General features: G+C 37.1%; 1 protein-coding gene and 1 long non-coding RNA gene across 14 annotated transcripts; one reads left to right on the plus strand and one right to left on the minus strand.

Annotated features, from left to right (window-relative positions):
* Positions 1-29,311: 29,311 nt before the first annotated feature.
* Positions 29,312-59,426, minus strand: LOC735610 (phospholipid scramblase 1-like). Of its 12 annotated transcripts, XM_063807251.1 has the most exons (8): positions 59,331-59,411; positions 56,146-56,922; positions 52,906-52,948; positions 52,537-52,599; positions 44,560-44,745; positions 36,577-36,738; positions 33,679-33,840; positions 29,333-29,500 (listed from the first exon to the last, which is right to left on the minus strand). In XM_063807251.1, exons 5-8 carry the CDS (start codon positions 44,575-44,577, stop codon positions 29,471-29,473), a joined length of 372 nt encoding a protein of 123 aa, XP_063663321.1. In that variant the 5' UTR covers positions 44,578-44,745; positions 52,537-52,599; positions 52,906-52,948; positions 56,146-56,922; positions 59,331-59,411; the 3' UTR covers positions 29,333-29,470. The 12 variants fall into 12 exon arrangements, 8 of the variants coding, with proteins under 8 accessions (XP_016797606.1, XP_009444910.1, XP_063663321.1 ...); XM_016942118.3 differs by lacking the exons at positions 52,537-52,599; positions 56,146-56,922 and adding an exon at positions 45,502-45,764 and having other exon boundaries at positions 44,560-44,757; positions 59,331-59,406; XR_010155825.1 differs by lacking the exons at positions 44,560-44,745; positions 52,537-52,599 and having other exon boundaries at positions 29,329-29,500; positions 59,331-59,426.
* Positions 49,251-58,354, plus strand: LOC107970800 (uncharacterized). Of its 2 annotated transcripts, XR_008547130.2 has the most exons (4): positions 49,269-49,404; positions 50,147-50,341; positions 54,711-54,821; positions 54,942-58,354. It is a non-coding gene; the product is annotated as an uncharacterized LOC107970800 (long non-coding RNA). The 2 variants fall into 2 exon arrangements; XR_001713706.2 differs by lacking the exon at positions 54,942-58,354 and having other exon boundaries at positions 49,251-49,404; positions 54,711-54,820.
* Positions 59,427-68,327: the final 8,901 nt, after the last annotated feature.

Below are 68,327 nucleotides of genomic sequence, written 5' to 3' on the forward strand. Positions count from 1 at the left end.
TACTGCTCATCTCCCCTCTAGCCACCACTTGCTCCCATTGCACCTCAATATTCCTCAGTATTCACTCTCACTATCAGTTCCCAGCTTCAAATCTCTTCCATATTAATACTTTACTATCCGCCTACTGAGAGCTGCTGGAATTGGATGAATACGCCATATTTAAAAACAGATAAAAAATAGTTGTCCCCATGAAAGGAAAAGTGAAAGAACTGTGGTTACTATTACTGTCAGGCCTCTGAGCCCAAGCTAAGCCATCATATCCCCTGTGACCTGCACATACACATCCAGATGGCTGGTTCCTGCCTTAGCTGATGACATTCCACCACAGAAGAAGTGAAAATGGCCTATTCCTGCCTTAACTGATGACATTATCTTGTGAAATTCCTTCTCCTGACTCATCCTGGCTCAAAAGCTCCCCTACTGAGCACCTTGTGACCCCCACTCCTGCCCACCAGAGAACAACCCCTTTGACTGTAATTTTCCTTTACCTATCCAAATCCTATAAAACGGCCCCACCCCTATATCTCCCTTCTCTGACTCTCTTTTTGGACTCAGTCCGCCTGCACCCAGGTGAAATAAACAGCCTTGTTGCTCACGCAAAGCCTGTTTGGTGGTCTCTTCACATGGATGCACATGAAATTTGGTGCCGTGTCTCGGATCGGGGGACCTCCCTTGGGAGATCAATCCCCTGTCCTCCTGCTTTTTGCTCCGTGAGAAAGATCCACCTACAACCTCAGGTCCTCAGACCGACCAGTCCAAGGAACATCTCACCAACTTCAAATCCCGTAAGTGGCCTCTTTTTACTCTCTTTTCCAACCTCTCTCACTATCCCTCAACCTCTTTCTCCTTTCAACTGCCACACTTCAATCTCTCCCTTCTCTTAATTTCAATTCCTTTCATTTTCTCGTAGAGACAAAGGAGACACATTTTATCCGTGGACCCAAAACTCCGGCACTGGTCATGGACTCAGAAGACAGCCTTCCCTTAGTGTTTAATCATTGTGGGGACGCCTCTCTGATTATTCACCCACATTCCATTGGTGTCTGATCTCCACAGGGATGCCTGACTTGATCTTTCACCCATGTTCCCTTGGTGGCAAGTCAATTGCAGGGACACCTGCTTTGGCTGCTCACCCACGTTGCAGCCCAGGGCTGCTCCCCACCCCCTTCTCCATGTCTCTACCCTCTTCTTTAAACTTGCCTCCTTCACTATGGGCAACCTTCCACAATCCATTCTTCCTTCTTCTCCCTTAACGTGTGTTCTTAAAAACCTAAAACCTCTTCAACTCACACCTGAACTAAAACCTAAATGCCTTATTTTCTTTTGCAATCCTGCTTGACCCCAATACAAACTCAACAGTGGTTCCAAATAGCCAGAAAATGGCACTTTCAATTTTTCCATCCTACAAGATCTAAATAATTCTTGTCATAAAATGGGCAAACGGTCTGAGGTGCCTGATGTCCAGGCATTCTTTTGCACATGGGTCCCTCCTTAGTCTCTGTGCCCAGTGCAACTCCTCCCAAATCTTCCTTCTTTCCCTCCCACCTGTCCCCTCAGCCCCAACCCCAAGCGTTGCTGAGTCTTTCTAATCTTCCTTTTCTACAGACCCATCTGACCTCTCCCCTCCTCACCAGGCCAAGCTAGGTCCCAATTCTTCCTCAGCCTCTGCTCCTCCACCCTATAATCCTTTTATCACCTCCCCTCCTCACACCCAGTCCAGCTTACAGTTTTGTTCCGTGACTAGCCCTCCCCCACCTGCCCAGCAATTTACTCTTAAAAAGGTGGCTGGAGCTAAAGGCATAGTCAAGGTTAATGTTCCTTTTTCTTTATCCCAAATCAGATAGCATTTAGGCTCTTTTACATCAAATATAAAAATCCAGCCCAGTTCATGGCTCGTTTGGCAGTAACCCTGAGACCCTTTACAGCCCTAGACCCTAAAAGGTCAAAAGGCCGTCTTATTCTCAATATACATTTTATTACCCAATCTGCTCCCAACATTAAATAAAATGCCAAAAATTAAATTCCAGCCCTCAAACCCCACAACAGGACTTAATTAACCTCACCTTCAAGGTGTACAATAATAGAGTAGAGGCAGCCAAGTAGCAACATATTTCTGAGTTGCAATTCCTTGCCTCCACTGAGACAAATCCCAGCCTCATCTCCACCACACAAGAACTTCCAAATGCCTGAACCACAGCAGCCAGGCATTTCTCCAGAACCACCTCCCCCAGGAGTTTGCTACAAGTGCCAGAAATCTGGCCATCAGGCCAAGGAATGCCCGCAGCCCAGGATTCCTCCTAAGCCACGTCCCATCTGTGCAGGACCCCACTGAAAATTGGACTGTTCGACTCACCTGGCAGCCACTCCCAGAGCCCCTGGAACTCTGGCCTAAGGCTCTCTGACTGACTCCTTCCCAGATCTTCTCGGTTTAGCAGCTGAAGACTGACACTGCCGGATTGCCTCGGAAGCCCCGTAGACCATCATGGATGCCGAGCCTTAAGTAACTCTCACAGTGGAGGGTAAGTCTGTCCTCTTCTTAATCAATATGGAGTCTACCCACTCCACATTACCTTCTTTTCAAGGGCCTGTTTTCCTTGCCTCCATAACTGTTGTGGGTATTGACAGCCAGGCTTCTAAACCTCTTAAAACTCCCCAACTCTGGTGCTAACTTAGACAATACTCTTTTAAGCACTCCTTTTTAGTTATCCCCACCTGCCTAGTTTCCTTATTAGGCTGAGACACTTTAACTAAATTATCTGCTTCCTTGACTATTCCTGGGCTACAGCCACATCTCATTGCCACCTTTTCCCCCAGTTCAAAGCCTCCTTCACATCCTCCCCTTGTATCTCCCCACCTTAACCCACAAGTGTAAGACACCTCTACTCCCTCCTTAGTGACTGATCATGCACTCCTTACCATCCCATTAAAACCTAATCATTCTTACCCCACTCAATGCCAATATCCCATCCCACAGCACGCTTTAAAAGGATTAAAGCCTGTTATCACTCACCTTTTACAGCATGGCCTTTTAAAGCCTATGAATTCTCCTTACAATGCCCCCATTTTACCTGTCCTAGAACCAGACAAGCCTTACAGGTTAGTTCAGGATCTGCGCCTTATCAACCAAATTGTTTTGCCTATCCACCCCATGGTGCCAAACCCATATGCTGTCCTATCCTTAATACCTCCCTCCACAACCCATTATTCTGTCCTGGATCTCAAACATGCTTTCTTTACTATTCTTTTGCACCCTTCATCCCAGCCTCTCTTTGCTTTCACTTGGACTGACCCTGACACCCATTAGGCTCAGCAAATTACCTGGGCTGTACTGCCGCAAGGCTTCACAGACAGCCCCCATTACTTCAATCAAGCCCAAATTTCATCCTCATCTGTTACCTATCTCGGCATAATTCTCAGAAAAACACACGTGCTGTCCCTGCTGATCGTGTCTGACCAATCTCCCAAACCTCAATCCCTAACAAAGCAATAACTCCTTTCCTTCCTGGGCATGGTTGGATACTTTCGCCTTTGGATTCCAGGTTTTGCCATCCTAAAAAAACCATTATATAAACTCACAAAAGGACACCCAGCTGACCCCATAGATCCTAAATCCTTTCCCAACTCCTCTTTCCATTCCTTGAAGACAACTTTAGAGACCGCCCCCACCGTACCTCTCCCTGACTCATCCCAACCATTTTCATTACACACAGCTGAAGTGCAGGGCTGTGCAGTTAGAATTCTTACACAAGGACCAGGATCATGTCCTGTAGCCTTTTTGTCCAAACAACTTGACCTTACTGTTTTAGGCTGGCCATTATGTCTCTGTGCAGCAGCTGCTGCTGCCCTAATACTCTAGAGGCCCTTAAAATCACAAACTATGCTCAACTCACTCTCTACAGTTCTCATAACTTCCAAAATCTATTTTCTTCCTCACACCTGACACATATACTTTCTGCTCCCTGGCTCCTTCAGCTGTACTCACTCTTTGGTGAGTCTCCCACAATTACCATTGTTCCTGGCCCGGACTTCAATCCGGTCTCCCACATTATTCCTGATACCACATCTGAACCCTATGACTGTATCTCTCTGATCCACCTGACATTCACCCCATTTCCCCATATTTCCTTCTTTCCTGTTCCTCACCCTGATCATGCTTGATTTATTGATGGCAGTTCCACCAGGCCTAATGGCCACACACCAGCAAAAGCAGGCTATGCTATAGTACAAGCCACTAGCCCGCCTCTTAGAACCTCTCATTTCCTTTCCATCGTGGAAATCTATCCTCAAGGAAATAACTTCTCAGTGTTCCATCTGCTATTCTACTACTCCTCAGGGATTATTCAGGCCCCCCCCCCCCGCTTCCCTACACATCAAGCTTGGAGATTTGCCTCCACCCAGGACTGGTAAATTGGCTTTACTCAACATGCCCCAAGTCAGATAACTAAAATACCTCTTAGTCTAAGTAGACACTTTCACTGGATAGGTAGAGGCCTTTCCTACAGGGTCTGAGAAGGCCACTGCAGTCATTTCTTCCCTTCTGTCAGACATAATTCCTCAGTTTAGCCTTCTCACCACTATACAGTCTGATAACAGACCAGCCTTTATTAGTCAAATCAGCCAAGCAGTTTTTCAGGCTCTTAGTATTCAGTGAAACCTTTGTATCCCTTACAGTCCTCTGTCTTCAGGAAAAGTAGAACGGACTAAAGGTCTTTTAAAAACACACCTCACCAAGCTCAGCCACCAACTTAAAAAGAACTGGAGAATACTTTTACCACTTTCCCTTCTCAGAAGTCAGACCTGTCCTCAGAATGCTACAAGGTACAGCCCATTTGAGCTCCTGTATAGATGCTCCTTTTTATTAGGCCCCAGTCTCATTCCAGACACCAGACCAACTTAGACTGTGCCCCAGAAAAACTTGTCATCCCTACTGTCTTCTCTCTAGTCATATTCCTATTCACCGTTCTCAACTACTCATAAATGCCCTGCTCTTGTTTACACTGCTGGTTTACACTGTTTCTCCAAGCCATCACAGCTGATATCTCCTGGTGCTATCCCCAAACTGCCACTCTTAACTGTTAAAGTAAATAAATAATCTTTGCTGGCAGGACTATGCTGAATCTCCTTAGGTGCTCTCTAATCAGATGTCCTGGGTCATCCCAATTCTTAGACATTTTATACATGTTTTTCTCCTTCTCATTCCATTTAGTTTTTCAATTCATACAAAATCGTATCCAGGCCATCACCAATAATTCAACACGACAAATGTTTCTTCTAACAACCCTACAATATCACCCCTTACTACAAAATCTTCCTTCAGCTTAATCTCTCCCACTCTAGGTTCCCACGCTGCCCCTAATCCCGCTCAAAGCAGCCCTGAGAAACATCACCCATTATCTCTCCATACCCACCCCCAAAAATTTTCACCGTCCCAACACTTTACCACTATTTCATTTTATTTTTCTTATTAATATAAGAAGACAGAAATGTCAGGCCTCTGAGCCCAAGCTAAGCCATCATATCCCCTGTGAGCTGCACGTACACATCCAGATGACCGGTTCCTGCCTTAACTGATGACATTACACCAAAAAAGAAGTGAAAATGGCCTGTTCCTGCCTTAACTGATGACATTGTCTTGTGAAATTCCTTCTCCTGGCTCATCTGGCTCGAAAGCTCCCCTACTGAGGACCTTGTGACCCCCACTCTGCCCGCCAGAGAACAACCCCCCTTTGACTGTAATTTTCCTTTATCTACCCAAATCCTGTAAAACGGCCTCACCCCTAGCTCCCTTCTCTGACTCTCTTTTGGGACTCAGCCCGCCTGCACCCAGGTGATTAAAAGCTTTATTGCTCGCACAAAGCCTGTTGGTGGTCTCTTCACATGGACGTGCATGAAACTTAATATCTTGATACAGAAGATATTTTAAAATTATGATATAATTCAATTTTCATATGTTAAAAATACCAAAAAAAAAAGAATATGAAGATATAAGTTCCAGTTTGACCCTGAACAAACCATTTAGATTCTTATCTATTATTTACATAATAATGCCAACTCATTTATTTGAAAGAATCCAAAGATTCTTTCAAATGAATTCTTCACAAATGAAGATTAAATGACATAAGGCTGCATGTTTCAAGAGGGCACCATCTCTATCTCTGTGTCTCCAGGGATTAGCACAGTCCTGAAACAGTAAGCAATTAATAAGTACTTGTGGAACATTTCATAATTGAATAGTTTTTCAAATTAAAGTGTTTTTTTTTTTTTGATTTTTTTTCTTAGTAAGATTGGAAAGAACATTTCTGTTTGGAATATTTTTAGCTTTTCACTTTGATTAATTGTGCTTTACTTGTTTAGATTTCCTGGCCATCATTTCTGAGCGATAGAATCAATAATTTCTGCAAAATTTTAGAACCAACTTTTCCTAATGGCAGAGTACATTAAAACATCCCTTTTCTACAAACTTTGGACAAGTTCTTCTAGACTTTTTGAAAATAGAGAAACTGTCCACTTATAAAATGATCCAAGAATTTGCCCCCATCCATCAATGTTTTATTTCAGAGCTCTTGGAAAACCAATAAATTAAAGGTTTGCAGAAACCCATGAAATGTCTGACACATTACATTTGCATCAAAAGACAAATTTCTGCTCTTGCAAAATCAGCACAGAGTTCAGAGTGAGAAAAGAAATGTGATATTAATTCTGCAGTATAAACCATTAAAATGGATAATTAAAGAATAGCAAAACAAAAAAGCTAAGGTGATCTACATTAAAGAATTTTTGACTAGAAAAGTAAAATTGGGCATTATCTCACTGTCAAGTTCTAAACAATCTTGAGAACTGAAAGAACAAATTTTCATTGCTGTTTTTTATGGCAGATTCAAGAGAATCAAAATATACTGCATAAAAACAACCAATTAAACAAACAAGTTGTGAGAACACTGTATTGCAAGAAAGAACTACTAACTGTAATGGAGTCTGATTTCAAGGTACATGGGTGTGGTGATAGTTACAAAGCTATGCAGATTTACAGATACATGGTTAGAGAGAACCTTGAAGGAGAAAGTACCAAGAGTCTGGGTGAACATGAGAAAAATGGAAAAATCTCATTAAAGAATAGTGGCATGGTGATTTTTTTTTATTGTGTGGGTCAAGGAAATATTTGGATTGACCATGCTATTATGATTATCTTCACGAGTAAGCAATTTGCTGGATATAATAGGCAAAATCTGAACTATGTAAAGATGCCCTTTGTACCTATAACGATATTCCTCTTTCAGCAGGAGATGAAGAAAAGCAATAACATAACAAAACTCAGTGATGAAATGCTGCTCCTTTTTACTTTGGATATTGAGAACTATGAAACAAATTGAAGAGAGGGGGCTATAAACATGAAAAGAAATTTTGATAAAACTGGATAAATTCTCTGTTGTATTTCTAAGAAGTTGGAGCCAATGCCAGAAGAGAAATGTGAAAAGCTCATCAAAGAATGAGAAAAATAAAAATTTGGCCTAAGGCTTGAAATGGGAAAAAGGAAGTCAAAAGTAGTTTTAGACAAATCTAACAAACAACAATTTGAGAATTGCTCTTTTCATGAAAAAATGATAAATTCAAAAATAAATTTTTGATATGCATTTTCCCACCTAGTGTACTAATGTGGTTTCCATATATTGGGCAGGTAAATTTGATGAAAATATGACTTTCATCTACATCTGGGGAAACTAATTACACTTAGGAAGCTCTGTTGGCATTGGTCTCTGGAGGAGGAAGCCAGGGAAATATTGTATTGCCTAAAATTCATTGTGGTGAAAGCAGAAGTAAATTGTTGGGGGACCAATCCTGAATTCTCTCATCTATGTTGAAATTCCCTGGAGACAGATGTCCTGAGGATAAGAAAAAAATTTTTTTTCAAAATCAGAAGATAACAACTAGAAAAGGATAATGATAAGGATGGAAGATATAAGCAATAATAGATTTTGGATTCCACATAACGCTTATATTGGACTTAATTTACCTCTAATTTCTTGAGGTCCACATTTAGATGATTGATTTGAGACTTTTCTCTTTTGTAACATAAGTATTTAATTTGGTTCTCTCTTCTTGGCTAATTCACTAGCAATCTATCAATATTATTTACTTTTTCAAAGAACCAGCTTTTTGTTTCATTTGTCTTTTGCGTGTGTGTGTGTGTGTTTGGTTTGTTTCAGTTCCATTTAGTTCTGCTCTGATCTTTGTTATTTCTTTTCTTCTGCTGGGTTTGGGTTTGGATTGTTCTTGTTTCTCCAGCTTCATGAGGCAGGAACTTAGATTGTCTATATGTGCTCTTTCAGACTTTTTGATGTAGGCATTTAATGCTATAAACTTTCCCCTTAGCACTGCTTTTGCTGTATCCCAGAGGTTTTGATAGGTTGTGTCCCTATTGTTCAGCTGAAAGAATTTTTTGATTTCCATCTTGGTTTCATTTGTGACCCAATGATCATATATGATCAAGCTATTTAATTTCCATGTATTTGCAGGGTTTTGAGGGTTCCTTTTGGAATTGATTTCCAATTTTATTCCACTGTGGTCTGAGAGAGTACTTGATAACATTTCAATTTTCTTAAATTTACTGAGACTTGTTTTGCGGCTTATCACATGGTCTATCTTGAAGAATGTTCCATGTGCTGATGAATAGAACATATATTCCACAGATGTTGGGTAGGATGTTCTGTAAATATCTGTTAAGTCCATTTGTTGTAGTGTATAGTTCAAGTCCATTGTTTTATTTTTTGTTGTTGTTGACTTTCTGTCTTGATGACGTGTTTAGTGCTGTCAATGGAGTATTAAAATCCCCCACTATTATTGTGTTGCTGTCTCTCATTTCTTGCATCTAGTAGTAATTGTTTTGTAGATTTCGGAGCTCCAGTGTTAGGTGAATATATATTTAGGATTGTGATAGTTTCCTGTTGAACTAATCTCTTTATCATTATATAATGACCTCCTTTATCTTTTTAAACTACTGTTGCTTTAAAGTCTGTTTTGTCTTATATAAGAATAGCTACTCCTGCTTGTTTTTGGTGTCCATTTGCATAAAATGTCATAAAATTTACCTTAGGTTTATGTGAGTCCTTATGTGTTAGGTGAGTCTCCTGAAGACAGAGGAAACTTGTTTGGTGAATTCTTATCCATTCTGTCATTCTATATCTTTTAAGTGGAGCATTAGGCCATTTACATTCAGTGTTAGTATTGAGATGCAAGGTACTATTCTACTCATTGTGCTATTTGTTCCCTGAATACCTTGTTTTTGTATGTGTTTTTTTCATTGTGTTATTGTTATATAGGTCCTGTGAGATTTATGCTTTAATGGAGTTCTATTTAGGTGTATTTTGAGTATTTGTTTCAAGATATAGAGACTTTTTAGCAGTTCTTGTAGTGATGGCTTGGTAGTGGTGAATTCTCTCAGCATTTGTTTGTCTGGAAAAGACTGTATCTTTCCTTCTATGAAGCTTAGTTTCACTGGATACAAAATTATTGGCTGAAAAGTGTTTTGTTTAAGGGGGCTAAATATAGGGCCCCAATTCCTTCTAGCTTGTAGGGTTTCCACTGAGAAATCTGCTGTTACTTTGATAGGTTTTCTTTTAGAGGTTATCTGATGCTTTTGCCTCACAGCTCTTAAGATTCTTTCCTTCATCTTAACTTCAGATGACCTGATGACTATGTGCCTAGGCTATAATATTTTTGTGATGCATTTTCCAGGTGTTCTTTGAGCTTCTTATATTTGTATGTCTAGATCTGTAGCAAGACCAGGGAAGTTTTCTTTGATTATTCTCTCAAATATGTTTTCCAAACTTTTAGACTTCTCTTCTTTGGGAGCACCAACTATTCTTAGGTTTGGAACACTTAACATAGTCCCAAACTTCCTGGAGGCTTTGTTCATTTTTTAAGATTCTTTTTTCTTGTCTTTGATGGATTGGGTGAATTTGAAAGCCTTATCTTCAAGCTCTGAAGTTTTTTTCTTCTGCTTGTTCGATTCTATTGCTGAGACTTTCTAGTACATTTTCCATTTCTCTAAGTGTGTCCTTGATTTCTGGAAGTTGTGCTTGTTTTTTATTTATGCTATTTCACTGAGGTTTTTTTCTTCCTTTCATATCCTGTATCATGTTTTTGATTTCTTGAAGTTGTACTTCACATTTCCCTGGTGCCTCCTTGATTAGCTTAATAATCGACCTTCTGAATTTTTTTCTGACAATTCAGACATTTCATCTTGGTTTGAATCCATTGCTGGTAAGCTGGTGTGATACCTTGGGGTGTTAAAAACCTCATTTTGTCATATTGCCAGAATTGGTTTTCTGGTTCCTTCTCATTTGGGTAGACTATGCCAGAGGGAAGATCTGAGACACAAGGGCTGCCATTCAGATTCTTTTGTCCTATAGGGTGCTCCCTTGATGTGGTGTCCTCCCTCTTCCCCTAGGGATGGGGCTTCCTGAGAGCCAAAGTGCAGTGATTGTTTTTGCTCTTCTGGGTCTAGCTACCCAGTGGAACTACTGAGCTTAGGGCTTGTACAGGGGACTGTCTGCAAAGAGTCCTGTGATATGATCTGTCTGCAGGTCTTTCAGCCATGGATACCATCACCTCTGGTGGAGGTAGTAAGGGAATGAAGTGGACTCTGTGAGCATCCTTGGTTGTATTTTTATTTAGTGTGCTGATTTTGTGTTGGTTAACCTCCAGCCTGGAGGTGGCATTTTCAACAGCACATCAGCTGCAGTACTATAGAGAGGATGCAGACTTGCCTTAGGGTTGCCTGTTTATATATTCATGTTTCTCAGGTGGTGAGTAGGGCCATTGACCTCCCAAGAGATTATTTCCTTTGTCTTTGGCAACCAGGGTGAGTAGAGAAAGACCACCATGTAGGGGCAGGTATAGGCATTTCTGAGCTCAGACTTTCCTTAAGCTGGGCTTACTATGGCTGCTGTGGGCAATGGGGGTGTGATTCCCAGGCCAGTGGAGTTATTATCTCAGGGGGATTATGGCTGCCTCTGCTGTGTCATACAGGTTGCCAGGGAAGTAGGGTAAAGCCAGCAGTCCCAGGCCTCACCCCACTCCCACACAACCCCGCAGTCCCAAAGGCTGACCTCACTCCCACTTTGCCCCTCCAACAGCATCGAGTCTATTTCCAGGCACCCAGTGACCAGAGCTGAGAACTTGCCCCAGACCACCAGCCTCCCCATTGAGAAAGCAAGAGGACTCACAGTTCTTCAGCATCTCAGGGAGCCTACAGTGGCAATTCAGTTTCTTCAAAGCATCTGTGGATTCTCTCAGCTTTCCTGGTATGTTCCTGTGGTAGTTCTTAGATGTTGATGATGTGAATCTCCACACGCTGCTCTGTCTGTCCAAGCAGGAGCTGCAAGCTAGTCCTGTCTCCTATCCACCGTCTTCTCTGGGACTTCAATTTTTAATGAACAAGACATGAGTTGCTTCTCTGTCAGTCCAATCAATTTGGTTATCGTATCTTTAATCAAATTGCTAATCCTATCTATTTTTTTTTTTTTCCAAACAGCTAACTACTACTAGCACTAAAACTGTTGGGGGAAACTCATGACATAAAATTAAATTAATAAAAAGTATTACATTTAAGTTTTAAAAACTAATGACTGCCTTATGCATAATCACAAAGGGCCTCCTGGCAAGTATACTATACAGAGGATTCCAGATATGCATAGTCCCTGCCCAGCCCTGGCAAAATTATCTGAGAAGGGAAGATCAGAGAGCTTCACTTCTTAGTGCAGTAGATCAGACATAATACTTTAATCACGGAATGAACTTATCTACAAATACTGATGATGATGATGATGATGATGATGATAATGTGAGTAAATTATACCAAACCTGGTGTTTTCACAGTTAGGAAAGTGGAAAATGCGTACATTCTATTGCTTTTCTCACTTTCTTTTGAGAATTTTAAATTAATAAAGTACATTTCACCATTTAAAAATCTCCTTTGGTTTTCAGGAGACAGAATAAAAAGCAGAGGCAGAGTAAAGTGTCCTCTATACAGAAGCTGCATCTTTAAGGGAGAGAGTGCCTCGCAACTAAAAATGTAATTCTTGCTCTGCAGCATCATTGCAGAGGATGGTTTGAAAATAGAATAGACAGCTGTTTCTTCACGACTCTCTTTTGTTGAAAGCTGCATCATGCTCACTGAAATAAGCCTTGAACTGCTCTTCTTGTCTAACTGAATAGGTCAACTAGAATGGAGAATTTTGCAATACAGCTTTTTGTAAATGCTCTGCATCGTTTACATTTGGATAATTCCAACTTTTTCAGTGGTTTTGTAAACAATGAATAAGCATTAAGTCCCCTGGATTTGGAGTCAGACAAGACCAGCTCTGCCACTTGGCATGTGTTTGTGTCTATATATTTCCGCCTCTGTGGTAGTAAAATATCAGTAATACTTACCACACTGCATTGTTTTGAGAATTGAGATAACCACATATATACAATATTTAACAGAATATTTGGCAAACAGAAGGCACTGAAAAAATATTTGTTGTCATTTTTATTATATTCATGTTCATTATTTCAAACAACGGTGATTCCACAGTCACGAATAGCTCTGTGAAGAAGCTAGAGCTTCTTTGTACACAGCCAAGACTTTTTGGATTGCTGGTTTGCCAGTTGTCTAAAGTAAAATACTGTTTGTTGAACAATATCATTTGTTGAACAAAGTTCATTTTACAGTACTAAGGTCAAATAAATTACTTGAATGCTATCTGTTAAAATACAGAAATAATTTGATTTGTGACTTTTTGTCTTCTCCAGGATAAGGGAAGAGAAATGAAGAGAAGTTGTGGAATTGAATTGAGCTAAATATGGTTAGAGATTCTGGAACAGGAGATTCTATGAAGGTGGTGACTGCACAGTAGCTCCCTTCCCTCCACTACCTACTTATATGTGTCAGTGTCTCCTCCCTGAGTTCCTAAGAACTCTTTCCTGAAATTCTTAGGCCCACTGTTGCCTGTGTGTATGTGAGATGTTGGTTTGGACAACGAATGCAGAGCCATGTATCATTTGGGCTTGATAATCTTTGTAAGCCAGGACTTGCATAGCACAGAAAACAAGAACTTGACCTTCCTGCCCCTCTGTCTAGGAGAGTCCTAGTAGATTTGAGTGTTGAAAATCTTCCTCCAACTGCCTCAGAAGGAGACAGGTGACTCCCCTGCTTTTATTCTACAGTCCTCTCAGAACACCTACCAATGTCTTTATAATGACCTGCACAGTTTGGCAGTTCAGTCCTCATCTCTCATTCTCTCTAATTTCTTGCTTTTACTCTAGCCACACTGGCCTTGTTTTGTTTTGTGAACATCTGCGGCATACTCCCACCTCAAGATCTTGGCAAATGCTACATCCTCTGATTGGAATGCTCTTCCCAGATGGCCACAAGTTTTGCTCTCTGATCTTCCTCAAATTTTTCCTTAAATATAAAACTTTTTCCTGATCATTCTACTTAAAATTTCAACCCCACAGTGTATGGGTTTTCCTAGTTTCTTGTCTTTTACCTAATGCACTTATAACTTTTTAAAATACTTTTACAGATTATTTTGTCGAATGCTATATATATTATTTCTTTAAAATTTGTTTGCCTACAAATGGATTTATTAAATTTGTCTTCTGCCTCCCCCAAGGAATACAAGCTTCAATAGTTCTAGAAAAGTAAACATAAAATAAAATAAAATAAAAATAAAAATTCATGCACTGGAAAGACAAATTTAGAATTTAAGAATAAACTTAAAAATAAAGATATTCATGAGAAAGTGACATTTTAATGAATGTTGGAAATGTAACCAATGCTTTTGAATAGGATCACTAAAGATAAAGTTACCTCATTCAAATTTAACGTATTAACTTAATACATAATAATCCCAGCATTTAAAAAATTATCTAAAATTATATTCAAATTATGGGAGAAATAAGTTCCCCCACATAGGCAAGGAAAATATTGAAAATATAATTTAAATTATAATTCAAAGTAATGGAATCTGAATATTTTCCACATCAGTGATCCTGCACAAGTGATTTTTCCAGTCCATTTCCATGAGTAATGCAGTCCATTTGATTAGCTTTCAAAGTGTAGCTTCTCAATGCTTTAGACTCACAAATACATGACAAGTGTTAAAAAGGTTTGCTAATCTATTTTATAGTCTTCTCTTGTTCAACCCACAGTGTAGTTTTCTCAATCATAATTATACAGTGGTGTGTTGTGAATTTGAAGAACAAAATTTCAAAATATTTTGCATTTTAGAAATTGTCTGTAGGTTATAGAAATAAAGAGTAAAAATAATAGAATATTTTAAGATATTTGATTATTTCCAGTGAAGATGTAGAATTTGATTCTATTTTAAAATTTTTTTTTTAGAATTACCATGTGTTACATGTGAGTTTATTGTTGTCTGAATTGTTACAAAGAAAGAATCTCTGTCCATTTTCTATTTATTAAATTTAGAATGTTAAATGTTTTTCTTAGTATCCCTATCCCATCAATTTTTGTTTCGTTCATAATGTGTATTACTTTGGGTTCTCCAGAGAAACAAAATGAATAGCATAAGTAGATAGATAGCTATAGAAAAATAGCTATACAAATATATCTACCTTTAGTTTAGTCTATCTTTAGTTTATCTTTAGTCTCTCAGTTTCTAAGTTTTCCATATGCTTAGGAAATCCTCAGAATTAGGGCACATGGTGAGACTTATAGTTATTGTTTAACATTTTTCTGCAGCAAGGAAAAAGAAAGGAGAAATTTGGGGTTCTGAGAATAGACAAATAAAGGTGGGTACTCAAGGAGGTGTGGTATCCAGGTGGCAGCTGTTTCTTCTCCATTCAGATTATCTTGGTTACTTGAACATACAAATGACAAAACTGGCACTTTGCCACTGAAAGGTTAATTTATCTTGAATGTTAGCATAATTTTAGAATTTATTACACTAAAAGAAAAGAAAAAGCATGTGAGGTGTTTTGTTTTCTTTTCCTATGACCTTCAGGCGGTCAACTACTTTATTATGTAAACCTATGCTAAACTATCCAATTGCTTCCCACTGCCTGGTAATTTTTGTAAATTTAGAAATAATTATATATTTTCAGAAAAGTTGCAAGAATAGTACAAAAAATTTTCATACAATCCTCACCTACATTCCCCTATTTTTTCACATTTGTTTTATTACTCCCTTTAATATATACATATATACATATGAAATAATAATTTTAAATTGCAAATATGGTATTGCTTTACTCCTAAATACTTCGGTGTGCATTATCTCCATACAGGAACATTCCCTTAATATTACCACAATTAACATAACAGGACACTAACATTGATACAATATTTTACACAATCAATTGCTCCTTTCTGATTCCTTGGTTTGTAATTTACTTTTAAACATTAGGACGCACATACTATGAGGCAATTTTTTTTGTTGTTTTCACTTTAATAAGCACCAAATGTTATTTTGATTAAATTAAAATAGATCTATGTCATGGTTTTTATTCTTACATAATACTACACTATGAATTCACCAAAATTGGCCAATATGATCTTCAAAATTTTGTGGAGAAAATGCCCAAGAATATGCAAGCAAAATAGTAGAATATAATTAAAATTATAGTTTTTCTGCAAAAGAGTCATATGAGATAGCCCATCTTCATTGGTAAACATTTTTATGAGTGCCATTAATCTCTACCTCTCTTGTAAAGCCACTTATTACACTGTATTGTTACTACACATTTATGCATCTTCAAATTCCACTAGACTGTTAGACTGCAAAATCAGTACAGGCAGAAACTGTGCCTCCTTCATTAACCAATGCATTGTGGATACTGAATCAACTGGTTGAATGAATAAGTGAATAGTAAGTATGACATAGAAGCGAATCTAGCTGCTACCTTGTTATGAAACCAAAGGCCATCAGGAGTAATCCTCCTTACTCTCCTGTTTGACCTACCCAAACTGTTATCAACATGTATGTCTATACTAACTTTTCTTCTAATTGCAGAAGAGTAGGTGTGCCCTCCTCATGTCTCCTGCTTCTTATTCCATCCTTAGGTTCCAGGCTCTTGCTCTGTTGGTCATATGTAGTATTCCTCTCCTATATCTTCAACTATTTTTGTTTGTTTGTTTGTTTTTTTCTTGTCCATATCGAAAATGTAGGCTTTGATCTCCCTTCAAATAAAGCCATCTCTTTTTTCTACTCCCTGTAGCCACCATCTAGTCTCTTACTTCCCCTTTTCCTGCTGAGCTTCCTAAAAGCATAGCTTGTTATATATTTCTGTTATCTTATCTCCCATTTATTTCTCAACTACACTTGATCTAGATTCATTTCTTAATACTTCTAAAGGTAGTTCTGGCTTAAACAATGACATGTGTATTTTCATATTTTGTGGACACGATTCCATCTTGATTGACCCTCTGCTCCCTGACATCATTCTCTCTGGTTTCTATACTTTGGAATTTAGTTGGATTTAATGTTTCTTGAATGGACAAATCCATCTCCTGCATATATTTTACTAGAATTGAGTAGTCACCTAGAGAATGCCATGTAGATGACAGCAGAACAGGCCAAGACACATTGCTTGTTCCATTTTTCTTCATTTCATCTTGATATGGTTTGGCTTTGGCTCTGTGTTCCCACCCAAATCTCATCCCGAATCCCCATGTGTTGAAGGAGGGACCTGGTGGGAGGTGACTGGATCACAGGAGCTGTTTCCTTAACACTGTTCTCATGACAGTGAGTGAGTTCTCACGAGATCTGATGGTTAAAAGTGTGGCACTTCCCCTAATTCTCTCTCTCTCTCCTGCTGCTATGTAATATGTGCCTTGCTTCCCCTTTGCCTTCTGCCATGATTGTTTCCCCCTCATGGGGGGCCTCCCCTGCCATGAGGAGCTGTGAGTTAAACTTCTTTTTTTTTTAATAAATTACTCAGTCTCAGGTAGTTCTTTACAGCAGTGTGAAGATGGACTAATACACACCTCATTTTACTTTTATTAAGATAAAGAACATTTTAAAATGCATTCTGAAAACTCATTAACAGCACACTGAGTGAATCATTGTTAAATTAAATGTTTCTATGTCAATTTATCTGGTAATTTTCTCTTCATTACTATGATAGCCATCCAAAGATAAGGTTCCTTTTTATTTAACATTAGGAAGGCGCCAACAAAATTATAATGCTTTGGGACACAGAAAAATTTATGAGAAATGTTACCGTGTATACTGCAAAATAAGACTGAGCTTCACCCATGAGCTGATGAAATCCATTATATAGTATTTTCATTTTGAATATTTCTTGTTTTCTGAAGGTCTGAATAAATCTTAAATTGAGTAAATCAGGAAGTACTAAGCTTCATGCTGGTAAGAAAAGAGGGAAGAAGTATTTAAGTCTACAAAATGTATGTGTTTAAAATAATTATAAATGATATTTTATAGAGAATAATTTGAAGAAAATATAATGATCTTATCACTAAATTCATAAAAGTATAAATTGTGGATTATGTGTTTATATTTTTGATGACTTTGAATACCCAAGAATAGAGAACTAAAGTCCTTGCTTTCAGAAATAGGTGTAGCATGATGCTTTTCAGATTAAGAAAAGTAGTATAATATTTCTGCCTCTCCCTTAGTTCTATTGTGCCTATATCTCATACTTCTGGCTGTGTTAATATCCATGGGTTGGACATGCTACTTTACTGTCAGTCCTATATATCCCCAAGATATTGTGTTAACATTTAAGGACCTACAATAGGTACACAATTTAACGACTGAAACATTTGTAGTTTTATTTATATAGTCTATCTCAATTAAAACCAAAAAAGAGCCTCAAGATTACAAAAACTCCCAGTTAATACAGGCATCTTGAATTAGCCTACATGCCAACTTGACCACTGATGAGGAGATTCTTCAGTTTCGTTTCCTCAACACCAACTGGTTATATGGCTCGGAATAGTGATGTTTGGGTAGCTCTCCTAGCTCTGAGAAAAGGTTTCTAAGTCAGCATGTGAGTTTCAGTACAGCTACAACAAAAGAGCATGAACTCTGGACGATTTAACTCCCTACTTTCCAACTCACTAACAGTAAGGTGACTTTGAGGAAGTCGCCAAACTTTCTTTTGCCTCAGTATTTTCCACTGTAAAAAAGGGGTCACGTTATTACCTGAGAGGTTTATTGCAGGCTTAACTGTGTCAATAAATGTGAAGTACTCATGAAAGGAGCTGGTAGAAAGTAAATAATGTGCTAGCTGTTTTTTTTTTTTTTTTTTTTTTTTTCCCAGAGGCCTATATCACCGATAATTTATCTTGGAATAGGAAGTTCAAGTGCCACATCAATGCTGATCACTAGATTTGTGACCCTGGGCATTTTACATGATCCATGTGACTTTATGTTTTTCACTGGTAAAATAAGATTAATAATTCCTGTCCCCATTATCCCACAATGACTTGATAGGTTTTCTCTTGTGAAGGCTCATAGTGGTGCAGAATTTTTCTCGGCCTCTTCATCAGGCCCACAACAGGGGTGCCCCACTTACTTGGCCAACTATGCTCAACCCCTTGAAGGAGGCAGCACATGAGCAGGTTTGTGAGGGATCGAGCCAGCCATTCCAGGTGCCAGCAGGAGCAAGCTCTGTGCAACAGTGCCCAGGTGGGGTGCCTGTGACCCTGAGGCCCCAGAAGAGGTGATACAATGCTCCTTTAGTTCCGCCGGTTATGGATGGCTATGTGTTAACAGCTCATTTGGCCCCTTGCCTCATCGTGTGGGGTGGCTTCCCTCCACCAGAGAGGGCAAAGGGCTGGTGTGACAGCCTTTTTTGGGTACCTGCACTCGGTGGGTCCTGAGCTCTTGCCTGGTGTCCAAGAAGAATGAGGTCGCATGGACACTTGAAGGATGCTGAACGTGAATAATTTTATTGAGCAATGGGAATGGCTCTCAGTGGAGAGGAGAGCTGCAGAGGGAATGGAAGGGCAGATAGCTCTCCCTGAAGTTCAGCCGTGTCTTCCCCAAAATCAAGCCATCTCTTCATTGCCAAAGTCCAGCCATCTTGTCTCCAAAGTCAAGCCATCTTGCTGAAGTCAAGCTGCCTCTCTCCCTTTACTGACTAAGTCTAGGGTCTTTATAGGTGAAGGATAGGAATGGGTTAGGCCATAGGTAGTTTTGGAAAAGGCAACTTTCGATTGGTAAAACTACATTATTCAGAAAATACCAATCAGGAGAGAATAGGCAAACAAGAATAGAAATTCTCATTTTGGGCCACAGGTTTCAGGCTACTTTGGCTTGAATGTGGGATTTCACTGAACATCTGTCCCTATCTGCCTAGAATTTCTCTGCCTCCTGCCTCTACTAATGGTACACAGCAGCAAACATCACACAATGCAGGTAGGAACTCACAGGCTAAGGGTGAGCAGGAACACATGTCTCTGGCTTTGCAATAGTCTGGAGAGATGTGCTTAGAATATGGGACTGGGTGCTGACAGACGTCATCTGCTTTCTGCTGCTGTCTATTTTTAACTGAGTAAGTATAGCAATGATGTTTCTCAGGGGAATAGATACTTTAAGGTTTGGAGAAAGTTTTCTAACGATGTGCTGGAAAAAGCCAGCTCTCTAGCACTTGGAGACGGTGAAGGAATTTGCTGGGCCACCCAGAGAGACTGCTCCAGCACTCTTTTTCTTCATATAATTAAACGACAAAATATAAGTAACATATTGTTAAAATAGTAAAGCATTACATAAAATAATTGAGTCTATCTCTGAATAGCAAAAGGTAATAATGAAATACTGAAATGAAGAGTATGATTTTCTGTGTGGAGATTATAAAACACACATGAATATTATGTTCTAAATCTTCAATAGATGACTTCTATTTAAGTATTTTATTCATTCATTTATTTTTAGAGATGAGGTCTCACTCTGTCATGCAGGCTGGAGTACAGTGGTGCAATCATACCTGACTCTAATCTCAAACTCTTGGGCTCGCAGGATCCTGCTACCTCCTAAGTCACTGGGATTACAAGCATAAGCCACTGCACTCAGCTATTTAAATATTTTAAAATCCAATCTTAAAATAATCTTTTTAATGGTGAATCTTTAGTGCACAACTGGGGTGAGTGGTGAAATCAATGGCCAAGGAAATTAAAATAATAACTGAAAATGAACAAATTGTTTTACTTTAATAAAATTATATTTCTAAAATCAGCAGCAATATTTGAAAGCCACTACTTTGGACACATTCTTTTTTAAATAATAAAATCAGTTTTTTGTATATTCAGCAGAAGAAAATTTACATGTATATTTGTATATAATATTGGAGCTTAAGTGGAAGTTTTAATTTGCATGGCCATATTTCAATGAGGAAGTAGAAAATTTTACATCTTGTTCAATATACAGTAGGTAATATGTGATAGAGCTAGAACTCAGATCTGCATTTGCTGTAGTTCAAAGCTATGGTTTCTCATTCTAGAAATATTTAGCTTGCTACAGTACACAAAGCGATACTGCCCTCTGGCCACTGCTGGCTTCATAGGCCTGATTGCCAAGTAGTCACATAGGATCCTGTGCTTGCATAAATGTGCTGCTGTTTCCATCCTGAATTCTTAATAATATTTGAAGAAGGAACATCACATTTTAGTTTTCACTGAGCTCAACAAATTATGTAGCTAGTCCTGCTTCTGGAAAATATCTTAACATCTCTTTAAATAGTCTCTGTGTTTGCAATGAATGTGATACAACCTATTCTAATTAATAAGAAAAATTGTCACTGGACAACCATAAGACTGATCCATTTCTTTTCATTATTAGTAAAACAGCTTCACCTCTCAGATATCAGTTTCTCTTATTGATGACAATTGCACTTATTGACCACAAATGTGCTTACTTGTTGCTGAAGAGCTCTCCACCCATAATGATGCTTTCTGAAAGTTCTCCAAAGGAAAATATTCTACTGAGCCCTTCTGTAGCTGCATAGAATGCTCTTCATTTGGTTTATGCAAACCTCTTAGCAAACCAGAGGGGCAGTTGTAACTTCCTCTAGTTTACTGAGGGGATACTTTGGCCCTTCTTGCATCTATCTTCAAAATACTAAGTCTATGGGAAAGAGAGACAAAGAGGTGTTAAACCACTATCAATAAACTATATCTCCCATCTAGAAAGAATGTACAATTTTGATCTCATGGTGTTTCTGTAGCACATTATGTAAATGTCTTTAATAGCCCTATCACCTCGTAGAGTTGTTGTTGGTTTAATTGTGTTTCTCCTCCCCTACTAGGCTCCTTAAGTAGTAGGATACAGCCTTGATCATCTATTTTTTTTTATCTTTAGAGCCTGAAATTTAGCCCAAACTTTGATGGAGTGTTTATTAAAATGAAATGAAATAAAATGCCAAAGTTCCCCCTTTATTCAATGACTTTGGCAGTATATATTTCAATGACAATTATGCATATTTTCAGGTGAGTTATATAGAAACTTTCCCAAACTAAAACTAATGAATCCTCAAAACAGATATGTAAGTGCTTCATTACCTAAAAGCAATGTTTCCAATTAGTTTCTGCTTCTGGGTTTTATTTTCCCAATGCGATTTAGCTAATGTTTTAGCTAAAGAGAAAGTGATCCACTTATTAACGTCCTAGCATAAGATAAAGTGAAATACTATTAGCATAAATCTTTCTCCAATAGCATTTGACAAAAACCATTGATAATTAGGTAGGCAACTACAAATTGATTTGTCAGACAGCAGGATCATAAAATGCCTTTTGTCCTTTTCTCATTTGATTTTCTTTGTCCCGGAATACTGCACTTATATATGAAATTAGTGTCTCTTGAATGACACAATGTGATTGAGGCCATCTTCATTGTAACAAAATAATTTTTCTACATTAATAAATGTTTTATATATATTATAATATGTAATATATCTAAATTTATAGCTTCAGAACAATTTTTATAACTATATATAATTTTATAAGTAATAGAATCAATCTTCAAACTCATTAATCAGGTTAATAAAAATCTCAGCAACTGAAAACTATAATTAAATTTATTCAATCTGATAAGAGTATCTAGATGTTTCAGTTGCACTTATGGGTATGTTATTAATATGCATATTCCAAATTTGGATAAAACTCTTAGAAATCTAATATGTTATCCATCATAATTGTGGCTATCATATTGTATGCCACAAAAATAACTAAATTATCTTGTCAAATGCTGATTATAATAAACTTCCACTAGATTTTTAACCATGGCTATTCTAAGTTTTTGTCACCCACAGTGATTATTTTGAACTCTTCTCTGAAAGCATGTGCAATCAGATTCAAGGAAAGACTAACAAGTATTTGTATGTCCTCTTAAATATAGGTTTCTAATATATTTAAGATCAATGGGCAAAATAAATTTTTTTCAAAACTTTAATGAAGAAACTGATGGGTGTATAAAATTTCTAATCAAGAACAAGCAGAACAAAAATTAATTACGTGAGATTGGACAACTAGTGAAGATAATGTTTTTATGACATTTAAAACATTGTTGACTCTTCATTAAATTTTTTTTCCAAATGTAAGAAATTTTTGTTCTCTCAAACTATTTGAATTTTACAGAAATTTGGTAAAATATACTTTTGAAAACAAAGATAGAAGGAATTGCTTTTTCTCCCTCTTTGATTCCACCAAAATTCAAAAGTGTTCATGATTATTCTCATGACAATATGGTTATTTGCATAAGTCCAGTAAAAATCTGCTCTCTCTGTATAGCAGGATACAATTGGAAACATTGATTATATTACCAAGTCTTTGACTGAAATACCACATTTGAGAATGCCTGGTTTCAAGGGTTCCTGACAGTATAGCCTTTTTATCTTCCTAGCAGATAAAAATGGTTACTTCTTGGCAGGCCCAGAAACCTTAAAGAGTATATGTAAAATCTAAAGTCTGCCTTGGTTTGGCTTCCTAGTCTCAATAGGTTTTCTGAGATTCCGTTATAATCAACATACAGGAAAAAACATATTTCCAAAGAAAAGCCACAATATATCTATTATCAAACTGTAGCCCTGTGCATTGTTTTCAAGTTTTTGTTATCTACCAATAGACTAGACTAGATCCTGAATTCTTTTACATTCTTCCAATCCAACTTTCTTTCATGGAGTTATTAAAATTGGGAACTGCTGTGTTCTTAATGCCTTATATGCTAAAACTACAATAATTTTAAGGAGCAAGACTTGTACCTAATATATTGGCCACACAAAAAGTTTACCAAACCCACCTGATGCCATAACCAAGAGACACTCAAATTGCAAACCGGGACAAGAAGATGACATTTTCATGCAGTAGACAGTTTTCCACAGATGCCAGAGCAAGACTCCATGTCATAATGAAACTCTTACCCCTCTTAATGCCTACCTTTTTCACTTGGCAGGATAATAGATAATCTGATTCACTCAATTAGTTGCCTTTAAGTCTAGATTCATGGCCCTAAACCATTATGCAAATGGAGATTGTTATATGACTATTAATTTTACTTTGTATTTTCCATTTTTAAACTTTGTATTTGCCAAATTTGTTAAAATTCTGCAGAAGTACAACTCTTAACAAAATAATACTGGCCCAGCTCTTTGAGATGATAGCAAAAGACTACAGAAGAGACAAAATTGAACTTAATAATGAACTCTAGGTAGGCTTAGCCTGAGAGCCACTTCCTTCAAACCACCATTGTTGTTCAAATACAGTTAAAAGAGTTCTGACACTGACTCCTACTCACCATTCTCCCAACATGGGACCAGAGCAACAAACTGGAATAGGTTCATTCTGGCAGCAAGAGATAACACAAACCTAACTATAGGATGATTGATCAATGATGTTTTCAGAGAAATAGCTTGATCAATAGGGAGAAATGAGAAAGTTGTCAGACTAAAAATAGAGTTGCTTGTGTTAAAAATGAAAACTTAAAAATTGAGCCAGGAATGTCTACAAAGAGAGGGTTCTCGTGTATAAATGCCTGATAAAAATGATCACAAAAGACTGCAAATTCTGCAGCCTTGAACAAAGGCTATTACAACTTTACACAAAAAATAATTCTGAAAAGACATCTGTCTAGCAACTGTCTATTCGACATCAAATTAGTGTCACTCTTGTTACCGATTCTTGTAGCTAAAGATAATTATATAAGAATTATGTGATCATCTTCATTTTTTCTTTAAAAATCTTTGCCTTCCTTTACTTCCCTGAATATGCACATAATTTACTAGGGCCCACATATGCCCATTATAATGCCCTACTCCCAAATAAATATCTTTTTCTTTTTTTCTGTTTGTTATTTAGGTTGACAAAGGTAACAGTATTAGCCAATGTACAAAACCAATTGTATTTCCATATACTAGAAACAAAAAACTAGAAAATATAATTGAAAGATGCCTTGTCCAAAAGCATCAAAACATTAGATATCTGTAATAAAAGTAATAAGAAATATGTAAGGAACATTTTTTTTGTACTGTGCTAACTACAAAACTTACATGAAAGAAATTAAAGGAGACCTAAGTAAAAGAGAACTATATGACATTTTCATATTAGATGTTTCAATATTGTCAAAATATCAGTTCTCCATAAATTTATCTAAAAATTCAATAAAAATCCAAATAAAAGTTCCAGCAAGCTTTTTTGCTTATATACATAGAAAGTGGGTGGCGGGGAGTAGCCAAATGCTATTGATTGTGTGATAAGTCTTTTAGCAGTGTTTGGCATTTTAGACTATTCAAATGTTTTACTTTGATAAATAAAAATTAATTTTAAGTTTTTAATGTACCTTCAATTTCCCTGCTATGTGACAAGCTAGATAGTCCAGAAAAGATCCAAAGATACAATGTTGAGAAACATCAGCATTTAATGAATGGGTACACAAGAAGATTTAATAGAGCCTAAGGATGAGTGACAAGAAAAAAAAATCAGAGAATGAAATGGGTTTTCTGTAAACGAATGAAAGACTTTAGGAAGGAATGATCAACAATACTAAATGCTGTACAGAATTCAATTAAGGTAAGATTTAAAAGTATCCCTTGGTAAAAAATAAGGTCATGGTAGAAATGCAAGAGAAATCACAGTGGACTTGTGGTGAATAAGAGGCAAGGAAGTGGAAAAAGAAAGTAGAGAAAATTGAAGAAGCTTAAAATGAAAAAAAAAAAACAACAAAAATATTAAAGGGAAAGGTAGCTATGTGATTAAAGGAAATTTTGTTTAAAATAAGGTCCTCAGCATGTTTAAATACTGATAAGCAAAATGTTCTTGGGATTAGTTCCCAAACTTGGCTGTGCACAAGAAACACCTGGAAAACTTCAAAAAATTTTAGTGCCTATATGTGACATGGTGATAGGGATATACAAGAAACCTTTGTACATTCCAGTCAATTTTGTTGTGAGCCTAAAACTACTCATTTAAAAATATCCAGTGCCCCAACTGTACTTTAGATAAATGAAATCATTATCTGGGGATAAGACCAAAGCATCAATAGTTTTTTAAAGCTCCCAGGTGATTCCAATGTGTAGATAAGTCTGAGAAGCACTGCATTATTCTAACGTTTTTCACAATTAAAATTATCTTGAGAATTTGTTATTAATAAAAGACAGATTGCTGGGTCTCATCCTCAGAGTTACTGATTGACTAGGTCTAGGGTAGGACTCATTCGTTTGCCTTTTTGGAAGTTCTCAGATAATGTTAATGTTGCTGACTCAAAGCTGCACTTAGAGTGACCTTATATTCCAGAGAGGGAGACTGAAGATAAAAGAAAGAGGACATACCTGAAGATCCCCAGCCATGCTGCATAAAGATGGGGTAATTGGATGATTCCAGTGGTCCTCTAAAATGTTTCATAAGCCTTCATAATTTTCTCAACTTGCTGCCTTTAGCAAGCAGCTCACAGAATTCTGGCTGAAGTCTGGTAGTTTGCTCGAGTGCCAAAATTTTCAAGTGTGGTTCCGATTAGTAGTAGCAGCAGCTTCACCTGGTAACTTGTTAAAATGGAAATTATCAGCACACCCAAGACATGCTGAATCAAACACTTTGGGGATGAGATGCAGCAATCTGTGTTTTGAAAGACCCTCCAGGTGATTTTGATACATGCTAAAGTTGAAAACTGCTATTTCAGTGAATGGCGTATTTTACGTGTTTTCAAAAGCTAGTCTGTACATCTAATTCCCCCTGCTAGAGGCTGTCTTTGCTTCTTGTGCCCTTGCTTCCACTTAATCATCCCTAATGCCTACCAAGTCATCTGAAGAAACTTCACTTGTGCTATGATTTGTTATGGGAATGTCACTGGGTGTAAGTGCTGTCAAAGCTTCCAATCCTTAGGGTGCTAGACGAGCATCAATTAATCTACAATGTTAGAGGTAAACTTTGTCCCTGAAACAATTTCACCTGAGTCAGGAAGCATACATGGTTTCTTCTTGAGCAACGTTACCAACTTCTAATCCTCAATACTCAAAACACAAAGGATGAGACCAGACACCATAGTATATACTTTCTTCTCGTCCTCCTGTAACTGTTTTGTTACATGAAATGTATTGGCGTAATTGAGCTGAGGACAGCTTTATTTTTTTCAACACAGCCTACATAAATGGTTTAGAACTGTGTTCTGGAAAGTGAGCAATGAAATTTTAATGTTTTGTGCTTAGTGTTTGCAAGCTTGACCAAAAACAAGCATAAAATGTTCCATTAAAAAATTCTGTTAACGACTTCAACCAAACTTTTCTTCCTCTAAAAAAAGTTTTAATCTGTATGAATGGGGGCAAACAAGATAATGGTGTGCGAAAATTTCTAACTTTCTTCATATGCAAATGTTCTGTGTGAGCATAGAATATCTGAACTATCAGCATTCAGTTGAACATGACTGTAATAACACTGTCTAATATATACTAAGCATTCAGTATGTATCATGCATTGTAATGAAAATTCCCTAATTTTATATTCCAAACCCTGATTCTGTCAAATCTGCATAGAGAGGGAAAAGTTGATCTGTCTTCCAGGGGATGTAGGCAGGGAAGTTCCATAAAAGAAATTGTGAACAAGACATATAATTTGGAAATGAGATTGCTTCCCAGAATTCTGTAGCAGAAAATATCATGTTATTTATGTTCTTGTTTAAATTAATTTTGTTTCAAGTTTCTTTTCATTTATGAGAAATTCCACTTTATGATTTTTAAATTATTTTTCTTGAGAAAAGTGGTGTGTGCCTTTTTCCCAATAAAATGTCCTAAAAGATTCCTAAGAAATGTTACAAAGCATAGAGAACTGGGGTAAGCTTATAGGCTAGGGTCTTGTAGTACCCGGGAAGGCAGGAATTTCCACTTCCTCCTGGCCACCCCAGAGTATGAGGTTCTTTATGTGAGTCTACCAGGACAGTGCACCTAACAAACATCTTCAGGCATACATGTGGGTCAGTTTGCCTCTGGATCTCTGAAGAGGAGTAAGGGACAGATCCTTGCGCCTTGGCAATATGTGCCTCAAGTCTGTTCCCTCTCCCTTGGAGGGAGCCACTTCTGATGGCTTTAAATTTTTGATCCCATGTCTTTCTAGAATGACCTAGACTATACCCTTTTAAGCATAAACTTTTGCAAAAAAAATCTGTTTTGTTCTGTGGACAGAAATCCTAACCACAAGGGGAGGATTTATCCAAAACATTACGTGGTAACACTTGTATAATTAGGGCTGCTCTATCCAGATACTTTTATAAGAAAGAAGAGTAGCTTTTCTGTGGAAGCATCCAGGACTCATTTTATTACATTTCACCAAGTCTTTATCTCTCTTGATCTTTAAGAGAGTGTCTGTGTAGTTCTGATGTAGGATGACCTGGTCTTCGGATATTATCATTCATTGAAACCAATAATACCTATGAATTATCATAAATATTTTAATTAATTCAATAATGATATATAATTGAAAATATCCCAAATTCAAAGGTATTTCATAGGTAATATGAATAAAAAAATCATCTGTTAAATAGCGTGCTAGATTGTTAAAAAAAAGAAAAAAGTCCACAATATTTTACAGATCTTCTCATCAAGAAGTGGGATCTCTTTCAACATCCCTTGAACAGTGATTTAGCCATGTTACTTGATTTGGTCAATGGGGCATTAACAGACATGATGCAGAGGTTTGAAATGTGCTTGTTCATTAAGGATGTGTTCTCTGGCTCCCTTTGCAACCCACCTGTCATATAAAGAAGCTAAGCTAGATATGAATAAGTCCAGAGAAAGAAATAAAAAGAACAGTAGATGTGACTCTTTTCCAATGAAGTGGCCAAAATCTGATAAGTAGAAATCCACAGTTTTTAAGGGAGTTGTATAATCATAAACTAAAAGAGACTAAGACATTTTAAAATGAAGAAACCTCTGTTTCCAATATTCATAGACAGATAGAAGCCTACAAAAGCTACTCAGCTAAAAACATGGTAATTTCATTTAGAAAAGAAAAAAAATGTTTCAGAAGGCAAAGCCAAAATTCCAGAGACCAGAGTAGAACAATGGACTGGAAAGTCACTCCAAGGGAGCAGAATTTTCTCTGTCCCCAGAGTAAGGGGAACTAGAAACATATCCCTTCTGATTTCTATAATTTCTATTGACCAGTGACTACTACATGAATTTTATTTGTTCATTGTGGCTATTTTGACCTTTGCTCACTATTACATGTAAGGTGGGTCTTTTTTGTTTTCAAGGCTCTGAATCAAGAGAAGCTGCATCCAAGTATCCTCATTCACATTTACAAAAGGTAACAGATCACATTATACTGGACTTGAGCTTAATGCTATAATTGAAAGAGACTTGCTGGGAGTCCTGAGAGGGTTAAGGATATTTTGTGTTTGGGGAGAATGTAAATAATTGGAACCAGAGAGAAGGCAGTGATAAATTGTGTTGGGGGAAGAATGGCAACATTATTTTGCAGCAACTCTCATTAAAAAATTGAGTCTATTTTTCCACCCCTTGAATGTGGGCTTGGCTATGTGATTTGCTTTGGTCAATGGGATATTACTAAGCATAATAGAAGCAGAGGCTTGAAATGAGCTTGAACATTTGAACTTGCTTTCTTGTTGCTTTTGTAACACAGTCATGTGTAAAAGCTTTGGCTAGCCTCCTAGATGATGAAAAATATGCGACTTATTGCCCCCATTCCCTCAGCCAACAACCTGACATGTGAATGAAGCCATCTGGGATGAGACAGTCCCAACCAATCTGATAATTGACTCAAAATGCATGAGTGAGCCAGGTTCTGAACAGGAGAACTATACAACAGAATCCTAAGCTAAACACAACGATTATTTGAAGTTAAACATTTTTGATGTAGTTTATTATGCAGAAAGAATATATATGAATAGTTTTAGTAAAATAAAACTTTATTTAGATATTTTCAGTGAAAGTTGCTTAGTTTTGTTGAGGGCTGGCAAAAATAAACGCCAGTAATCTTTGACATATTCTTTCAGGGTAATTCTTATGGCCACAGTTCAAAATACATGTATTCCTAGAATGAAAATGAAAAATAAATACAATTAGATTGGTTTAATAGTAGAAACAACTACAGGCATTAGACATGAGAATGTTTTTTAAGGTCCCTGTATTATAATAACATGATCACAAAACATATTAAAAAGTAGAAGTCTGAGGAGCAGACCCATGAGGAACCAACTTCCAAGGGTATAAGAATGACTGTTTGCCCTTAAATACATCAAAATAATAGATTTGTACATCTCTAAAGGCCCTTAGAGATCAGCAACTAATTCTACCTCATTTTACTTATGTATGTTTTTTCATTTACATACTCGTTTTAGAAAACTGGAGGAAAAGAGAAGGAAAAAATTTATATTTTCAATCAATCCCAAAATCTACCATAAGTATTTTGGTACAAATTACTCCAAGACATACATAATTGCTGTTATAATATGCTTATACCCTGGTTTTTTTCACTGCATATAATATTCTGAGTATTTGTGTCATTAAAGGTCCTTAAAAGTATTTCATTTTTTAGTTTGTTTTAATATCTATTTATTACTCTATTCTAGAGATGTCTCATAATGTATTTAGTAAGCCTCATACTCACACACTTTATGTTGTTTTAATTTTTGCTGTTTATTTAAGTTTGCTACATAGAGTGTACATTGCTAGTTACTATATTGTACACAATTATTTGTCTGCATCTGAAAGAATATAAACATTAAATTTTTGACAAATGTTTTTAATTTATTCCTCTAAAAGTTGTACCTATAGCTCATGAGCACTTGATTCCTTAAATTTTCATCAGCATTGAGCATACATCATTAGAAATAAAAACTTTAATACATGATAAACAAAAAATGGTATTTTATCCTTTATTTTTTGCTTCTCTTGTGTGTTTTTGGAGATGCTTTCTTAAGTTTAGTGGTTTTTATTCCCTCTTTGATAGTTATTTGAATTATTTTTCACAATATTTGTACATTTTCATTAAGTATTTGATATTTTTCTTATTTAAATATCATTTTTATTAACGTAAGAACATTATTCCTTGGTCATATTTGTTGTGTATTTCCTTAATTTATTATTTTCCTTATTTCCTATATTTTCCTTAATTTATTATTTGCTTTTAAATATTTAATATTATGAGGTTTTATGGGGTACAGAAATTTAAACTATTTAAATTTAGTAGTCTGTTACTTTATGATTTTCTTGCTTTGAAAGACCTATTTTGTCTAGAGTCCAAGTATGGGTATTCTTTGTTTATTTTTGTTTGCTTAATGGTTCAATATCTCCTTCATTATGCTTCCTTGGGTTTATTCTTTTTTTTTTCTAACTTTATAGCTTTAGCTAATTAATTTAGCTTATTAATTTTTCTCTTTTCTTCAATAATTATAGCTATAGAGTTTTGAGATGTAATATTTTATTACATATTTTAAAGTATTTTAAATTTTTTGTTATGGCTTTTAAAAAAATAATTGGGTTATTTACATTCCTTTTTTTTTTTTTTTTTTTTGAGACAGAGTCTCGCTCTGTCGCCCAGGCTGGAGTGCAGTGGCGCGATCTTGGCTCACTGCAAGCTCCGCCTCCCTGGTTCACGCCATTCTCCTGCCTCAGCCTCCCGAGTCGCTGGGACTACAGGCGCCCGCCACCACGCCCAGCCAATTTTTTGTACTTTCAGCAGAGACAGGGTTTCACTGTGTTAGTTAGGATGGTCTTGATCTCCTGGCCTCGTGATCTACACACCTTGGCCTCCCAAAGTGCTGGGATTACAGGCGTGAGCCACCGTGCCCAGCCTACATTTCTGTATGTATAAAACATTTAAAAATATTTATTAACCTCTAATTGAGTGTCGTTTGCTCATATACTAAGGTCTAAATGATAATGATTCTCTCTAATTTGTCGAGACTTGCTTCTTGGCCCACTATTATATCAATTTTTGTAAACAATATTTATTTGAGAAAAATGTGTGTTGTCTAATTGTTTGGTAAAACGTTCAGCCGGGCACAGTGGCTCACGCCTGTAATCCCAGCACTTTGGGAGGCCGAGGCGGGCAGATCACGAGGTCAAGAGATTGAGACCATCCTGGCCAACATGGTGAAACCTCTTCTCTACTAAAACTACAAAAATTAGCTGGGCGTGGTGGCATGCGCTTGTAGTCCCAGCTACTCGGGAGGCTGAGGCAGGAGAATCGCTTGAACCCGGGAGGCAGAGGTTGCAGTGAGCTGAGATTGTGCCACTGCACTCCAGCCTGGTGACAGAGACTCCGTCTCAAAAAAAAAAGTTCTAAATAAGACCATGAAATCAAGCTTATTCATTTTGTTGTTCAAATTTTGAATAACTTTACTAATGTTCTGTCTCTTATATATAGTATAAATGAAGAGATGTGAGTCAATTCCTCCATTTTGATGATGGGGTTGTCATTCTAACTTTCTAACACTTGTCTCTATATTTTGAAATTAATATTACATGCATACAAGTCTAGAATTATTACATCTTGTTTGAATAGAAGTTTTATCATCATAGTTACCCATTTTGTTTCTGTTTCTATTTTTTTGAGTCTTAATGTCTTTTTTTTTCCGGTATTAATTTAGCTTCCCTAGCTTTCTTGTGGTTAGTATTTATCCATATTCTCTTTCTTTCAATTTTTTGGTCATTAATTTAGGTTTGTCTTTTTAAAAGAGACTACAGATACTTTAAAAATCCAATTTAACAATTTCTTTTCTTTTCTTTTTTTTTTTCGAGATGGAGTTTCGCTGTTGTTGTCCAGGCTGGAGTGAAATAGTGCAATCTCGGCTCACCTCTGCCTCCTGGGTTCAAGCGATTCTCCTGCATCAGCCTGCCGAGTAGCTCGGATTACAGGCATGTGCCACCTGCTCAGCTAATTTTGTATTTTTAGTAGAGACAGGGTTTCTCCATGTTGGTCAGGCTGTTCTCGAACTCCTGACCTCAGGTGATCCACCTGCCTTGGCCTCCCAAAGTGCTTGGATTAAAGGCGTGAGCCACTGCGCCCAGCCCAACTTAACAATTTCTATCTATCAACTGGTAATTACAGAAGGTTTACAAATAATGTTATTTTGTTAAATGTTGTTTTGTTATAATGTTGATGACAAAAATAATTAGTTTTATTCTCTATCATTGTGCTTAAATTTGCAGTTTCCAAGAGCCTATTGATGACTGATATGGTTTGGCTCTGGGTGTCCACCCAAATCTTAACTTGAATTATAATCCCTATGTGTTGAGGCAGGGTCCGTGTAATCCCCAAGTGGGGAGGGAGGGAAGTGATTGGATCATGGGGGCAGTTTCCCCCAGGCTGTTCTTGTGATAGCCAGTGAGTTCTCAGGAGATCTGATGATTTTATATGCATCTGGCATGTCCCGTGCTTGTACTCACTGTTTCCTGCCGCCTTGTGGAAAAGGTGCCTGCTTCCCCTTCACCTTCCACCATAATTGTAAGTTTCCTGAAGCCTCCCTAGCTATGTGTAACTGTGAGTCAATCAAACCTCTTTCCTCTATAAATTACCCAGTTTCAGGTATTTCTTTATAGCTGTGCGAAAATGAACTAATACAATTACATTAAGTGAGGATTAGGAAAAAGGAACATAACCTTAGAGGGATCATCTAAAGTTCAATAAAATTTAAGAGCAAATAAAATGCTGAACATATCTGTGATTTTATTAGAAAAATAAAATAATAGCAAATATTTAATTTGTGAATTTAAAAAGAAACAAAACTAAAACACTAGTCAACAAAAGTATATAAGTTGTGAGAAAGAGATTAGAATTAAAATGTTTTTAAGGTCTTTGTATTGCACAAGAGATAGAGCTAAATCAAATAATATCTATAGTTTCCAAATTAACAATATATTACCATTTAAATAAAGTGTAACAAGCATGTATTAATAAATTTTACATTGTAAGAGATAACTATAAGTCACACTGAATGAACCATATTTTTACTATTTTCAGTGACAATCTGATTTTTCATGAAGGCAAAGGATTTAAACCTGAATCATCATGTTTCTAGGATACTCTAATTTTTGCTTCCTTTGCAATGTGAATACTGAATCCGTGATATCATTCGGGGACTGAGGATGGCCAGAAAGGCATAATTTGCAGTTGATTCAGATGATTCAAGGAGAAATATTAGTAAAAGTGCAATGGTAATCTCAGAAAATATAATTTTCAGCTAAATAGAGTAAAAATAGACTCACAATGAGGAAAGTTGCTCCAAGCATCAATGCTTTAATTTTAACATCAAGATCAAATGGAAACTGGATCCCAAATTTCTCACCATTGGTTAATATTCCCCTTACAAATCCAGAGTACTGTTTTGAAATCTTTCCAATAACCATTTCCTCATCCAGAGTCAATAACTAAAATGGAAAAATATATAATCTTAGGATAAAAATATGTGAGATAAAAAGTTATTCCTGTACCAAATTTATTAATTATGACCTTGATGAGTTATAATCATACTGATTGTACCCAACAATTTACAAAATATGCAACATGGACACATAATAGCCTGGTAAAATTTATAGGCAATTCCTATCTAAAAGTAGATTTTCAAATTGTATACAACTGATTATATCTATTTCTATGTCTATGTATACACACGTATATACTTAATTCATATAATTTGCTTTAATTTAATATGAGAATGAATTTCATTATAAAATGAAAACCACTAGCTTCTCAGCTCATTACACAGCTTCCCAACTCTTTCATAAGTGCTTTTTATTTTCTGGTTCCCTTTACTTTTTCCTCATTTTTTTTCTCTCTGTTACTTATCTAAACCTCCTAGAGCATCATTTCTCATACCAACTCATACTAATTCCTTCAGAATAAGAGATACTCATGTAAATATAAAACAACAAACCTGGGATGAATCATATTACCTGCCTTGTAATGAGGGCCATAAGGGAAGGGTAGGGTGCTATCATGTAGTACAACTGGGAGCTAATAAGCAGACTACACAAATGGTAGGGGCATGGTTTTAGAGTAAGTGCTTGGGGACAGCATCATTTAAGCTGAGACTTAGAGGACCAGAAGGAATTAGTGACAAGAGAAATAGGAAGACAGACAGAATTCCAGAGAAAGTTAACATGTGAAAAGGCCCCAAGTTAGGAAGGACCATAGCTGGAGTGAAGTGAGGGAGGGGGCTAGTAGCAGAAAATTAGTGAGACCAGAGAGGTTAGCAGGGCTGCTCATAACACAGCCTTGTAAGTAGTGCTAAGGAATATGGGAAACGAGAAATATCAAAGTGTTTTAAATATGCCCAAAGTTCTTCACTCTTTTCAGAACTCTGAACCCACCATTCCCCTTCATTCTCAACAAAATATCTTATCTCTTATACTACAGAAAAAATAAAAGCTATGGAACAGGAATTCACACTCACACACTAGCCCTACAAACAGAACATATTCATACCAACATTTCCTGCCTCCTTCCTGTTATGATGAATGGGGCATCTCTATATGAAGCTAGTTCTCTACATGTGTCTTAGTCCCATACCAAATAAGAAACCGGGTTCATCAAGTATTCAGCCTCTGTTGTATCTCTATACTTTCTCTCATTTGGCTCTGTTCTTTTACAATCAAAGGGATAACGACATATTTTTCAGAAAAATACCTCCCCTTCCACCCTGTGCCTTCATCCAGCCAGAAACAGGATTAGGGTATTGCAGAGATATAAGTAATGCAAGTACATGGTCAGTTCGTTTCTTAATTTTTTGGTGTATTTCATAATAAAAATTTTTGCATTAATTTTAATTTTTTTAAAAAACAATGCAACACATTCAGGTATCACTTACCTTTAATGCTGAGATTTGTGTTGCTCCCTTAAATTTTGTACCTGAGATGAACACCTTCATTGCCTCACTCTAGTTCTGGCCCTGTAACTAGCTACTACTTTATCTCTTTCCTCTTATTCATAGCCAAAAGTATTAAAAGGATTGTCCACATTCATGGAAAAGATGACTTTCTTACAGAATCCTGATTTCCCTTTCTTGCTCCTCTTACTTGGAGCTTACCCAAGAGTGCCAGCTTTAAAATTGTTTCGCTTCAAACAGAAAAAAATAGGAAGTGTTTTATATAACTTTGACAAAGTTTTGAAGATATTACAACGAGTAGGATTTGCTGTATTATACTCTGAAATATAAAAAAAATGCGCAAAAAGCATTTTATTATTTGGTGTCAGTAAAAATGGCTTTGGATTCCAGAGTTTTATGCATAGTCTACTCTGTTACTTTGGCTTTTAACTTAAAATAGAGTCCTAGGTAGTCATATTATTACTTTCCAAACTAACCATATTATTAACAATTAATTTGTACTGTATTAAGTATATTTTACTTAATCAGTATATGCAGATGCCAGTAAGAATCAGAATCACTAAAATGAATTGACATAATTCTAAGAAAGGAAGGAAAATCAGGTAGTATTTTAGTTAGGCTGTATCCAAATTTCTTACTAGATATTTTAGATATTCAAACAAACAAATATGTTTTAGATGAAAGTTAGGGAAGTATGGCTTTTTGCACATCTACTATGATGTTAAACCAACACAATATTCTCTGCTGCTTAAGAATCTTCAGGTTTGAATAAATATAACAAGTTATTTAATTTTATTAACTATGTGAAGTATGTTTAGTAGCTAATTTCCCAAATTATTATTTGGATGTTGGCTATAATCTGAGAAGTAAATTAGTAAGCACCTAAAAATTTTTTAAAAATTATTTTGAGTTTCAAAGTTTTATAAAAAGCAGAAACTGCATTAATGAACATTAATATAACATATTATCTATAATTAGTACCAGATTAGGTCATTGTCCATTTAAATAAAGTTTAATTTTCTCTGTCAATATTCTTTGAGATATTAAATAACAAACTTCTGATACCTTTAAAACTTGCCTTATAAGCTTCATAAACTTGTAGAGCTTTTAAATAAGGACACTGTGAATTAGTAATCCAATTTTTTTTAAAAAGCAAATAGTTACAATATTTTCATAATATTCTTTTATTTATCTTTAATCATATTCATTAATTATATATTATAAAAATCTAATAATTAACTAATTTTAATATGATATTAAAACTTTATTAATTACTTACATTAAAATTTAGATCCCCGAGACAGCTGAAGACCAACCATGGGCCTATAATTTTCATTACCTCCTCCTTATTCTCATTTTTTATTTTGAACTTTGGCAAGAATGGGTGAAAGTATTGATAAACATATCCAATTATTTCACCAGGTGGAGCTTCAACTTTTAGCTACAAAAGATTGAAAATATAATATTGATCCAACTGGATATGTTAGACTTGTAAGTAACACTTTATTTAGTTCTGTACTACCTCTTAAATGAGCTTTTTGTATGTTTTGACAGAACTTTCTGTATTTAAGGGATGCTTCATGTTTGAGAATCAACATAGAAGTGAGAAGACCAGGATTTAGATGTTAGAGCCCCCTGAGCTAAGACCTGACTTCACTGCTTGAAATGTGAACAAATCACTAAAGTCCTGAAATTTACTTTCCATTTGCAAAAGAGGGATAATAATAATTTCCTTTTTAGGCATGTATGAGAATTACTTTTTAAATTGCCATGCCCATGAAACACAACGAAACTTTAATCTCATCCAAAACTGCTTATTACTCAATATGCCAAGCACTTTCTTAACTCTTTGCCATGGCAAATATAAATTTTGTCCCAATTTTTATTTAAAGCTTAGTTCATCAGACTCAACAGAGACTTGTTGAATAAATTATGGCATATCCGTATAATGGGTTATTATGCTACCATTTAAAGGAACAAAGAAGTTCTAAACATAGATGTAATCCTCAAATTATACTGTTATGTGTTTAAAAAGTAGAATAATATGCTACTAATTATGTTAAAACACACACACATATACACACATAGCATAAATATGCTGTATTTATGTAATACATTATACAAATATTCACAAAATAACTGTGGGAGAATACATAAGAAACTTATAATAGTAGTTGTATCTAAAAAGGAATGTAGGAGGCTTAGGAAGCAAGCATTTGAGAGAAATTGTTTCTCCTGAATATACTTCCATTATATTCTGTCCTTTTCTATTCTGAAAAGTAGAGAATTCTGGCCTTTCTTTCCTTCCTTCCTTCTTTCCTTCCTTCCTTCCTTTCTTCCTTCCCTTTTTCTTACCATATATAAGTATTACCCATTAAAAGGTAAAGGAAGACTGCTAAGTCAATATGGTGGTAATGGTGGTATGGTTTGTAAATCTCCCCAAAAACTCTCATGGAAAAGGACAGAACAAGTATACTAGCAAAACAAAACAAAACCACTGTCAAATTCTTTAGACAAAATTAGATGGCAAAATTACATGGAAAAACAAAGCCTCAAGCCACAAAATATAAGTAGATGTAGTGAAATATGTGACAAGAACAAAATGTTTCTGAGATTTCCAGAATCCAGAGAGTAAATAAATACATACATTCATAAATTTATACATACAAATAAAAAGCATACAGATGACAAAGGAAGAAGTAAAATCTGTATTTTCATATCTATAATTGTAGGAAACTTTAGGAAATCTACAAAAAAGCTACTAGAATTTGTAAGTAATTTTTGGCAAGGTCAGAGTAAAGTGAAGGTATACACAGAGCAATAATTTTCTATATACAATATACTATATACAAGCAACAAAAAAGTAAAGTTTAAATAAAAATACTATTTATAATTGTATCTAGAAATATAAAATAATTAAATTTATTTGTAATATAATATTTGTAAGACCTAAGTACTGAAAATGACTATTACTGGGAGTTATTAAAGAAGATCTAAATAGAAGGAGAAATATGCCATAGTCATTGAGCAGAAGATTCAATATTAATAAGATATCAGTTCTTTTCAAATTAATCCATTGATTAAATACCATCAATATCTCAGCAGAATTTTTTAATATGATAGGTTTTTTTTTGTAAAATTTATATAAAAATGTGAAGGAAGTAAGAAAGCCAAAAAAGCTTTGACAAAAGCAAAACAAAATAAGAAGGCTTGTACTACCTGATATTAAGACTTACTCTACAGCTGGTATTATGCCAATATTATATTGTCCTGACGATCCTAGCTCCGTGTGTGTATATATATTTGTATGTATATACATAGGTAGAATGATGGAAGAGAGTAGACTCTAGATATATGTAAATATATACATTGGCAATTCATTTTCAGAAATGTTGCCAAATCAATCCAGTAGAAAAAGAATAATCTACAAATCATGGTGTTTAAACAACTAAATATTAAAGTGGGAAAAAATGGATCTCAACACTTTCCTCACATGAATACAAGAATTAACTCAAAATGGAAGTAGATTTAAATATAAATATAGAGTTTCTGTAGGAAACACGAGGTAGAGTCTTTGCCACTTTACAATAGGCAAAGATTTCTTAGGTCACAAAAAGCCTTGGATGGATGCTTAGATAGTTTAGAATAGAAAACATCTAAAGATTTTATGACCTTCATTGCCTAGAAAAAATTTGCAATGTTGTGGATGATTCTCACCCTATAGTTATGTGGTACAAAAACACAATTATCTCTCTGACGTTTTCCATTTCAGACAATTCTTTGCAGCCAATCCCAATGTTTAGACTTTATCATACTGTCCGGCATTGAGGCTTTTTTGATATGATGGTATAAATATTTATTTACCTTTGGTAAGCTACATTTCAGAACCTTATGCAGAGCAAGGACATTTCTACCTACATTATCATAAATTGTCATAGTAAAAGGGCTTGAAAATCCACAAAGGTGTCAAAGGAAGCAATTATTTCTCTCTTCTGCAAAATAAATTCTCTGTCCTTGATTGTTCAAGATTTCATATGTTTTACTAATTTCAAATTTTCTGAGGACTAGAGAATAAAATAATTCATTAATTTGTTAGTAATACTGATGTAAGATGTATGTAAACAGGTATCAAATTACCTTCAAATAGGAAATTATATTGGATAATATACTGCTTGAATTTAGTTAACTAACTTTAACTGGTATCTTAGTCTTCTTATGAAGAAAAATGAGAGATAGGCTAGGTACTCTCTGGCTCCATTTACTGCTAAAATTCTATGCATAGCTTTTTGGTATCCTTTTTGAACTTCAAAGAAGTTGACCCATTACTATTATGTTTTAAGTTATGTTAAATTTTATTCTTCATCTTTTCCTTATTATGGAATTTTTAAAGAATTTCATTAGAACTCCATTCTGGATAGTAGAAATTAAAAAAAATTGTACTTACACTAAATTGAGGGAAGTAGGAAATACTCTCATATATTATTTATATAAGATAATAATCAAATTTACCCCTTTTGCAAGTAAATAAGAATATTATTATCTTTTGTTTTAATAATTTTACTTCTGTTATTATACAAACAAAACAATCCTAAAACTTAAAAAAGAAAGTTTTAGGCATCAAATGTTCACTACTGCACTATTTAGAACAGAAAAAATAAAGTGAAAACAAAGAAAGTGTCCAATAAGAGGCAATACTTATTATCCCCTATTGAGGATTACTATGTAGCTCTTTAAAATGCTGGGTTTTTATGATAAAGAAAAAATAACATTAAGTGACTAAATATGAAAAATCGTGTGGACAGTAATTAAAAGTGATTTTTAAAAAACTCTAACAAAATAATAATTTTAAAAACCTCTTCAGAGGAAATTTATCAGTAGTTGTGCATGGATGACTTTTTTCTCTCACTGCTATTTTTGAAATGAGTATACACTTAATGAGTACATGTTAGTCTAACATACATTAAACATTCTGGTGTTTTGTTTTTTTCTTTTTGAGACGGAGTCTCACTCTGTTGCCCAGGCTGGAGTGCAGTGGCACAGTCTCGGCTCACTACAACCTCCGCCTCCCAGGTTCAAGTGATTCTCCTGCCTCAGCCTCCCGAGTAGCCAAGACTACAGGCGCATGCCACCATACCCAGATAATTTTTTGGTATTTTTAGTAGAGACGCGGTTGCACCATATTGGCCAGGCTGGTCTTGAACTCCTGACCTAATGATCTGCCCACCTCTGCCTCCCAAAGTGCTGGGATTACAGGCATGAGCCACTGTGCCCAGCCTAAACATTCTGTTTTAATGCTAAACTCTGAAACAGGTTGAGTATAGAATTTCTTCATTTTTAATGATTCTGCAGGCATTAAACATAATTATGTTTCTATCCTGTGCCAACACATATAAAAGGTACACATTTTCATTTGATATTGAAGACTAAATCATGATTCATAACTCATTAAAATAATATTTTCTAACTGCTTTAAAAATCAATTTTTAAGTAGAAATTACATATACATGGCACAAATTTTAAAAAAGCAAATGGGAGTATAAAATTAAAAATAATTTCTTCTTCCAGCTCTACCCTATCCCCATCCTTTTCCAATTTCATATGCATCCTTTCAGAGATATACAAAGCAAATAAAAAAATCTTCACATATTGTAAACACACACACACACACACCCATGCACAGTCCTAACTATATGCTCTACTTTGTAATTGTTGTTTATTCTTAGTGATATACTCTGAAAATATTCCCGGCATATCTGTAGGGCTGTCTAATTCTTTTAACTAACTCACGGTGTTAAATTACATGAAAGTGTCTTCATTTAGAGTGGTAGTTCTCAAATTTAAGCCTGCATCGAGGTCACCTGGAGGGCTTTATAAAGCAAATTATTGACGCCAACCTGTGGATTTTCTGAATCAACAATGGGTCTGTAATGGAGCTTGAGAACTTGCATTTCTAACATGTTCCCAGGTGATGCTGATGCTGCTGTTCCAGGGACCACACCTGGAGAGTCACTGGCTTGGAGAAATTGTTCCCTATTCAAGGATGTTTAGATTCCCAATATTTTTGCTATTTTTGTGACTTCTTAAATTATGAGTTACTGTGGCTATTTCTCTCCTTTGAATTTCCACAATTAGTTTTTACCTGTCTCATTATTTTTATGACTCTATGCTATATATTTTATTTAAGTATTGTCTTAGTTTTTTTTGTGTCACTATAGCAGAATATCACACATTGAATAATTTATTTAAAAACCCGATTTATTTCTCACAGTTCTAGAGGCTTGGAAGTCCAAAGCTGAGGGGCTGGCATCTGCTAAGGGCCTTCTTACTACATCATGTTAAATATAAATTCTAAATTTCTCTTCAAAGAATTAATATGTCAGTATGTTCAATTCTTTGCCTTCTACTTTTAAACTTAACTTCCTCGTAAAGCAACCTTTTCCTATTACCTGCTCCACCCTAACTCATTCTGCACCTTGACTCATTCCGATTACCTACTCCACCCTGACTCATTTCATAACCATTTTTCCCGCCAAACCACTCACCCCGTCACTCTCTTTAAACTAGTCAATTGGAATTAGTTTAGCCTGTGTTCTAACCCTAGCCAATAGAAGAATGGTACAGCAGTAGGGACCACATGCATCAGGGATAAGAACCCCTTTCCCTCCCTTGTCCAAGTGTGTGCTCACCATTGCTCCATCTGTAAGAGCGCACCCTTCTCTATATAGAAGTACCTTGCCTTGCTGAGAATTAAAAAGAAAATTTTATATTTGAGTGCTATTTCTTTTGCAGCACCAAAACTTTATAACAATCATAATATGATGGAAGGCATCATATGGTGAGTGAACATATAAGAGAAGGAAGGAAGGGGTCCAAACTCATCCTTTTATTAGGAATCCACTCCTTCAATAACAAGCATACTCCTGCCATAATGGCAACAATCTATGCATGTAGGAAGAGCCCTCATGACCTAATCACTTCTTAAAGGTCCCACATCACAACACTATCGCATTGAGAATTAAGTTTTCAGCACATGAAGTTTGGGGGATGCATTCAGACCACAGCATTCCACCTCTGGCCACCAAAATTTACATTCTTCTCACATGCAAAATACATTCATTTCACCCAATAGTCTCAAAGTCTTAACTCACTCAAGCATCAACTTAAAAGGTCAACGTCTAGAGTCTCATCTGAATCAGACATTGGTGAGACTCCAGGCACAATTTGTCCCAAGGCAAATTCCTTTCCAGCTACTAGCCTATGAAATTAAGTTATCTACTTCCAAAATACAATGGTGGAATAGGCATAGGACAAACATTTCCCTTTCAAAAAGAAGAAATAGGCAAAAAAAAAGGGGGGGGTGGTTAACTGGTCCCAGGTAAGTCCAAAGTCCAATAGGAAAAATAACATTAAGTCTTAAAGCAGAAGAATAATCTCCTTTGATTCTATGTCTTGCATCCTGGACATACTCAGGGTGGGGATGTTTGACCCTTAAGGCCTCAGGCAACCCTATCCCTATGGCTTTACTGGTTTTGTTGTACTTGAGCGAGTTACAGAAAATGCCACACTTTGAGATGGATTAAGAGTCCGTTTATTTAGCTGGCGGCCAAGAGAAGGCTAACGCTCAAAATTCTCTCAGCCCTGAAGAAGGGGCTAGATTTTCTTTTATACTTTGGTTTAGAAAGGAGAGGGGGGTCTAGTTAAAACAATTTTACAGAAATAAAGTAGGCAAAAAGTTAAAAGGATAAATGGTTACAGGAAAGTAAACAGTTCCAGGTGCAGGGGCTTTAAGACTATTACAAGGTGATAGACTCGGGGCTTTGGGTGTTATCAATCAGATGAATTCTTGGGAATTGCGGATATAGCTTGCCACAGTATCTTATCAGTTAATTGCATTCTTGGATGTGCTGGGAGTCAGCTTGCACAAGTTAAGTCCTTGAGGAAGGGGCTGCCAGTGAAAGAGCCAAGACGGAGTCTGTCTGGCTCTCTTAGCTAAGGGAGAGTCAATTCAGGTGGAAACAAGGCTAGATGATTAAAGGAAAAGGGAGAGTCTAAAAACAGGGTTTGTAAAAACAAGGTTAGGCATTACGTTCCCCACTTGTGTTTTTGGGGAATCAAATCGTTGATTCCTCAGTTATAACAAGGAGATTACATTGAGTCTTAAGATACATAAGTTTGACAGAAGCTATGCATTGTTTTATACATTAAGAAACTAATTTAATATACAAGGCCTAAAAATTAGACTTAATGGTAGGATGGGGAGGGGTCTGGCCAACCTAGTGATTAGAGTAGCTAACCATGAGTTCCAGTTGAACATGCTTTGATACCAGGGGATGTTATTTTCTTGTTTTTGTTGGCACTTATCTAGATTTTTCTCGCACCTTTTAGAGTATATATTTTTTTTATGACTAAGAATGGTGGAGGAACAGTTAAATCAACTTTGTCAGGGTGTTCTGGAACATAGGGTCACCTAGATCAGTTAAAGGCCTGATTGGCTTGGGTGGGCTTCATGAGACCAGGATTTTTTTTGGATGGTGAACATAGTCTTAACATCAAATCTTGGGATATAAAATCTTAATCTCTATGATATGCTATAATACTATTGAGTTGAATTAGGGTCATGGACAGTTATAGTAAGAGGATTACAATTTTTTCTAGTACATAATTTAGGATGAGAAGCACGAGTTATGGAATGAAGATGTGGTTGATCTCTTAGAGCAGGCCGCTAAAGTTACACCTGTCTAATCAGGGCAGAAAAACTGAGAAGTATCTCGACAGCTAGCATCAGGGTGATTTCCAGGACAGAGGTAAAAGTCAACATTTTGGAGTCCTTTTTTCTGCACCTTTGGAGCTTCTACATCTAGTTTGGCTCCTGGAGCATCTAAATCCTGCTGCAAGGTCGATACTTCCTGCTCCTGGGACTGGCAGATTGTGTTGTTCTTCGTGGGTACGGGCTGGCTCTGGGAACAGTACACATAAATCAACTGCAAAGGAGACTTCCTTGGAGGTACTGGCCTTCTAAGTGGTGCTTGTAAATACATGTCCTGTTGTGAAAGAGGTGAGGAGAGGAGTAGGAAGGCGCAGAGGACATAACAGGCAAAAACAAACAAGTGAGGTAGATAAAAAGAATTAATCTAATGGCTTCACCTGACTTAGGTGCAGTTTTAAAGGGGCTTGACCTAGGCCTGGGGACCTATGTTTTTAGGTGGGCTCTGTTGGACTTTTTGATACAGGAGTGATGAATCTAAGCAGGAATGCCACCCACCTTCAGAGCTGTTGGCATTGTGAGGATGATGGTGTGAGGTCTTTTCTAAGCAGGAGTGAGTCCTTCTTTCTGGAACTTTTTAACAAACACTAGGTCTCTTGGCTGGAATGAATGGCAGGACCCCGTCTGGTCAGGAATTGGATTGGGATGGGCTCCTCGAACAAGTGGCAGGATGATGTCTTGTACCTGTTGGGGAGACTGTAGGTACTGTAATAAATTAGCTTGTGATATTTCTGCTAATTGGGCATCTCTTAGCTTAGGCAAGATAGGTGGCACCTTCCTATACATGATTTTAAAAGGTGACAACCTAGCTTAGTAAGGGGTGTATCTTATTCCAAGTAGGGCTAAAAGAAGGAGACTTACCTAATTTTCACCAGTTTTTAAGATTAATTTTGTAAGTGTTTTTTAGGGTGTGGTTTATGCGTTCTACCTACCTAGAGCTCTGGGGTCGATTGGCACAATGGAGGTTCCGTTGAATGTTTAATGCCTTACTGACTGACTGAGCTATGGATGAGGTGAAGGCTGGTCTATTATCAGACCTTATGGTAGCAGGCAGCCTATGTCGAGGGATGATTTCATTGAGTAAAAACTTAACTGCTGTGCTGGCAGTTTTGTTTTTGGTAGCAAATGCTTCAGTCTATCCGGAGAAGGTGTCCACTAGTACTAGAAGGTATTTGTACCTAGCCCGGTGTGGTTTTACTTCTGTAAAGTCAATTTCCCAGTTTTCTTCTGGCAAGTTTTCTCGGAGACGGTGGCCTGGGCTGGGTTTAGGACCTTGCTTGGCATTTACCTGGGTGCAGGTTGTGCACTGGAGAGCTGCTTGATCTGTTAGGCTTTGAAAATGGGGCATTCTTCTTTGTTTTTGATTGCCTTTCTTGCTGAGGTGAGTAGCCTGCGTTCCGTACCTGGTGTCAGTGTCAACGTTAATATGTTTATCCTTACCTCATTGGAGAGCCTGAGTGAGGGCGATCAATTCAGCTTTTTGCGCTGAGGTGTTTGCTGGTAAAGCCGGAGCCTACAACACATCTGTCTCTGTGGTAACAGCTGCACTCGCCTTTCGTACTCCTTGCTCGAGAAAGCTGCTACCATCTGTGAACACGGTGGCATCCGCCTTCTCTAGGGGTACATCTTGAAGGTTGGGTCAGCCAGTTTCGGTGGTTTCTAACAGTTCTTGACAGTCATGGATAGTAGCTGGATTTAAACACCTTGTGGGAGAGAAAGTCAAAGGAGGCTGATCTAACAGTAAACTCTGATACTGCAGGATGCGAGCATTTGACATCCATTCACCAGAAGCACTTTGAAGTAAAGTCTCTACAGCATGAGGAGCCGTAAGGGTTAAATTTTGGCCTAGAGTCAACTTATCAGCCTCTTGGACTAGGCTTGCTGCAGCCGCTACAGCTCGCAGACAACTTGGCCATCCAGAGGCCACAGGATCCAGTCTCTTAGATAAATAGGCCACTGGGCAACTCTAGGGTCTTAAAGTCTGGAGTCTCGAGCCTTTTTAGCAACTCCTTGGCTTTCGTGGACAAACAGGTGAAACGGCTTTGAGATATTAGGGAGGGCTAAAGCAGGGGCTTCAGTTAATGCCTTTTTCAGGTTTTGAAAAGTCTGTTCTTCTGTGTCTGTCCAAATTAACGGGCCATTTCATCCTGCACCTCTTGGATAGCCACCATTTAGATTTTTTTTGTCTTTTGAATGCTTTATCAGCGGCCTTTTCAGCTGCCTGTGTTGCTTGTTTCTGTTTTTTTTTAAAAAACTTTCGATTGTCAGAAACCTTTTGGGCTATTTCTAAAAGCTGACTGATATTCATTCCAGCAAATCCTTCTAGTTTTTGGAGTTTTCTTTTAATATCTGGGGCTGCCTGAGCCACAAATGCCAAATTAAGAGCACGGCTATTTTCAGGGGCCACCAGGTCAAAAGGGGTGTAAATCCGATAAATCTCCTGGAGGCGCTCTAAAAAACGCTCCTGGTGACTCATCAGGCCCTTGGACAACTTCGGTCATCTTAGACAAGTTTATGGGTTTCCAAGTGGCTCCCTTAATACCCATGAGGAGATACTGGTGAAAATCATCTAAAGCTCTCCTTCCACTTAAGGAATCTGGGTCTCAGGCCGGGTGGAGGGAAAGACCTCCTCAAGGAGGTCTCTAGCTTCCTCCTCCAGTCTATTGGCTGATGTGAGGAAGTACTTTTTGGTCTCTCTTCGGATACACTTCCTCTCTTCAGAGGTGAAAAAGGGTTGAAAGGAGCTGTTGGCAATCATCCTAGGTGGGCCAGTGAGTCCGGAGTACGGACTCCATCAGAGAGGTCAAAACCTGGGGCTTTTCAGAGAAGGGAGGATTATGGGTTTTCCAATTATACAAGTCAGAAGTAGAAAAAAGGGACATAAACCAAGAAGGGGGCTGAGCGCTCGTCACCTGGAGGGACTTGTGCCTCTCTCAGTGGTAGTAGAGGGGCCATTTCCTCTACAGTCGAGAGGCAATGGGTGGCGAGCCCACAGGGGGTGTCATCGAGGAGACATGGGGTGACCCTAAGGGAGCAGGCTGGTTGTAAGGTGGTGGGACTGGGTGAGGGAGACTCTTCTCTTCTTCAGAGGGAGGCAGTACAGGGGGAGCCGAGCCAGCTGAGGGTGGAGGTGAAAACGCGGCCTGGCTTAGGAGGACTCTGGAGGTAGAATTATGAATGACACATGAGCAGAGCCATGGAGGGGGGCTTCTGACCAAACTCAACCATTGATTAATGTAGGGAAACTGATCAGGGTGGCCGGGAGTTGCGGTAACAACCCGCCACACAGCTTGAACAATTGTAGGATTCAATGACCCTTCAGGGGGCCACCTAACTCCTAACTTTGGCCATTCTATCCCGCAGAGTGTCTGGAGCTTGCCTTTTTTAAGGTGGACTTCATAATTCTCTGAAAAACCGAGAGAAAAATTCTGTAGCATACATTGGAGAGGGCTCCAACTCTTACAAGGCTGGGAGGAAGTGTTTCCTATTTTTATTATTATTTTTTAAAAGGCAATTTAACAGAATTTGAGCAGAGATATCAGATCCAACATGGACAGAAAAACTCACTCCCTGGGGGGCTGGAGTATTGGAAAAACAGAATTAACCAGAAAGAACAGAAAAACTACAACAGCTAATACCACTTACCACATTACTGTAGCTTTAAGATTGAGGGAGGAGGACTAGAGGCCAGCCCGAGATCTCCTGGGTCGGTTGGATCTAGGCGTTTTCCCTTCTCATTTTCCTTCTAGACCTGTACTCTAAATACCTTTGATGTCTCCACAACTCAAAGGCAAATAGCTCAAATTCAGCTTTTTTTTTTTTTTTAAGGGTTCAAGGAGTGAGAGCACAGCCAAGTCTTGGAGACGCTGAACTTGCTGTCACACCAGAAAATGAGATGCGTGGGGTAGGGGGCAGGGGCGAGGAGGAAAAGGACTACTTGGATCATCCTTAAGATGAGAGAGTAGCCACGGAGGAACAGAGTAGGAATCTAAATGAAGTAAAGCAGTATGGGTGTAAGTTTCCTTACACAGTGTTCTATTTAAGGGCACAGGAAAATTACAGAATGACAAAAGAGGTGAGCAAGGAAATCTGCAGGGTGGCTGTTTTGAACCTACCACCGGTTTAGTTTAGAGGCGGTCCAATCACTTGGATGTGGGGTATGACAATCTAAATACCTACAATCTTCATGGTGCCAGAAATCCTAATCAGGTGAATGTTTTTCACACTCGTTCCTGTAACAACACCTGACTTGCGTCTGGCAGAAAAGACAGGACTGTGGTGACCAGCCTAAACGACTGATGAGAAATTTAACCTCTTGTGACAAAAAATCAGCACTAAGGACCTTGAAGAAGTTTTTACCTAGACATCTTGGGCAATACCAACGTCTTGACATGCAAAACCTTGACAACCACTAAACAAGACAATAGACACCGAACAAAACAATAAACATAAAACAAACAATTGACCCTAGGGCATCTAAACAGTTATAACAGTTTTCCTGTTTATTTTTTATTAGACAGCCAAGGGGAGGGGGTCCCATGATGGGATCATTCAGATGCCCACCTCGCCGCTCCCCCTGAGGGGACTTGGGCTCCTCTTGGCATTGGCAGGCCGGTATAAACCCCGGCTCAGATCAAGCTATGCCCGATGCTGCCTTAAGCCTTATGAGGTCGCCACGGAACCGCAAGTGAGGGCCCACTCGAACTCCGTAGCTTTCGCTGTGGAGCTACAAACTGGAGGATAAGTGCAAGCCCTTGTCCTCCCCCATCCACACACCATTCACACAGAATTTATAACAGTTTTTTTTTTTTTCTTTCCCGGAGATTCTCCAAGAAACCTGAACAAAAGAAGGATGAGAGATAGAAAAAGGGAGAGAAAGAGAGAGAGACCAGTCTGCCAGAAACTAAGGCTTAGTTCCCCAGCGTCCTGGGACGTGAACTAAGTCAAGGGAGGGCCCCTGTCAGGACCACTTCCCACCCAAACCAAAACACAAAGGCACCTACCAGAAAACCAAGGCTCAAACCTCTAGCGTCCTAGAGTAAGGGGCTGAGTCAAAAGAGGGATGCCCTCATCAGAGCCTCTTCCCTCTTACCAGAATCGAAGTCAAATCTGACCTACCTGACCCCGGGGTCAGAAGCTGAGGACTCAGATGTTGAATTTTAGGGCACCCACATGGTAGTCAATCCGCTCTCCTCCGGAAGACGGTTACTCTTTGGGGACCTGAAAATTCTTAGGTGGCGCTCCCCCTCCGAGCCAGCCGTCCTTCCGGGGGAGCCTGGAGCAAAACCGGCTCTTGCCCGGTGGCATTAATATCTCACTGGGGCCTCCAAATGTTGTACTTGAGTGAGTTAGAGAAAACGCCACACTTTGAGAGGAATTGAGAGACCGTTTATTTAGCCAGCGGCCAAGAGACGGCTAATGCTCAAAATTCTCTCGGCCCCGAAGAGGGGGCTAGATTTTCTTTTATACTTTGGTTTAGAAAGGGGAGGGGGGTCTAGTTAAAACAATTTTACAGAAATAAAGTAGGCAAAAAGTTAAAAGGATAAATGGTTACAGGAAAGTAAACAGTTCCAGGTGCAGGGGCTTTAAAACTATTACAAGGTGATAGACTCAGGGCTTTGGGCACTATCAATTAGAGGAATTCTTGGGAATTGCGGATATAGCTTGCCACAGTGTCTTATCCGTTAATTGCATTATTAGATGTGCTAGGAGTCAGCTTGCACAAGTTAAGTCCTTGAGGAAGGGGCTGGCAGTGAAAGAGCCAAGATGGAGTCTGTCTGGCTCTCTTAGCTAAGGGAGAGTTAATTCAGGTGGAAACAAGGCTAGATGATTAAAGGAAAAGGGAGAGTCTAAAAACAGGGTTAGTAAAAACAAGGTTGGGCATTACAGTTTCAGTCCACCCAGTAGCTCTCAGGAGTTGCAGTCTCATGCTTGCACCTTTCTCAGGCTGGAGTTGCTTGCTAGTGACCCTACAGTAATGTGGTCTCTGGAGCTGCCCACTTTGACCACTCCACTGAGCATTGCCCTAGTGCAGGCTTTCTGTATTGACTTTGCTCCTGTGACAAGTCTCTCCCTGGGCCCCCAGGTTTTCTATGACATCCTTTGAAATCTACATGGAAGCTTCCATGGCTCCACAGCTCATTTGCTCTGCACATCTGAAGACTAAGCACCATTTGGATGTCACCAGTGCTTACCACTTGTGCCCTCTGGAGTTGCAGCATGAGTTGCACTTGGGCCTCCTCGAGCCATGGCTGAGGTAGCCAACGAGTACTTCAGTGAGGTATGGGGACTAGAGAACTGTTACAAACAAATTTTCGGTGCCACAAACGAAATAGCACTCGAACATAAATTTAATTTTCTCAGCAAGGCAATTTTACTTCTATAGAAGGGTGTGACTCGTGGATAGAGCAATGACAAGAGCACACCTGAACAAGGGAGGGGAAGGGGTTCTTATTCCTGATGCAGATAGCCCCTACTGCTGTGTTGTTCCCCTATTGGCTAGGGTTGGACCGCACAGTCTAAGCTAATTCTGATTGGCTATTTTAAAGAAAGCAAGGGTACGAGCTGGAGTGGTAGGGTGAGTAGTTTGGTGGGAAGGATGGTTACGGAACAGGTGACTCAGGATGATTCAGGTCAGAGCAGATGACCAGGGGAACAGATGTGAACTACTGATTAGAACTGGCAGGAAAGTTGTTTACTGAAATAGAGGCAAGGGGGTGAAGAGAACCAGGAAGTTAAACTTTAAAATGGAGAACAAAGAATAAGAGAGCTGAACATACTAACATACTGATTCTTTGAAGAGAAACATGGAATTCTTATATTTAACAGAACCAAGACAGCCCTGAGCAGTGAGCTTGTGGAGTGTTGTTTGTATCCATCTTCCAAAAACATTTGGTGCTCCTGGAACTCTGGGCCTAGGATGGGAGGGGAAGCCTCAAAGCTCTCTGAAATGCCTTCAAGGCCATTCTCCCATTGTCTTGATGAATAGTACCTGGCTCCCTTGTATTTTTACTAATCTCCTTAGTAAACCACTGCTTGGCTACACTTTTGATTTGTTCTCCTAAACATACCTTTTTACTCTTTATACGGCTACTCTGTGAAATCTCCACATTTTTCCATTCTGTTTCTCTTTTAATTATAAATTCCATTTTAAGTCATTTCTATGCTCTTGTATCTTACTATAAGTGGTTAAAACTAATCATGCAGTTCCTTCAATATTTTGCATAGAAATTCCTTCTGCTAGATATCCTCATTCATTATGCTTAAATTCTGCCTTCCCTAAAGCTCAAGGGCATGGATACGACTCTGCCAAGTTCTCTGCAATTGTGTAATAAGAATGGCCTTCACCCCAGTTTTCAGCACCTTGTTTTTCATTTATATCTACAACTCATCAGAATTGCCTTTAATGTGTATCTTTCTACCAATGCTCTGATCACAGTCACTTAAGTAATTTCTAAGAAGTCTCAGACTTCCTTACAGCTATTCTCTTCTGGGTCCTCACCAGAATTACCCTTAATTTTCCATTGATGGCAATCTAGCCTTTTTCTAGCTTGCTTCTCCAAACTCTTCCAGCCTCTACCCATGACCCAGTTCCAAAGCTGCTTCCACATTTTCATGTATCAATTTTCTGTCTTAGTCTGTTTGGTATTTCAATAAAATAATACCACAGACTGGGTAATATATAAAGAACAGAGATTTATTTCTAAAATTCTGGAGGTGGTGAAGTCCAAGAAGGTGGGGCTGGCACCTGGTGAGAGCCTTCCTGCTCCATCATATGGTAGTGGAAGGCATCACATGGTAAGAATGTTTAAGAGAGAGGGGGAGGAAGGAGATCAGATGCATCCTTTTATCAGGAATCCACTCCCACAATAACTAACCCACTCCTGAGATAAAGGCATTAATTCATACATAAGGGCAGAGCCCTCATGACCTAATCACCTCTTAAAGGTCCAACCTGTCAACACCATTGCACTGATGATTAAGTTTCCAGCACATGAACTTTGGTGAACACATTGAAACCACAGCAAATATATTCCTCACACTTCAGAGGAAGCTCTTCAGTGCAAGCCTGGATCTGACTCTTCCTTGATTCTCTCAAAATGGCTAGCATATACCTTGTTTATTGTAATTACTTATGGTGTTTCTGTAGTAAATGATCTTGCATAAAATAAAATAATTTAGTATAATTCAGCAAGAAAAAAAACAAAGAAAGCATCCTTTTATAATATGCCAAAACGGAAAAGCTTTCATGAGTTAAATAAATCATAAATGCTCATTTTAGTTTTAGAATCGCTAACGCATAAGAAAGCAATGATAGTATTATTTTTTTTGTAACTAGACACTCATTTCCATGCATTTTGGTTCCATCCACATAAAAGAAATACTCATACTAAGTTGAGATAAAAACAGTTAAATTCTAAAGGACAGTTTAATTTTTCAGACTTGGGAGCACAATTGGACTATCCAGAAACTTACCTGCATTCTGCTTCTATTAACAAAATTTCTGAAGAATCTGGAATTATTGCTTCTCTGAAATACCTGTATTTGAGGAAATCAGGGTGGGAAAACCATTTCAAGAGTTATACCTATGTTTAGCATACTAAAAGGGCAGACCAGAATTTTCAGGAATGATCCTGCAGCCAGTAATTTTTTCCTTTCCCGTGAGAAGACTATTGCTGCATTTACCTTCTCATTATCTAAGGACCTTCTACACATTCTCTTCAGGTTTGCAAGGTTTAGCTTTCCTCAGACTTAAGAAACACTTTAATTTATGGGGGTTGATCTAACTACAACAAAACAAGTTATATCTTAAAGAATTAATATATCAGTATGTTTGGTACATACCTCCCAGAGGATCAAAATGTTGACAAACTGTTAACTGATTTATCTATTAGAGTAAAAATAAAGAAGGTGGTTATGAAGTACCCAAATTATATTTAAAGAACATAACACATAACTTAATATTTACATTTAGGATATTTAAAGTAATTGATCCATTGTCAACATCTTTGATTTTTTTCTGTCACTTGTATATCATAGTAGTCTAAAATTAAATTTTATTTTACTTCACCATGGAAACAGGCAAATGAAAAATTATTATTACAGTCTATAAGATGTTTTATCTTGTCTCTATTGTTAACATACTCAATAATTTGGTTAACAAAAAATTTAAAGTACATATTATAAATATTTTTGAAATTCAGATAATATCTATACTATCATTTGAATATTTTAATATAGTTTTTACCCAAATGCTAAAAGGTTTTGTTATATTTATATCATAATTTATGACAAGTTTATAATTAAGCATTGAAAATGTAAACAACCTTTTCAAGAAGTTACATATATACTATTTTATTTTTAAAGTATTACAAAATAAAATGTGGCCAATGATTACAGACAACTAAATTGTCAAAGTTAATTATTCAAGAGACAATATCACAGGAAATTAAATCAGAATTGAAATCATAAACTTTGATTTAATTGTATTCAATGTAGGACAGAATAAGAGACATTTTCCCAAAGTTAGTGTTTATATTTTACATTTTCATACCAGGTTTCTAACGCACAAGCAATAGATGAAGTGAGGATTCTCAAGGTTAATATAAGTTACATTCTCAAAATACAATTTCCTATTTTAAAAGTAGGCATTTATTTATTTTTATTTATTTTATTTTATTTTTGAGACAGAGTCTAGCTCTGTCACCCAGGTTGGAGTGCAGTGGCGCGATCTCGACTCACTGCAACCTCTGTTTCCCGGGTTCACACCATTATCCTGCCTCAGCCTCTTGAGTAGTTGGGACTACAGGTGCCCACCACCACGCCTGGCTAATTTTTTGTATTTTTAGTAGAGACGGGGTTTCACCGTGTTAGCCAGGATGGTCTCTATCTCCTGACCTCATGATCCGCCCGCCTCAGCCTCCCAAAGTGCTACGATTACAGGCGTGAGCCACTGCATCTGGCCAAAAGTAGGCATTTATTTTTAAATGAGATTCCTAGGAAATAAATTTGTATGTAACAATATTATAATATGTAAAGTGTAAGTTTACTATCTCTATCAAAAATAAAAATTTAAATGTAAATAAAATATAAAAATCTTAATGTTAAAGTCACAGTATTTTAATCCACAGTCAAAATTTTTTATAACAAATTATATTCTGGAATGATCTAAATTCATGTTGTTATGGATCAAGTAAGTTGAGAAACACATTGCCATACCTGATGCAAATACTCTAATCCAGGTGGACAGCTGGTTATTGTCTCTGGTGTAGACAACCAGGGTCGTAGGTCATAAATAGCCATAAACTGGATTATGTAAGTGCTTTTAGAGTATGACAAATTGAAAATATTTAGCCTTTTATGTTTAACATCTAACATTATCAAAACATATTAGCTTGGTTAGAGACAGGAATATACAACTACATTTTTAGCTTTTCTACATTTAATGGTGTAAACATGATTCATCTTTTATTTTGTAAATTGTTTATAATATATGTGGTTTTATACATGAAGTCTGTCTCTTATCAAATACCAAAAAGGAATTTTAGGAGTACAAGTACCAGTTAATACAGTCATGATAAACTGAGTGCAAATTGATATTCCCATGTGACTTTAATCTATTTAAACACAATTAAATCTTTATGTTTCAGAATCATTTGAAATGGCTGGATTTTACCTACACCAATCTTGAAGAATGAGCATTGGTAAACATGGCAACATTTTGTCCCAAGTAAAGACAAGATAAATCATCTTAAAATGAGGTTTGAGTAGATCTCTGTCTCCAGCACCATGATTCTAACAAAATTAGAACGAATCTCTATGGAGCCAAATTTTCTAATTGGCCCTAATTAGGATTTTGTTATTCTCTGTGTTTTCCTTAGGTTGCTCAGAATAAAACTTATAAAATAAATCCATCTACAAACCCTGTTTCCAGCTCAAAATTTAAGAGGAGGATTCTAACAGTGCCTGTAAATACATTGAAAATATTGCAGAACTTACATTATTTTGTGGCAAATATTGTGTGAACTACTCTCAAATAGATACAAGAAAAAAATTGAACTTGTAACTAAGAGGCCACAACATGTAGACAAGAGACAAATATTAATGACAAAGAAGAAACATACTTTTGAAAAATGTTTACTGCCAAAAACAAGAGTAAATTTTAAATAGCAGGTTTGCATTCCAAAGATATTGACTATGAAATAAGAGATGAGGTAAAGAGAAGTAAAGAAAGAATCCTAGCAGAAGAGAGGATGATACAAACTTAAGAGTTACTATTATTATTATTTTAGATGGGTCAGTTAACAACTGTATGTTTAAATTTATGAGAAACTGCTAAATGTTTTCCAAAGTGGCTGCTCCATTTTACAAGTTCTAATGTTCAAAAGGAAAGCTGGCTGACTTTAGTTAGCAACATGTATTGTATATTTCAAAGTAGTTAGAAGAGAGGATTTGAAATATTTTCTACATGAAGAAATGATAAATATTCAGGGTGATGGATAATTCCAAATACCCTGGACTTTATCATTACCCATTTTCTGCATTTAACAAATATTCACATGTAGCACCTAAATACATAAAATATTAAGTATCAATTAAAAAAATCAACACAAATGTATAGCTTTACAATTTCTGGTGGTCAGAAGATTGCGATGGGTCCTCAGGGTTGCCTTTGTGCTGGAGGCTGTAGGAATTATATATTTTCTTTCTCTTTTCTAGTTTTACCTTCTGATCTTGTATTCTCTCATTAGGAGCCTTGTAATTACATTCGATCCACTCAGATAACACAGGATAATTTGCCTTGTGTTAAAAGATCTTAAGATCCTTAATGTAATTATGTTTGAAAAATACCTTTTTTCAGCTAGGTAATATATCTACTGGCTTTCTGGATTATGATATAGGTATGTTGGGGAACCATTGTTCTGTCTACAATATTTCTTTCTCGGTTCCCCTAAAGGACTAGCTATCCCACATGCAAAGTATATAAACCCCATATCAAATCTCCAAAATCTCAACACATTACAGAATCTACTTAAGTCCAAAATCTCAAATAAACCTCATCAGCTGAAACATCCAAAATCTCACCATGTAAATCTTGTATCGGTTGTGACTGTGGGTATGATCCATTATGGGTAAAAATTTCTCTTCAAACTTATATTTGTAAAACAAGAAAACATGTTACTCTTTTCATAACACAATGGTAGGACAGGCATAGTTTCCCTGTTAGAGGCATTTCTGTTCAAAGAGGGAGAATATAGAATGAAAAAAGGAATCATTAATCCAAATAATTTTGAAATCCAGCATGTGAGGCTCTACTAGGTTTTGAGGACTTGAAATAATCCTCTGTGGCTGTCAGTTTCACCTTCTGGCTTCAGGATTCTGCCCTCTTGTCCTGCAGCTCTGCCCTCAGAATCATTCTTCATTTTTCTTAAGGGGAAGCATGTGTTTTCAGCTGAGTAATGTTATTAGGCAGTTTTCACTTGCAATTCTAGTGAATTTCTTTTATTTCTTCCTTTCCCTGTCATTTGCTCCTCCATTGATATTTCCTTGATAAGGCCAACTTCATTCCTGGTTTCTGCTTAGAACCAAAAATCACACACCTAAACTCTTCGAAGAGTCCTTTGTGTGATTGAATACTCTGAAATGTTGCTGCTTCAGAAGCACTAGCAAAAGGTTGTCCAGCCATTCCCTTTGCCTTCTCTCCAGAGCACAATTTCCTGACATTGAATGTGCTCATTTTAGTGTCTTGTGCAATCTGGATAAGATGAAAATCTTCTAAATCATCAAGTCCTGATTCCTTTTTCTTAAAATTCTCTCAAGATTTTTTTTCTCTCTCTCTTCTTTTTTATCTCCCACATTGTGCTATAAGCAAAAGGAAGAAACCAAACCACAATTTCAATACTTTGCTTGGAATCCCAACTAAAAATCAAATTTATCTTTCAAAATAACATTATGACACAGTTCAGCTAAGCATTCTATCATTATATAAAAAGAATACAGTTTCTTCATGTTTCCTATAACTTCCTTCTGAGCTCTCACATACAGTACTGTTAATAACTATATTTCCACTAACAGTCTTGTAAAGTAATCCAGGGATTTTCTATTATGCTCCTCAAAGTTCTTCCAGCTTAAACCCATTACACAATTCCAAGGCCACTTATGTATTTTTAGGTACTTGCTACAGCAAACAATGTCCCACTTCCAGGTACCAAAACCTGTATTAATTTCCTATTGCTGCTACAACACATCACTACATACTTAGTGGCTTAAAACAACACATGTATGATATTACAGTTATGAAGTTAAGAAATCTAATTTGAATCGGCAGGACTCTATTCTTTCTAGGGGCTAGAGCCAAAAAAATATGTTTTGTTTCAGGTTTTGTTTTGTTTTGTTTTCTGGCCTTATCCATGTTCCAGAGGCTGCCTGTATCCCTTGGTTTGTGGCCTCCTTCCTCCATCTTCACAATCAGCAGTATAGCGTCTCCTTCCCTCTTTTACTTTCTGCCTTTGTCCTATAAGGTCACCTGTGATTATATCAAGGCCTCATAGATAATACAAGATAATTTCTCTGTATTTGGAGCCTTAACTTAATCACATATGCGCAGTAACTTTTGCTGTTCAGGACAACGTAATTATAGGTTTGGGGGATTGTGATACGCACATCCTTGGGGGCCATTATTCTATCAATCACATTATGGCTACTGTAACTTCAAGGTAGTTGAATTTCAAGGCTTCTGTGATGCTGAGGAGAAGGTGATGGAAATAAGGTAAATCAAAATGTCACAAAGCTCACTCTTCTTACTGAGATTTTCCCATTTTTCTTGAATAAATGCTCTTCAGATTGTTGCAAGCCTTTGGTTAATTTTCCAAGTTCTGAAGATTGATGTTGACAAGTTTTACCAGTGTTCTGATTGCTTTTATAGAGGAGTAGATTTTCAGACACCCTCACTCTAAATTTGTGTAAAATAATCAACATATGTAGGGAGACTATTACTAGGAAACAAATCAAAATATAGCATCTATGTGCACTGGTAAATACACAAATATATAAATGACAAATACACTTCTAAAAAATTCCAATTACCTACTTATTAATTTTTCTATATTTTCAATAAATATATTGGTTTTATACAGTGTAATATTGTATATATAGTTGTGTATGTACATATAAATATATGTGTTTTTAATGTTTGCTAAGTAACGCTGTGTTGATTTTTTTAACACTTGTAACCAAGCAAAAAGATATAAAGCAATCATGCTGAATAAATTGGTTGTCTTTCAATTGTTTTCTCAAAGAATCTCAACTTTAAATTGTTGCTGTATTATTGATTATCTCTAGTTTAATAAAGCAATATATTGCTGCTGGTGAACATGAAATACAAACAATTTTTAAACATTGTCATGATGTAAATACTTTCTATATTACAGATCTTCAAACAACAGTGTTGACCACACAATTATATAAAATGGATAATTTACCTGAATCCTTAGAGAAAATAGGCGTATTGTATTATGCTTCAGCCCAATTATAGGTTTGTTAATTCTAGAATAAAATTCTGGCTGAATTCATGAAATCTCATACATACAAAAAAGATTCATAGTTGGTTCAGTGTGGGACCTTATAGATTATTCCTAGTTCAACTCTCATCTCAGTTTAATAGATCAAAAAGATGATCCTTAGAGACGTTGTGTGGTCACTTAGATTTATTAATGAAACAGCTAAAAAGAAAACCCAGATATCCCAAAGAGAAACAGCAGAAGCAGCTGTGATGGGCCATGGAAGGAAAGTGGAGAGTATAGATGGAGAAAATGTATTAGGGCAGGACAAAAGAGGCCTGTACATATATATTTTACAGAAATGTTTAATCATAAATCAGAAGAAAGATGGGGTTGAAGACTTTTTTACTCTGCATCTATGTTGTTTATTTCTGTGTCCCCTAGATACAAACATAAATGTCTGCTTCCTACTTTGTATACTGAAGATCTATGTGGGTCTCTCATATTTATAATATACTAAACCCAGAAACCTAGGCATATTCTACAAAAGAGAGCAGAATTTTATCTCATATTAGATCAGCAGCAATGAAGCATCAGAAAGGTTATAGATTCTTTAGCCTGAAGACTACTATTTCTTGGTGTGAGTTATATAAAATCTCAATTAGATCAGCAATGAAAAGGACTATAGACATAAACAAAGGGCAGTTGTCAGTTATGGACATCAAGATTTGAAACAGAATAGTTTCTGGAAACTACATGTGGAATGGCTACCTGACAGGTAAGTTGAAACAGTTTGGTCCTCTGTCTGGCCCACAACCCACTGTCTCTCAAAGTTGCTGTTAGGAAGAGTCTAAGATGGGCAGATCCAAGCAACCACAACAATAAACATTCCATTCAGAATTTTGAAGGTAATTAGTTCTATGAATACTCCCATGTGTTTATAAGTCATTTGCTTCTGAAAGTAGTGAATGGGCGTGACAACACAATTGGTAGGTTAGTGCAAATGGGGACCTTTGGGCCAAATCAGGCCAGAACAGGTGAGGGCTTAGCCAGAAAAATAGTTTGCGTATTTGTTTTTAATTTGAGAGACATTAGCTGAGCAGCACTTTCAGTGTCCTACCTTTGTTCATTCTTGGCTGTCTTTTAAGACATCTATAGCATCATGTATTTATCTTATTTGCCTGGCCCCAGCAGGCAGTTGAGTCATGAGCCATGGCTAACAGATTCAGTTCTGGTCAATATGAGTCATAAAACAAAGCTCTGAGAGACATACAAGTGCACAGATATAAGATATTGTCTTTAATCTTCTATTGGCATCAGGGTTACCTTGTTCTACCCATCCTGGCTGGCACCTCCATGAGGAGTTTCTCTGAGAGAACCTCATTCACATCATTCATGCCTAGAAGTCAGAGTGTGATCTGGTATGAGTAATATTAAACAAGAAAACAAACAGGAATCTGCAGGAATTGCTTGAGAATTCAAGTCTCCAGGGTGATATTTTAGATTTTGAGTCACAGATTAGAAAACTGGCCCATGAACGTAGCTGATCCAAATCCCACACAAAGTGTTTTTGTGTTATTTTTGTTTTTTCTTTATTTCTTATTTATATAAATTGTAACTCCTTTTTCTCCACCCACCCAGCCTGCAGGTGGCTGAAATTCCTGGTAAATAGAGAGGACAGGGACAGCAACCTAACTGAAGACAGCTATGACTGGTGTTATCACAGTCATCAGAAAATAAACTTTCATCATTCCAGTTTCCGGGTTTCCCATTGATGGAACTGGTTATACATGGTTCCACTTAGCGGACCAAGTTGGAACAGCTGTGCACTGCATAATTTATTAGCTACACTGGTTCTGACTTGAGCCAACAAGGGAAACAAGAAGACAGATTCTTAGTGAGCAAGCTGGTCAATGTACTTGACATGTTTCAAATTATTTATTCTCTTTCTTCATTTGTAGAACAAATTTCTCCCAAGACCTTCCTCCAATGGAACACAAATAAGTCTATATGTGGCTGTAACTCTAAATTACTCTTCACTTCAGTGCGTATAATTCTCCAAACATTAACTCCCAAAACCTAGAAGCATAGGGGTAAACCTGGTATAATAATAGGTTTGTGATCTGTGAAATAAAGCAGGACACTGCCACAAATGAAGCCAAAAATAAAAATGGACCACGCTTTAGATAAATCAGAGGTCTATATTTCTTATAGTATTTATAATACTATGATATTATAACATTTTGCTTATTAGGATGTCGGCAGTGTGTATGGGCATCCCATTTGGAGGGTCTGTGGGAAAGAAGTTTGCATATATTCAGCTGTGACTGAGACCTAAGCCCAGATTGGCTAGACTCCCACTACATTCTTATGTCCTTACACTATTGTGGGCTCAAGAATGCAAACATTCTTGATTCTTTGGTTCTGTCTCTTTCCTCTCCTTGCAGTGCCTCTCTCTCTCTCTCTCTCTCTCTCTCTCTCTCTCTCTCTCTCTCTCTCTCTGGCTAGATTCTCACAAGAAACTTAATATTAACTCTACTTAGTTAACAATATTTTAACTTGGAAGTAAAATTGATAACCTTTTCTACTTCTATTCAATATCAGTTATTTCATTTGCCTCAATACTATCTATAACACATTACTTATTTAGGCTCCACTAATGTTAGGTATGACTGTAAAATAAAGATTATGCTACAAGTCACATAAAGTAGTCATTCATTTGGTCCACACAAAAAAATATTCAAGCTTCACCCTTAAAACATCTGCTTTCCATCATTTTTTTCTAGTAAAGAGCTTTAATATCCAATGACTTGTAAATATGATTTGTGCACCTTAAAATATTTTAGATAATGCTAATCAGGTACCCTTAAAATAGGTAGATTATCCTGCATTATTCAGGTGGACCAATGTAATTCCAAGCTTCCTTTAAATGTGGGAGAGGAAAGCAGAAGAATTGAAGTCAGAGAATGGAGATGTTACAGTGGAAACATTTGCTGGTTTTAAAGATGGAAGGAGGCCACAAGTCAAGAAATAGAGGTGGTCTCTAAAAGTTGAAAAGATAAGGAAACAGATTCTTCCCTAGTGCTTCCAGAAATAATGAAACTCTTCCAATAACTTGATGTTAACCCAATGTATTAATCTTCTCAGGCTGCCCAAATAAATTACCACAGACCAGAGAGCTTAAACACAGAAATTTATTTTCTCACAGATCTGGATGTTGGAAGTTCAAGATCACGGTATCCTAATGTAGATGATGGGTTGATGGGTGCAGCAAACCACCATGGCACGTGTATACCTATGTAACAAAACTGCACATTCTGCACGTGTATCCCAGAACTTAAAGTATTAAAAAAAAAAAAAAGATCAAGGTATCAGCATGGTAAGTTTCTGGTGAGAGCTGACTTCTTGATTTATACATGGGCACCTTCTCACTATGTCCTCCCTTGGTCTTTCCTTGGTGCTTGTGCCCAGAAAGTGACAGAGTTCTCTGGTGACTCTGCTTATGAAGACACTAACCCTTTGGGATCAGGGCCCATCCTTATGACCTCATTTAATCTTAATTACTTCCTTATAGGCTCCATCTCCAAATACAGTCACATTGCGGGTTTGGGTTTCAACATATGAATTTTTGGGGGACACCAACATTTAGTCCATCACACCAAGTAAGACTCATTTTAGACTTTTGACCTCAGAAATTATAAGACAATAAATTTGTTTTATTTAAAGCCATGATGTTTGTGGTAGATGGTTATGCCAGCAATAAAATCCTAATATAAATCTTGGTATGGGAATCACAGCTTTTCTGCTGTTTTGATTTTTATAGTTTCGGTTACCAGCATGGTCAACTGAGGTCCAAATACATTAAATGAAAAATTCCAGACATAAACAATTCATAAGTTTTAAATTGTATGGCAGTCTGAGTAGTGTGTGAAAATCTTGAGCTGTCCCTGTGGGATGTAAATTATCTCTTTGTCCAGCAGATCCACACTGTCTCCACCACCCTCCCGTAAGACATTTTCATTATCAGTTTGAGTGCACAGTCGTTGTGTTCAAATAACCCTATTTTACTTAATAAGGGCCCTAAAGTGCAAGAGTAGTGATGCTGGCAATACAGATATGATAAAGAGAAGACATAAAGTGCTTCCTTTAAGTGAACAGGTGAAAGTTCTCAACTTAATAAGGAAAGAAATAATATATATGTGTGTCTATATACACACACATATATGCGTGTATATATATACACATATATACACATGTGTGTATATATACACACACATATATACACATATGTATATATATGTGTGTATATGTATGTGTGTATATATGTATATATACATGCATATATACATATATGCGTGTGTATATATACATATATGTGTGTATCTATATATATGGAACTTCAGTATATATATATATATACTAAAAACAAATCTTCTATCCATGAAATTATAAGGAAGGAAAAATAAATTTGTGTTTGTTTCACTGCTGCACCACAAACTCTAAAAGTTACAGCCATAGTGCCTGATAAGTGCTTAGTTAAGATAGAAAAGACATTAAATATGTTGCACCAGGAAGCACTGAAACTATGTGAAGACTCCAGCAAGGGATCCCCTGAAATGAATGACATCAAGTCATTTATTGCAAGTAAGAGGCTGTGTCTGCCCATTAAGAAGCTGCTACCACATTTCTGGAAGAGTTAAAGAAGTTAAGGGGAAAGTATACCATCCAAACGTGGCACTTCTGGAAGAAGATGCCCAAAAGAAACTACATTCATAAAAGTGCAAAAAAGGTACCAGGACTTAAACCATGAAAGGACCTATTAACTCTGGTACTATGTGGCAAGTCATATGTAGAGTTTGGTACTATCTACTATTTGGGGTTTCCACCATGGGTGTGGCTTGGGTTTCCTGCAGACAAGATGGTGGCAACTGTATCTGGAAGTGGGGTGCTGCAGTTAACAAATATCTTAAAATGTGGAAGTAGCTTTGGAATTTGGCAATGGGCCAGGCTGAAAGGATTCTGGGGAGTATGATAGAAAAAGTATAGATGGCTTAAATAGCTGTTTCATATAAATATGATGTTAATGACTCTGCTAGTCAGTACTCAGAAGAAGTGAGGTTCATGAAAATAAAATAAGTACTATTTTAAATAATACATCATCATGAGCAGACTGATGATAGAAATATGGAGTTAAAGGCACTGAAGGGGTGCGGGCTCAGATAAAGATGAAGAACCTATTATTTGAAACTGGAGGAAAGTGGATTTTTGTTATATAATGGCAGAAAGATGAGCTAAATTTTGTGCTGCATTAAAGTTATCATTTTATTCTTCATAAATTTACAAGTATCTTATTGAGTGCTGCTTTGAGACAATGTAAATACACTTTTACTCCTCAAACTTTCAACCACTGATTATAGAAACCATTTATGATTTCTTGCTAGAATGAAATTGTTGTCATAATGACTGCCAACTGAGAATTTTTTTGAATTCAATCATTTCTTCTACTTCTAATTAGCTTTTCTGCAAACAAAGGAACATTCTATTTTTTCCCTATTCCTCCCTCTCTGTTTCCCCCCTTTATTTTCCTTCCTTCCTCCCTCCCTCCTTCCCTCCTTCCTTCCCTCCCTCCCTCCCTCTCTCCCTCCCTCCCTCCCTCCTTCCTTCCTTCTTTCCTTCCTTCCTTCCTTCCTGGCTTCCTTCCTTCCCTCCTTCCCTCCTTCCTTCCATCAAAATCATATGTGAAAGCGTCTGATTATTCTACCTATTGGACTGGTGGTGATTATTGCTTTCATTGTCAGACAAAGAACTTCAGAGGAAGTCAAGATAGGCATTCTCTTAACTGATCTTCACTTACCCAAATTACTGGGTTGACTTTTTAAACTCTCTATAAAACCTACCCATGATCCCCAAATTACACTGAATGTGTGTGGCTAGTACATGAAATTTGTCCCTTTGATTTTCTAATTGTGAGGGTACATCTACCCTAACAAATTGAGTTCTACACCTACAAAGAGTGATTTGTATTTTTCTTAAACCAGTTTATGCAAAACATATTCATTAATATTATGGAAAGCAGATAAATATTATTTAGTACTTTAATTAAAGATTAATTTAAAAATATTTTCTACAAGAACCTGAAATCTTTGAAAACACTTATTAAAGCTAGTCGCTAAAGTTGATATGAAACACTAGAAAATGGTAGTAAAAATCTAGTATTCTGCACTTAATTATGTTTTTATGTGTCTTTAAATTCTGGTTCCATGTATACAAAAATAAAATGTGTATCTTTATGGAAGAAAGACAAGGTAGAACAGCAGGTCCAAACTTGGCCTTTGGCCCTACATCCAAAGACTAGAAAATAAATAAATGATATAATAATAATAGTAGTAGTACACTTCACCCTCAATTCATTTAAAAGAATGCATGCATTTTAAAAATATAATTCTTCACTTTTTATTGACATTTTATTTAAACAACTGCTAAACTCAATATCTTCACATAAATGGACTTTGACAACTTTGAGAACTTTCAAGATTTACAATACACATCAATTCACCCTGTAAATTTGAAAGATGGGTAATTCAACAATTTTAGGCCATATGCCGTGTATCCAGTTTTAGCATGTTCAAAAAGAACTTCTCTAACTGTAGAATCTATACTAGTTCCTAGAGAACAATCAGTCAAGCCATGGTGCTAAAGAAAAAGGTACAATTTCAGACAAGCCTGCCATCAGGATTCCTGGAGACTGAAAGAGAGCTACATGGAGGAGGAAACACTTGATTTGATCTTTCAGGAATGGTTGTAAAGTCTAGGAAAGGCTGTCCAGTCAAGAGAAAGAGCATGGATAAGATGGGTGAACTTCTTAACATGGCTAACAAGGCACTGCATTATCTAGCCTTCCTTCACATGCCGCACCTCCCTCCCTGCACAGCACCTGCAATGCACACAAGAACACAAAGCTAATGGTCCAGCCACATTGCAGAGGACCGATGTGAACTCTGTCCAAGTTCTTTCCTCTGTCTAAAACTATATTCTCCCCAATTCTCTTGTGCTGAGCAAACTTTCTGTCTTAGTTTAAAAGTCACCACCCACAGGAAGAATTTCATTAAAATTGAGTTCAGCATTCCCAATACTTAGTTTCTATATACCTTGAACTCGATCATAACACTTTTCACATGTATGCCTGTACTTAAGCACCTTGAGGATAATAATTTTGTTCATTATTGAGGCCAATATACCTAACAAAACCAATAGCCCAGAGCAATATCTTTGTATGTATTTATTAATTGACTGATAATCAACTTTATCTCCTTTAAATCAATCAATTTTATATTTTTATATTGGTTTCCCCCTCAGTTCTCATGGAATAAATGCCACAAATGCATTTATATGAGTGACTATCTTTTTCACACACACACAAAAATTAGATTGCAAAACAAAGGATTTTGCAAACAAATGCACTTCTGCCTGTGATGAGCAACAATGGTGAGAAAATTCTGTCAGTACAATTTAAAAGAAATGTACTTAGCATGTACGTGGTAGATCCAATTTACTCTGTAAAGGGTATCTGAAAGAGAATTTATCTGGATTATCTCTGAATTACTACTGTCTATTGGCAATATTTGATAAAAGTTGAAATGTTTCTTAGAAACTGATTCTCAAGAGAAAATGCAATTTTAGGAAGACATAAACTGATGTTTGTTTCCTACCTCTGCCAGACAGAAATAACCTCAATATATTAATGACAAGAGGCCAGAATCCACAGGCAGAAACAAATTGCCATTAGTAGGCAAGTAGATTTCAAGTATTGGTTTTCCAAATCTAGTTCATTTCCAAATTAGATAAATTTATAACCTGTCATTAATAGGGTATTTTCAGCCACAGAATAATATTAGATTAAAATTTGACTTCAGTGCTTGGTTTGTGGGAATAGTAAGTTCAGAGCTCTGTGTATTGCTTATCATTCTATAGCCCTCCCACCTTGTAAATCCTGAGTTCAAACCCTATATTGTTCAGCTATGTTTCATCTGGTTTTAGGGTATGAGATTTTTACTCCCCTCAGACAATGGCTTCTGCATTTTGATGCTATGAGGCTAAGAAAAAACAGTCTCTAGCCCAGATGCTAGTCTACACTTCTGTGAGATGAGAATCATTCCTTAGTTTGGCATCTTGCATAAAGACTTATTTTCTCTTCTGAGAGGATAATCAATATTCCTCATGGGGTTCAGAATGGTTTTATATGCCATTAAAAGTTGCAAAACAGAAATTTAATGTAGCCCAAATATTCCACATTGGCTTTGAGCCACCTCCCTGTGTTTTAAAAACTGTTGATCTTTACCAACACACAGTCCTTTTTTCTATGTTTGTTCTACTGCAGGAACCTTCTCATGTCCCTGGACCCGCATTAGATCACTAAATCTTCACACTGACCTTATGAGGTAGTGTATTAATCCATTTTGCATTGCTTTAAAAGAATACCTGAGGCTGAGTAATTTATAAAGAAAAGAGGTTTATTTGGCTCATGGTTCTGCAGGCTGCACATGAAGCATAGTGCCAGCATCTGCTTCTGGTGAGGCCTCAGGAAGCTTACAATCAAGATGAAAGGTGAAGGGAACCAGCATGTCACATGGAAAAGGAGAGGGCAAGAGTTTAAAGGGCTCAGAAGAAGACAAGAAGACAAGGGAAAGTTTGGAACTCCTTAGGGACTTGCTCAGTGGCTGTGACCAAAATGCTGATGGAAATGCAAACAGCAAAGGTCGGGCTGACAAGGTCTCAGAAGGAAATGAGGAATTTATTGGGAACTGGAGCAAAGGTCACCCTTGTTATGCCTTAGAAAAAAGAACTTAGCTGCATGACCCTGGACTTTGTGGAAGGTTGAACTTAAGAGTGATGACTGAGGGTATCTAGTGGAAGAAATTTCTAAGCAGCAAAGCATTCAAGATTTACCCTGGCTGCTTCTAACAGCCTACACAGATGTGGGAGAAAAGAAATAACTTAAAATTGGAATTTATTTATTTTTTGAGATGGAGTCTCGCTCTGTCACACAGGCTGGAGTGCAGTGGCATGATCTCGGCTCACTGCCAGCTCCACCTCCTGGGTTCATGCCATTCTCCTGCCTCAGCCTCCCAAGTAGCTGGGACTATAGGTGCCCGCCACCACACCCAGCTAATTTTTTGTATTTTTAGTAGAGATAGGGTTTCACTGTGTTAGCCAGGATGGTCTCGATCTCCTGACCTTGTGATCCGCCTACCTTGGTCTCCCAAAGTGCTGGGATTACAGTCAAGGATGTTTGACTTCCAGGGAAGGGGTGGGAGCAAAGAGGGGTGAGAGAAAGAAGGGCTGTGTAAAGGAGACACTTTCTGTCCTAGGATAATTAAAGAGACAATACTCTAAGCAGTTTCCCCCTACTAAATTCCACGCCTGGCTGGAATTTATATTTAAAAGGGAGGCAAAGTATAAAAATTTGAAGCATAGCCATGTAGAAAGAAGGAAAAAGCATTTTCAGAAGATGAATAAAAGAGGGCTGTAGAGCCACCACTTGCTAGAGAGATTAGCATGACTAAATGGAAGCCAAAGAAACCTTTTTTTCTTTATAAATTACCCAGCCTCAGGTATTTTTTGTAGCAACACAAACAGACTAATACAGGTAGATACTACTATCAATGACAACTATACTATTGAAAATTGAGGAAAATTAAGGCACAGGGAGAAACACAGAGCTTGAAAGAGATAGGGCCAGGTGCAGGAAGGTTCTAGGAAAGTCAGGAA

The sequence above is a fragment of the Pan troglodytes genome, chromosome 2 (genome assembly GCF_028858775.2).
Source record: "Pan troglodytes isolate AG18354 chromosome 2, NHGRI_mPanTro3-v2.0_pri, whole genome shotgun sequence".
Lineage (NCBI taxonomy): Eukaryota > Metazoa > Chordata > Mammalia > Primates > Hominidae > Pan > Pan troglodytes.

Excerpts from the sequence above, each read along its gene's own strand:
- LOC735610 (XM_016942117.3), bottom strand. Across the intron at positions 33,841-36,576 it reads TCGGGGATCTAAATTTTAAT|TTATTGACTCTGGATGAGGA; the intron begins GTAAGTAATTAA and ends TTTCCATTTTAG. Across the intron at positions 29,501-33,678 it reads TTGGAGCAACTTTCCTCATT|GAATACATGTATTTTGAACT; the intron begins GTGAGTCTATTT and ends TTTTCATTCTAG.